Consider the following 62,481-nt stretch of genomic DNA (forward strand, 5'->3'; position numbering starts at 1 on the left):
TGTCTCATTTTTTACTTCTCTCCCTTCTTTCCATCAGCAAGAGAGTTCCCATATTTCCAGGTTTTAGAAATCATAGGACGTAGGAGAGATTTTTAAAACCTGATTTTCTTGCTTGAAATCCAAGAAACGCTGCCAGGACAGCATCCAGCAGCTTGATTCATACCTTCTCTTACACTGTTTTTAAACTAAAAACATGGATACGCGGATTTTAGAATCCAGGTTTTTAGTTTGAAAACAGTGTAAAAGAGGGTTCATGATCAGGCTGTCGTGTGCTGTCCTGGCACCGTTTCTTGGATTTTAAGAAAATCAGGTTTTAAAAATCTCTCTTGCAACCTGGAAAATGGGAGGATCTTCTAAGATGGAAAGAAGGGAGAGAAGTAAAAAACGACGGCTGGTCTGCTCCTTCTCTTATCTCTAACCCTCTTTTACACTGTTTTCAAACTAAAAACCTGGATTCTAAAACCGCGTATCCAAACGGCCCCTCTTTTGATATCTATGCTTATGTTTTGCCTTTCTCAAAACATACCCCTCTTTTGATATCTACACCCTTGTTTGTTTTGACTTGTGAAAAAAAAGTGCAGCAGCAGAAAATCTGGAAGTGGAAATAAAAACTAAAAACGGACAATATGGTGGAAGGAAATCAGCCTAAAGTACCCATAAACTACTAGAAGATTACTAGGAAATTCAGAAGAAGGGTGCTTAGGATACACCCGTCATTATGTATCTTCTACAAGAAATCATCCCTCATTAAGAAGCAGTCCGAGTTCAAAATTATTCGTCTTTTCAGCTAAGGTAGCAGTTTATAGGTCTTGAATCAGTGTCTCGAACAAATGGACAGCGAAGAGGAAGTCGAGCAAAGATAATTCAAGCAAAGTTTGCTTCCGTATACATGTGAGTTCCATGAATTGTAATAGTCTTAAATCAATGAAATCCCCTCGACACTTTTGCACCTGGAGCATTTATACTCTTTTACACTAGAGGGGTGTGTCCGAAGTAAGAAAAAAGGGGTGAATATATCATTTTCCTTTTGCAAATTATTGGTTTAATCAAATTTTGGCCTTAGTAGAGACCGCAAGTGCATGTTGAGTGCAACAATCTAATGCTTCTCCTCTCCATGTGTAACCGTGGAGAAACTTGGATGTTTGGTGACCAATCCTTTTGTTCTTTTAAATTTCTGCTAAATCTTTTTAAACTTTTAGTCCATGAGTTAGTTAATTTCCTGTTAAAACACATAGGCCATTTTTGTGGAATATTCATGGGCCTGACTGTGAAAGATGAGATGATAAGGAGGGGAAGAGACTTTAGAGAGCACGTATGGAGAGAGCATGAGAAATTACCAAAAACAGAGCCGAAGGCTATGTTTGGCAACCAAGAAAAAGTATTCCATGGAATATTGGTTGGTCAAATTGTGTGAGATGGGCAGAGGAGGGAGAGAGAGAATTGAGTGGGAGGAAGTGCATAAAAAAATCCTAAGTATTGGAAGAATACTTATTTAAGTTTATTTTTAATTTCAGGTTTTTAAGACCTCCTCGTGCTCCTCTCACTCCCACTAGCTCAAGTCTCTCCCTCTCCCTTGGCACTACTAGTATTTCATGGAATATTTTTTCATTGTTGCCGAACATGTCTTCTAGATTTTTTTAAAATTTCATGAAAACTTGTTCATGATTGCCAGACATGCCTAAAATCACTTCTTTCACAATTGGGCCCACAAATATTCTATGGAATAAGTTTTCATTGTTTCCAAACACATCCGTAGTAAAAACTTTTGCCCAACAGGATAAAGTAACGTGTGAGATAGGACTGCTGAGTGATTTTTGTTTTTCAAGGTTTTTTTATGTGAACTCAAAATAAGTTCCAAGGGCACAAATAACTTGTACTACAACTACAAGTAGACGTTGGAAAGTTCGTTTTAAATTTTAATAAGGAAACACTTTTCAGTACTGCCAAACATGCCTCTGAGGATTTTTTACCCCCTTTTCTTCCTTGGGCCATCGCTTGTAGTTGTAACTTGTAACTTGTAACTTGTAACTTGTAAAAGGGTATTGACTCATAAATACACTAGAGGGGGCGGCCCAGGGAGGGATAAAAGGAAAATATATTTACCCAACCCTAGATTTGTGACTCGAACTATTTAGCCATTTCATAATTTTCGAGTGCTGATTGGGAAATACTTTGCAGATTAAGGATTTATAGACAAAACTCCCTCTTTCTTTTGGTTTCTCTAATTAATTCAAAATCCACCCTCTTCTTCATCTCGCTACTCCCGGTAATTCCCACTCTATTTTCTCAATTTCACTGCCTCGTACTCTTATTTTTGGAATTATTGTTGCGTTCATCATCTAATAAGGTCTGGAAGTGTTCTTCTAGGGAACCATGGATTTCCTTTTGTGTACTCAAAAGGCCAGGATTCTCAATATGCACATTCAAATTTTCTTGATAAAAACTCTTACAAGAACTTATTTACTATGACATTTCTTGATGCTATTATTGTCTATAAACTAGCAGTCTCCTTTTCATTTGCCAGAGTTCATGGGAAAAGCTTCCAGAGATAAGAGGGTATTTTTTTTTTCAGTTATCCCTAATGGGTACTTCAGGATCTTGTGTTTTTTTTTATTAAAAATCTTTGTAAGGATTTGTGGCTTGCATTTGCAGGATATTTATTATCGGAAAGCGAAGGAAGAAGGTTGGCGTGCTCGGAGTGCCTTCAAGCTCCTTCAGATTGATGAGGAATTCAATATTTTTCAAGGTGTGTTTTTTATGGATATCTATTTCCTTCTTGTCTTTGGTTTTAACTAATATCTCTTGTAAAGTTGATGTTGTGCTTAAACATCATGTATTTTTTCCTTCCCAATGCAAATGATCTTAGCATAATATTTGTGACTTATTACGCGGTGAAAAGTAGCTTAGACCATAACTAACCCTTTTCCTAGAAACTCACCTAGCCCCCTTGTATATATGCATTTGTTGGTATGTACAAAAACATTCTGAAAATTGAATCTGATCTTAAAATTGTGAGTGTACTGTAAATTTGAAAATGAATGATTGCATCGAACTTTTACTCTTTTCTAAAAGTAATAAAAATATAAAAATTCCTACAAACGTGGAAATATAAGATCTTAAAAAATCAAACATGTTCTAATTTTCTAAGCATTTCATGTCAAATATATGCCGACGAATAATATTTCTTTAAATGCCCTCGTTTTGCCCAAGCTGGTTCACTTGAAATGATTAGCTGGGGTTCGAGGCATATAATATTTCATGGAATGTCCTCGCATTACCTGGATGTGCCAATGTAGCAACGGATGATTAAGCGCAATTCCCCGGCTGTTGGCACTCTTCATAAACTTCTCATATTCCTTATGTGGGGTCACCACAAAATCATTAGGAGCAAAATGCTGCTGATTTCAAAGGGAGCACGTTAAGAAAAATCATGTCAGTCAATTGTATAAGAAAACTGATTGCAAATAGTAAGTTATCTTTGTGATAGGATATTCTTATAGCATTTCAAGTTGTTAAACAAGAAATAGGTGTGGATCTTTTGATCCTTGCCATAAATTAGCTATAGGTGCATCTAGAATTAGAAACAACTGTGAAGAGGGTTACCTGATGTGGATACCACTCCTAGTTGGTTCTAATCGACTCCAAACTGGACATGATTATCATCTTAGCTCCATAAGATTAAAAAATGCAGTAAAAATAAAATAAAATCAAAATATGGAATATACCTAGAAGTTTTGAAAGAATTGGAAGTTCAAGTTCAGAATAATTAATTTTCTGCAAAAATGTTGCTTATTTTCAAGTGATGGTAATGATATTGAGCATTTCATGTATTTGTATTGGTTTATGCTTATAGAAAGTTGTAAATGAAAGGAAGCATTCTGATATGTTGAAAACTATTGGGTAAGATGGCATATGTTGTTTCTTTTTGGAGAAAGTCAGCAAGCCGTCATCCTTGAAAGCATTTATTATGGCACTGTCAGCAGGCAACCAAAGCTCAGTTAACTTCGATTTATGTTGTATATGTCTTTTACACAGTGAACTTCTCCATGTCGGAATCTAGCTATTTCTAGACACTTTGGGTCCTGAAGTATATTAGTTTCTACTGTTTCTTGCGGAACCTTCTTTTGTGTTTTGTCTTTGGTTTGTTTGTGTTCTTGCGGAACCTTCTAACCCATCTTATCACCTGGGTAACTAAGCTTTGCATTTTTATGCTTTCATTTAGAAGTGTGACTTGGTGTAGATGTTGTCCACAGGCATCTGTCTCATAATTCTTCTATCTAGAGATTTCTCAGCAGGCCATTCGCGTGTCTGTTGTGATTCTTATTGTTACTTACACCTTATTCCTTATCTATTATTGAGACTAACTGTATCAAGTTGAGAACTTTAGGCTTTCTTCTGGAATGCATAAAATGCTTGTTATTCTTGCTTCACTTTTGCTACGGCGGTTTAGTGTTCTTTCATTTACTGTACTGTATGTGGCTCTTACAAATAAACGAATCTTGATGTGCAGGAGTAAAGCGTGTCGTTGATCTTTGTGCTGCTCCTGGCAGCTGGAGCCAGGTATCTGAAAGCAGGGATTGACTTGTTATGCCATCCCTTTAGATGAATTAAGTTTAATGCAGTTCATTCTATGTTGTCTTAAAACTCTTTAAGTACTTGTTCCTATCCCTGAAGCTCTTTAGTAAACCATGATTAGAGCCGGGTAGATTCCTTTTACCTTCTTTATGAATTTTTTCTAAAGGATTCATTTAGCCGACCCCAACTAGTTTGGGATGTTGAGTTGAGTTGAGTTGAGTTTGTTACTGATAAGTGTGAAATGCGGCAGATTTTTGTATTTGTTTCTTTCTACATTGCCGTTGATTATATCATGAGGGAATCAGAGGCTAGATGTCCTTTCTCCTCTTCTCCCTCAAGTAGTTCGTCAAAATTATGCTCCATCGATCACCAATGTGTTTGTTCCAGTGGATCGACTTCCTTTGTTTCTCCCACTTAATCATTTTCTCATATAAGCTACTGTTCTATAGTTTTGCATATCCTTGGAAGAAAATATTTTGTACTTATATGTCGGTACGGTTCGGCTGATTGAAGTATGAAATTAAACGATCAATTTCTGAGCTGAGTTCAAGTTTTGTAACTTTGCTGTAGTTTCTATAGTCTATTCTACTGCATTGGATGATCTAAAAGAATTCCAAATAATTAAGGAAATGTAAAGATTTTATTTTCATGTTATATTAAATTTGAACATCAAAATGTTTGTTAATTGAATGTTTATGCCCAAATGATCTACTTCACAATATCTTGGCTAAACATGGATATCTGATTTCGAGTATTTTATCTGTAGGTGTTGAGCCGAAAGTTATATCTCCCGGCCAAGCTGTCACAAGAGTCAAGGTGCAGCCCAATTCTTATCCTTGCATTCTTCTTGGTATATTCTTATGTCTTTACCGAAAAGCTTATGTTGTGCGACCTAAAGCAATATATTGAGAGTGATGTACTCCACATCATCATTCTTAGTGCTAATTTTGTTCATGTTCTATGAGTTTTCAGTACTATGAAATTTTAATTGGTTACTTTAAGTTCCTTACCTGTTTATATTATTCACAGAGATGGTGAACTTCCTCTCATTGTTGCTATTGATTTACAACCCATGGCTCCAATAGATGGTGTTATTCAAGTTCAAGGTGATATAACAAATGCGCGAACAGCTGAAGTGGTAAGAATGCGGGATACATTGTTTCTTTCTTATGCTTCTGTGTGAAGTTACATAGACACATTATATTCTTGACAAATGCTTTATCTGTCATCAGTTTCCTTGCATCAATTCTATGACATTGAACTATAACGGCGGATGCTAAAGATCCTTTAGTATTCTTAGATCGGGCTACTTTTTTTATATACTGTTTTTTACTCATGTTATACAAGGTCCTATGTGAGTAAGTTTAAACCAAGTATGGGCATAATTTGGTGATAGTAGTCTGGATATTTCGCCTTCTATTTGATGGCCCAGCTGCTGTAAATATCTTCAATTGGATTGTTGTCGATTTTGTTTTTCTTCTGCACAGTTTATATCTTCAGTCATATGGGCTTGTCCTAGGAATTTGGATAAAAAAGAGTGAGCTTGTTTTAAACCTTTAATTTAAATGCCTGCTTCTAGGAGACACATTAGGTGGGTACCTGCTCCTGTAATTCTTTTCTTCATTCTAAATTTAACATCTTTTCTAGCATGACTTGAGTAATTTTGAGTTGACATGATGAAATTCCGTATTTAATCATCGGTGAATGCCTTGTCAGGTCATCAAACATTTTGATGGATGCAAGGCCGACCTAGTTGTCTGCGATGGTGCTCCTGATGGTGAGGAAAGAGATATGGTCTATGGTTCTTTTCATTTCTGACATCAATAATACTGTCCACGGTTTTAAGTATGGTTTATGTCTACGCTGATTGCAGTTACTGGACTTCATGACATGGATGAATTTGTTCAGTCACAGCTTATACTAGCGGTGAGTGTAAGGTTCTTCTGGAACTCCTATTTTAGTTTTAGCTTAACTCTATTGCCAAATTGACACACATTAGATACAATGTTTTGAATATCAAATAATATACAACGATGTTCGGATTTGAATTGAGCCATAAATAACATGATTTTAGGAAATTATTAGAGGCTACTGAAATTGGCACTGCCATGTTTTTATAACTGCACTAACTCATCTTGTTTTTTCTTTTTTAATTAGCTTATGAGAGTTTTTTATTTGATAATTGTGATAACCTTTGACAGCTGGTTAAATAGTAAAAGACAAAGTGGCTTAGTGAACTATCAAAACATGGCAGTGGCAATATAGAAAATTACTTAAAATTATGGGAAATATCAGGTGCTGTATCGACAATATTCCATCATTTTACATTAGTTTTTAGTCTATATATGATCCCAATGACATCTCTTCTTGGATTTTTGAAAGACAATTTTACGTAGTAGGCTCCGTTCCTTTGGACGTAAAATTTGTTTTATGTTTTTTTTTACAACATAAAACAAATTTTATGTCCATTTTTACGTCGAAAGGAACGGAGCCGTAATGAACTCTATTGAGTGTTACACAACCAATCGGACAATTGAAATAAATCAGTCTTGGTCTGTTGCCACTTGCCTGTAATTCAAGTTTTTCTCTACTCAGGCCAGGACGTATGACTTAAGAGAAATTACCAATTTTGAAGCCTATTTTATTCCATTTTAGTGATTATAACATTCATGCATGATTTTCTCAAAAGGAATTTAAGTTTGAACATGAATAATTTATTATGTTTGTATTAAGCAATCAAATTTGAGCCATAAAACCTAAGATTTCAACAGCTGATTAAATGAACAATGAGTTATTTCAAGTTAATAGCATTATAGCAATTGACTATTCAAAGTTGTCCACTTAAGCCTTGAATGCGATTTTTTCTTTCAACTGTTGTTCTTAGAAATGCACTTTGATTGTTGCTTCTGACACCGTATATGCTATATACATGTTATATACATATCAATCTCTCTCTCTCTCTCTCTCTCTCTCTCTCTATATATATATATATATATATATATATATAAATTAGTTGCATGAATCTTCTACTTGGACGACTCCTTCAAAATTTTGCAACTCAAGCCACCTGTTCCTAAATAAATTATCTTGTGCTTCTTACAATCACTACCACACCGAGTCCCACTTCGTGTCGCTTCATGTTGTCTTTCTTTTTCATGTCTGTAGTTTCAAAAGTCAAGTATAACATTGACTTTGGATTCCACCTTCCCATCCCATTACTGATACTTTCTATTTGGTCCTTAGTCAACCATTACTTGGATTTTCTGCTTGCTGCTTGGAATCTAGAATAGAGATTTTCTTTGAGTGACGTTATATTGCATAAGTTTCAGAGTTGGTACTGAATCAATTGCAATACCTGATTATGGTGAACTTGCATGCAGGCTCTAACCATTGTTACTCATGTACTTCGAGAGGGTGGAAAGTTTATTGCAAAGATATTTAGGGGAAAAGATACAAGTCTCCTCTATTGCCAAGTAAGATATCTATGTACTTGTTTTTTGCTTTTAATTTATGACATTGTCAAATGGGGAAAAGATACAATTCTACTCTATTGCGAAGTAAGATAATTATGTACCTGTTTTTTTGCTTGATATACCAAGAGAGATGAGCAAAAGATGTAGCCACATGCAAATGTATGAAGAAATTCAGTATAGGGTTCCTCTTCCAAGTTTGAAGATGACCATCAAAACACTAAAATATCCACTGTTATCCAATATCCACAATCCCACACTGGAGTATTTATAACAATAGCTTTTTTGGAGAAGATTTTATGTGATACATGGGAATGATTTTGTTGGAAAATACATGGGCAGAAAATAGTACAGTGGGGCCCACTTGTTTGGATGATCTAAACCCATTTGTTGGTTCTCACATTATATAGGTTATGCCTTAAAAATCTTTTCCATAGGATGATCCTAATCCTTCTATTTGTGGAGGTTTCTATACCTTTTTTTTCAACTTCTGAGCTGTCCACGTTACTTCAAATATATCAGAGGGTTAGGATCATATTATGGCGAATTTGATTTGATATACAAAGGAGAAAAAAAATACAAAGGAGAATATGATTTGGTTGTTGAAGAACTATTGTTGGACATTTATTTTCTTACATTATGCTGGAGGAGCACAATCTACCAAGAGGGATGAATGAAAGATGCAACCACTCGATAATCTACCGAGAAATCTGAACTTAAAGATTGAAGAAATGAACATAATAATTGACAATGATACAAAGGCAGGACTATCCTATTTCTCCTATTAAGTGATATTTTCCAAAAGCCAGTATAGATCAAAATAGAAAGGTTGTTCAAACTCTATACCAACCCAATAATAGCTATCATATTCCCATCTATTCTGAAAAATTATAAGAAGTTACTAAAATGAAAAAAAATCCCTTCTCGAACTTACTGACGTAGCATTCAGTAGTCCTTTTCATAGAAGACGCATTTGGGGTACTTGCATGACATCTGGGCTTCGTTAAACTCCTGCTTTGTGTAGCTTCAAAGAGCTTTCAGTTGGCAAGATACTTGTCTTCAACGTCGAAAATCTGGAGTAGTTCTCCATAGTTCCATTTTGATTCAGGCTTTCCAAGCTTGGATTTTGGAGATGGATATTGGGAATTTAGGAGTTGTGTTGTGCATTTTTTCTTTGAATCCTTGAGAGCAGATATTTCTTTAACAAGGCCACCGAAGAGTTTTTTCTTACGGAATTGACCGGTGTCTTTCTTTGTTTTCACAGCTAAAATTATTTTTTCCCGTCGTGACTTTTGCGAAGCCAAAAAGTAGTCGCAACTCCAGCATAGGTATGCCCATTTTTCTCTTTTCTTTCATATTTACCTACTCTCTAGCTTGACTGAAAGTCATGATATTTTGGGACATTCAGACTGGACTCAGAAATTGGTTTTATGATTTCTGAGTTTGATTCGGATGAACCAGTGAAAATCTCACCTGTTTTATTATATTTGGTCAAGTCGATCATTTTGAGCTGACATTTAAAATCAGAGTTCGGACATTGTTCTCTAAACAGAGTAAACTTGGTCAAGTCCTGAGTGGATCACTGAGTGTTTGAACATCAGGATAAAGAGGAACACTAATATATTTTGCCCAAAGGGGGATGAGGAGCATCTTCCCCCCTTGGAGGATCCATACTTGACATGTAAGAGTTGTCATGCTGTGAGGTATCCGTATGGGTCCCATCACCTGCGCCAGCCAGAGGGGTGGATGATGCTCCTTCCTCCTTTGGGCGAATTATATCTGCATTTTTCTTCGTATAAATTGTTTAGGTGATCAACTGGATTGTATCGTATATTAAGATCTTTATCCTGTTTGTGATACAGAGGCATTTGCAGTTTGTGAGAATTATTCCCCTCCTGAAGGGTTTAATGAGAAAGATTTGCATCGCCTGCTGGAGAAAGTCGGCAGTCCCTCTGGAGAAGATGACTTAGGTAAACCAATAATCTTACCTCATTTATAATTTCCCTTTTAAAAGATCAACAGAAATTATTAAAAACGAAAGACAAGATTACAAAAGGGCAGAGATTATCCCAAAGCCAAAGCAGTCCTATTACACCCTCCTTGGCCAACAAAGCCGCAACATTGATGGCCTCTCTCAAAATGTGAGAAAATGAAACATCCAAACCCTTGCACAGATCTTGTGGACCATAGACCACCTTTATACGCTACTATTGGGGGTACATAAGTCACATGGAAATGCCTTTGTAAATAAGTACATAAATACAACACCTTAAGCGAATATAAGTATTTAATCAAGCCTTAAACCTTCACTTGGAAGTGTTTGTTCATTCGTTTCCAATATTTTTGTTCTTGTGGTAATGTCGTCACCCATATAAGCTTTTGCAGATTGCAGTAGCGGGTGGTTAGAAGGGCCAAATAAGGTTTACATTCCGTTTTTGGCTTGTGGAGACCTCAGCGGCTATGACTCCGACCGGTCGTATCCACTCCCTGCTGTTGCAGAGGGCACCTCTTACCAAAGCTTGGATCCAGTACAGCCTCCGATTGCTCCCCCTTATAAAACAGCTCTGGAACTGAAGAAAGCTTCTAGTCATGGGATCAAAGAGCTTGAAAAGCTGTGTATCGATTCCTGACTTTATCTTATTTTCCTTCCAGGTATTCTTTATTTACTACACTTTAGGGAATGCGTCTGCCATACTAAGGATGTCACTTGGATTTGTAGAAAGTTTAATGGTCAATTATTCTTGTTCACAGATGGTTAATCTATTTGTAAACCCATTTAATCTTCAAGGTGTTTTAAGAAAATGCTCGGTTTCTGTTCTAATATTTTATTACTTGTTCTCTTTCTTGATGGTTTCTGTTCCGGTCTTTGATTACTTCTGCTCTATCTTGATGGTTCGTGTTTCAGAAAATGTTCAGTTTCTGTTGTAATCTTTGATTACTTATGCTCTAATTTTGTTTAACAGTTAATTAGAAAAGCGTAAATGGGACTTTTCATCCTTTTGGCCTTACCTGTGAGGACTTAACTATGGATTGTCGTTACTCGGTGCTAATTAGATGAAGAGTTCGGATCTTGTTGGGGTTCTCTGATTAATGTGATTTTCAGGTTATCTGGATCGCCATAACGGCTGAAGGGTTCAGATCATGTCAATTCCATGTCGGTAGGCCCAATCTGGTTTTCAACTAATGGTCATACAGGGCTTTGATGTAGGGGTGCAACTCAGCCGGACCTCAACCCGACCACACCCTAACCCTAACCCTATACAATCTGACGCTCGTAACCAAACCCGAAACCCGAGGTAGCATTACTTCAATCCTAACCTTCCCCATCTAACCCGATTTTCTAAATCGGGTCTGGTTGGGTTCGCGTTGACCTGAGGCAAATATATAGAAAAATACAAATAAAAATGGATATCGGGTTGGGGTCGGGTGTCAATAAAATCATGATAAATATAGGGCAGTGATATCTTCCCCCGCCCCAAGTCTTTAACAGATATCGTTAGGATATACAAAGGGGTGGAGGAGCCACCGGTAAGTCCAAGAGGTTTAAAAGTTAATGATTTCTGTTTTGGCGCGCGGGGGGGGGGGGGGGGTGCGCGGGGGGCGAATATCACTGCCCTAAATTTAGTGGACCATGTTGGGTTCCAGTTGAGTCCGGTTGGGCTAAAACCAAGACTAGAAAACTTGCACCTTTGTACCGTTGTACGAACCAATCAGACTACCTGGCCCACAGGAAATGATATGTGCAGTCTCATATTATGATAATAGCACCCTCTCTTCGATAAATACTCATGCTTGAATGCTGACGTAATTGGGGGAAATGTAATAACTTTTACCAGCTAATTAGGGAAATGAAAAATTCACCTTTTTTTAGGGATTTGCTAGAGACCATTGCAGAGGGCATTTTGGGGAACAGCTGTTGGATGAGACCGCAGCAACCTAATACGAATTAAATGAATAAGACAAAATCTTAGCCTATGTGGCTGCATGCAACAGTTTTTCCGTGAAATGTCTTCTGGGATGGTCCCTAGCAAATCCCTTTTTTAATATGGGACAGCCAAATCCAGTGTACATGGCAATCAAGTCTGTTGAATCCTTCCCATGTGAAGTAAATAAACCCCTTTGCAGCCATAGATAGAACAGAGATCAAGTTAAAAAAAAAGGGGTGGATGGAGCACTTCCCGCTAATTAGAAGTGTAGCTTGAAAAAAAGTGCGATTATCAAATATCGGAGAGCCAATATCATTTATGAAATTAATTTATCGCCTGTTTGGATACCCCTTGGGTTTGGATTTCGCTTAGATTTGAAATTTTTAAATCCAAAATTTTCAAATCTTTGATTTGCATATAGAAAATAGTTAAAACAACCCAATCTCATGAAAAACTTTAGATTTGGAAATTATGAATTTCAAATCCACATATTTAAAAATCCTAAATCCAAATCCAAAGAGTAGGAGTTTTTTCGAGTCTCTTTGGCCTAAAGTCATGGATATGCTTCTCATTGTAGTGAACGGATTTTGTTTTAAAACAAGGGTATTTTCGTCATTGTAGGCGTCAGTAGAAAAGATGATTTCCAAATCATTATATTTACATTTCTTCTCTTCCATCAACTCTAATTACATAAATAAATTGGAGGGGGCAGAATTGGACCTCTGCAACGAGCAAGAGGAGTTGATGAACTCAATGCAATCTTCAATCGCCTCCGTCCTATGAGAATCCTGCTGAGAAACCAACGATCCAGATCTCGAGCTGGGAACAGTCTTGGGCGAAACCCTTCGTACTGAGAATACACGGATGGTCCTTGCTACATTGCTACCCAGACGACGGATAAACCTCAGAGGTGAGAATCCTGCTCTTCTGGGTAGCCGGAAATTATAAATTCCGGCGACCGTTTTCCGTTTTCCGGCCGCTCTCCTCTTTGTATCGGGTTTGAGCGGGAGTTTCGGCTGGTCCCTGATATCGGGGCTGAAGGTGACTCTTTTGCTCGGTTTTCCCGACATTCTTGGGACGCGAATCGGCCGTGAAATGGACGGTTTTCAGATTAATTTTTCGTTTTGTGGAGTGGAGATGAAAGAAGGGAGGGAGAGTGAATTTTTACGGACGTGGAAAGGTTGGAGCGTGTATTTATATGCAGACAAACGTGAGAAGCGCCAAAATATTAAAAGGAAAAAGAAAAAGAGAATGGTAGGGTCGTAGACTTTGAATGAGACCAGCTACGACCTTGCACATTGTGCCACGTGTATAATTTCATATTAATGCCAAAGTTTTAGGGTACTGAGGTTGGGACTATCATGTTTTGATATTGACACAAACTCACTTTGTCTTTTAGTTTTAAATTGGGTACTCATAGTTTTTTCTGGAATTGCAATAGCTATTTTTGTCGTTGGTAAGCTGGGATCCAACCTGCGGAAATGCAATAGGTTTTGACAGCAGGTTAGTAATAAAAGACAACGTAAGTTTGTCTACTTATCAAAACATGGCAGTGCAACTATCAGTGGCCATTTTTTATAACTAAATTACAAAAATAGTGGATGGATTCCCGAACCACCATATTTTGATAATGACACTACCTCTTTGTTTCACACTTTTAATCAGCTTTTAACGCTTTTTACATTACTAAAGATGCTCTTAACAACCAATTAGAAGTGTGCTCCGAAAATTTAAATGTAATGGGTAATGAAAATGTTTTTTCTTTCCAATTTTCGTGTGAGTTGTTCTTGCTTGCTCTCCTACATAGTTAGAAGCAAAATAGAAAGCAGAATAAAAAAAAAGGCGTGTGAAGAATTGAGAGCAGAGGTGTGTCCGAGAATTATGTCTCCGAGAAAACAACGAAGAATCTCTCACATGGAAGCAAGTGAATTTAAGGGGCAATGTAAAAGGTGGTGGGGAGAAGGATGGGTAGGAGAAGAGACAACAAAACAAGTTCCCATCATCGTGTCTTTTGAGGTGCAATCACACCTCCTCTCTTAGCTTTTCAGGTGCTTTTCTTATCTTTCACTGATTCAATTAGAATCCAGAGAGAGAGAGAGAGAGAGAGAGAGAGAGAGGAATCTATGGGTCAAGGGGTTGGGATGAATATTAGTTGGGTTGTGTAGACACCCCCATTTTGCTCTGCTTTGATCCCCTCTCGCGGGATCGTGTCCCACAGGTTGGGTCATATCTTATACCCTTTTCACTTTTTCCTCCTTTGGATAAAGGGAACTGATACTCTCGACTGCTGTGTGGGAAGGACATTTGGTCGGGGAACAAAGGAGGACCCAATGTTCATTACATTGTTCCCATGGACTATGTCATGGATAACTCTCCTGTCATTTCTTATTTTTAACCTTATTTATTAAGGGAGAAGGATGAGATAATTACATTTTGAATTCCAAATGAGAGGGGCCCAACAAAACGGGATTTTGTTTAGAAGATAAAGACGAAATCCCATGTGACACATGAGCAAAAGGCAAGGAAGTGAGCTCGCACCCTCCCCCACGAAATGCACAAAAAAGACCAAATCGTCGTTCAATTCGCTTTCCTCTTTATTTTCCAAATGAAATCTTGTTTTGAAAGTGTTTTCCTAAGAGCGAAACACGTCCAAAATAGGATTTCGTTTGGAAAATAAAGACGAAAGTGGAATTTAGTGACGACTTGATCATTTCCACAGTGATTTTTGCATTTCTTTGGGATTCCAGCTCGCTTGTCACAGCATTGGGTTTCATCTTTATTTTCCGATCAGTCCTCTCTGTTCATAATTTGGCTAGGTATATATGTAGGTTAAGCCTAACTTGATTATTTTTCGTAATTACTAATTTGATTTTGATAACTGTTTTGAGCCCAAAACTGATTGAGTCGAGGCTGTTTGGATACATGGATTTTATAATCTAGGTTTTAGTTTGAAAGCGGTGTAAAATTCTGGATTTTACAATCCATTATCTTTGATTTTAAGTAAGAAACCAAGTTTTTAAAAATCTCTCCCCCATCCTGAGATTTCTAAAACCAGGAAGACATGACGGATCTCCTTCTTCTCTTGTCTCCCATCTAAGATTTTGAGGAAATCAAAGATTCTAAAGTCCGCGTATCCAAACGGCCCCGAAATATTGCTTTTAGGCCCCTTTTGTTTTGGATTTTGACAGTAAAGTTGATTATTCATGTGTTTGAACAGCAGACAAGATAATTCCAAAATATATTTATCCAAGCAGGATATCCAATCTCAAGAACAGCTTATTCAAATCTCTCCGTCTGTGGTGAACAACCCCATGATTTCAAAACTTCAAAGAACTTTCTAGGAATTTGGAAGTGGAGTTAGTATTTGGCAATATATCCAACAAGAAATTAAGGGGAGATGAAGGCAGCTTTGTGCCTCAACAAAATTAGAAAATATGAGCTTCTTTACTCTTTAGCATATGGGGTGTTGGATAAAGGCATTGCAGTGACAAAGACAGAAAGCTTTGCTAATTTTAAGATTGTTTTGGTCGGCCCAAAAGAAAGAGTGAGTGATATGGGATCTTTGTAGAACAAGGAGTAGATCGAAATGAAAATACCAGAGGCACCGGAGGTGAAAGTTAGACCTGGTTATATTGCCTGTAGATGAAAGATGTAGGGGCATTTTTATCATTAAAAGTACTATTTTTGAATGGAAAAGAATCATTAATAGATAAAGAAGATAATACAAGGCCAGCCGAGAAGGTCAGCGCAAACAGAGAAATAACAAAAGAGGAAAAAAAAAAATACAATGATGCTATCTAAACAAGATCATCAAGGAGGTAGAAAGTCGAAAAAACAGATTTTACTATTTGTTGGAAAGTTGCCTTATTTCCCACCCGGATGGGTTGCTTGGGTGGTAAGGCAAACCAAAATAGCAATGTTTTTTAGGTTTTCTAAAAACCCAAGGCATTACAAAAGAGAGAGAGAGAGAGAGAGAAGGACTCTCGGTTCCTATCTTGCGTGCGCTGCAAGTGAGGGTTTTCTCTTGGTGAGGTGTGTCGGCTACCTCTAGAGAGAAGGGAGAGGAAGAGGAGAGAGAGAAGAGGAGAGAGAGAGAGAGAGAGAGAGAGAGAGAGAGAGAGAGAGAGAGAGAGAGAGAGAGAGAGAGTTGTTCTTGGTTATCTCGGGTTTGCTCTTGGGTTCCTCTTTTAGATTTTTTTCTCAGTTTTCTCTTGGTGTACGGTCTTCGGTTGAGAAGCAAGGAAAGGGTTGCGGGTTTGTGGTTAATCCATTGTAATCCTTGTATTTTGTTTTTCTCATAGTGGAAGATCGTGTTTCTTGCCCATGGAGTAGGCTTGGCCGAACCACGTAAATTTTGGTGTTCATCTTGTGGCTTGGTTTATTTTACTTTTCCGGTAATTTGTGCACGATCGGATCGGATTGCCCGGCGGATTTTCTCAACATTATTAAACTTTACTATTAAATAAGGTGAGAAACAAAGAGTAAAAAATGAACCCAAATGGAAATCCACCAAAGGAGAGACAATCAAAACCAATAGAACCTCATGCGGAAGATTTAAAGAAGCAGCCCATCAAGTGTCAAAATAACATATTCTCAACCCTAGGTAATGATGAGGAAGAGATATCCTATACAGGGGGAATCCAAAATTCGGGAAAGACACTCTGCTCATTTGGAGTCCAATCCCCCGCTTATCCCACTGACATCAAAGACTGATCTTGGCAAACAGTTCAAAGGATAAAAGAAAACTCCCCTCCCTCCTTTCTCACATCGTCGACACAGAAGAGGATAGCCCTCCTCTCATTGACCACCAGAAGTTGAGACAGAGCCAGAGAATCAGGCTGTTGAGTCAGAAGATGATAGACCTACTGGAACATTAGGGGCATTTTCATGCTAACTATAGCCATGTGGAAAAAGGAGCATATCTAGTTCCTTTGGGAACCAAAGATATTCCGCATTAGAATCATCCATGAAGGATAGCAGGAAGTTTAGTCCTCATTATGCATTGGGATCATCCATGAAGGATAGCAGGAAGTTGAGTCCTTAGTAATTTTGGATCATTTGAGTCCTTTTGTTTTTTTCCCTATCTAGTGTGTCTCAAGAGCTTATGTTTTTCATACTTAGAAGTATGATCTTTCTTTTCATTTAATAAACCCGGAGAGCCCCCCGCCAAACCCCAGATGGGCAGAGAATTTTATTTTTGAAACATCCGAATGAGTTTTGCTTGTTTTCTCTTCCAATCAATCTAAACCTCCTCTGATAGATCATCAGCTTTCAAAATCACAACTAATCCACATGTACATTCTACTCATAGCACAAACAATAGAAATAGTAAATAAACCGTTTGCACAAAGACACACATACGTAGTCCGGCAAAATTACCTACATCCATGGGAGAGAAACCATTTCCACTATGAGCAACAAGCACAACAAGGAGATTATATACAGCCAATTCCTTAACCCAATCTTTACATCCCCAACACTCACAACTTGGAAGATTGAGCCTGAAAGCGCCCAACATCAAAGCAACTAAGTTTCATTTCCCATACATTCAATCTCTCTTCTTCTCCTCTCACTTTGCATGAGGTATAACAATGTCTTATATGACTTAGGATTCTCAAGCGGTTTCTCAAACCTAATTCTCTGTCTCCTAATCCAACTAGAAAACTAAAAGAAAAACTCCCACGGTTTCCAAACCAGACAAATCTCCTCTCTATCTCTTATCCAAATGAGGAAACTTCCAAGAGAAAGGACACTCCTAGTAAAAGTAGGATAAGCCCCATTCATATCTCATGGAAAACGAAACACAAGTATTCTATGCACCAATGCACAGAATTCTCATTTAAACTACACTTAAAACATACACGAATTGAACTAGACATGTTTGGACCCATTCAGATACAATCGGCTCATAGTGACATTGCAAAATACCCTATGAAGTAATAAATGCACACTATCCACTCAGAAAGAAAAATACAAAAATAAAAGTAATAAATACACAAAATCCAATTAAAGAAAATATATAGCAAAAAACAAGTAGAAAAATGTATATAAATCAATTACACCTGTAAAAGAAGAAGAAGAAGAGAGAGAGGCAAAAGAGATGATTGATCAAAACTACTGAAAACAATTCAGATTCCCTTGTATGCTCGATGTTTTTTTCTGGTGATAGAGAATTTGGGTAGGGAGAAAAGGGAGGAGGATAGATTGAAGAGAGTGAGAGAGACTGAGGGAGATTTGATTGAACACTTACATTTTGGGAGAAATGCATAAAATTTCCATTGGTAGGAGAGGGTGAATGAAAGATATTCCATGTGAGCCGACATAGGGAGAGTAGGGAAATGAAAAAAAATTTATTTAAATACCAACTAGATTAAAATTCTGGGATGACAGGAAATTGCCATCATTTTCCACCTACTTTTATTTATTTATTTATTATTTAATTTTCCACTTAAGAAGAGACTTTGAGAAAGCAATTCTTAATGTCATGTTGTACATGATTCATAATGAGAATCTCCGTAAGAGGAATGCTAAACTCAAGTGCGCCGTTGCAAAAATTAGAGGAAAGGGTGCCCCCATTGGATGAAAGTTACCAGAGTGAAGAATATTAAATACATTCTGGTCCAATAGGAGCGCCCTTTCATCTGATTTTTAAAATGACGCCCTTGAGCTTAGCATCCCTCTCTTCGAAATGAAATAGTTTCCCTTTTCTTTTTTCTCATTTTCTTTTAAAATTTTAGTGAGATATATAAAATCAAGCACCTGGCCACTTTGGAGTGTTTCCCCTCCGTCGCGACTGACTGAGCCCGAAATTAAATTTTTATATAAAAGAGGAATGATAGATACAAGGACGCCCTTGCATAAAGAGCAGAATAGGGCCTTTGATTGGATCCACGTCATTTTTGGTAACCTTTTAAAATCGGTTGAGAAAGTAAATTAATGACGTATCCAATCAAGACTCCTTTTCTGGCTCTTTATGCAAGGGCACACAGGGATGAGATAAGCCCACTAAAAAATAATTTTTAATCTCAGCCCTTCATGAAAAAATGAATGGCTGATATCTAGGCAACCCACTTTAGTCGCAAAGGGCAGAGGTTAAACAAAGTCTTAAAACTCTTAAACAGAGAGTCCACTTCCCGGCCTTCCTATCTACAAAACGAAGAAAGATCTTACACAGAATATACTCCTCTGTATTCTCTTTATATTCCCTCACTCCCCTCGAATATCCAATTGAAACGACCCCTTCATAATCCTCAGATTCCAAACTCATTTCAATAAGCAACCATCTAACTACAAAATGGCCTCTCTCTCTATAAATCCTTCATTCTCTCCACCCTCTCTTTCTGCACCCTCTCCCTCTATTTTCCCTCTTCTCAGATATTCATTTCCTCTCTCAAGAAAACAACCCACACGTTTGTTTTCTATAAAAACTCGTTCTAATAGAGGGAGAGCTTTTGCTGGGAAAATGACAATTGAAGAAGTGAATGAAGAAGGGCCACCCCTTTTGGAGGGCGGAGAAGGGAGCTCAAAACCTAGACGGATTGCTCTCTTTGTTGAACCTTCTCCTTTTGCGTCAGTTCTCTTTTCTCTTTTTCTTTTTTGTTGTCTTGTTTTTATCTAATCATGCTTTGTGTTAATAACCTTTTAGTCTAAAGCAGTTTTTGAGCAATGGGTTTTGCTAATTCGGGCTGGTTTTGAATGTTTGACACTATAATTGTTGTGGGTTTTGTAGTTTTGGTGGTAAGTCTATTGGTTTTGAATGTTTGACTGTAATTCTTGTGGGTTTTGTAGTTTTGGTGGTAACTTTGGTGGGTTTTGTTTTTTAGTTGTTAGTGTTTGAGGGTTTTGTTGATAATTTAGTAGGTTTCTAAAATTTGGCGGTAAATTTGGTGGATTTTGCGAGATTAGATGTAATTTGAGTAAATTGAGTTGGTTTTTGTGAGCTTAATGAAAAACTAGTTTTGTGAAATTAGATTCTAACTGGAATGGTTAGACCGCCAAACTTGTTATACACCCATTTTCAGGGTTATTCCCAATCGTTCATGAATGTCAAAACCTACTCTTCCTTTTATCAATAATGAAGGGATGGCCTCTTTGTCCACTCTATCACATCTGGTGAATCTTCTTCCACCCATAACTACATCAAGAGTGTGAAGTTGGTAGTCTCCGTGCTGCAATTCTGGTTTGAGTTTGTAAAGCCAATAATTCAACATGACAATTTTACAAATTCTCCAAAATCATTCGTAAAATCCAAGATGAAATCGTCTGCCTAGGAATGCCATGGAATTAAATTTTAATGAAACTTCACATGGCAACCTAGTAGGAATGATTCAGGAGAATTTTTAAAAGCCTTGTGTAGAATTATTGGCCTTTATACTTGCTTTCCCTTGATTCGGGAGAATTTTTAAAAACCTTTTCTCGAGTTATTGGAATTTGTACTTGCTTTCCCTTTGATACTTTCCTGTAGATTAGACTTCTCTCTTCACGTCAACAAACAATCAAACATAAAGCTTCAGATGTACCTCTTACATGAATAGTTCATAGAACCTAGATAGAATTGAGCCCAAATGGATGCCTTTGACGGGCCAATTATTAGAAATTTGGGTGCAGTTTGACAATCTCTTTTCTCTTCGTTTGCAATAAAATCGGCTACCATTAAAAAAAATTATTAGAAATTTGGGTCTAGCAGGTTTTGGACTTTTGGGGGTATTATGAGAGACCATGCAAGGTTTTAGTGAGATTTCGGGTGGGTTGGGGGGATGGGGATCAGCTTACCTTGGTGTCTATCAAATGAAATTGAAGAAGTGATGGATCTCCTATTAGGCGGACAAGTATCATGTAGTCACATTGAGAGGGACGCCAACTTGAAGGTGGCCACATTAAAAGGGGTGGTGTAATCAACCTGCTCACAAGTCGTTGGGGATTGGCTTATTTAGAATATTTAGATTCGACTCCAAGACAAATTTCTTCATTTCTGTTCATTAAAAAAAGAGTAGCTTCAGCCTCCATGATAAAGAGAAAGGGAGAAAGTAGATCCCCTTGTTTAATCCTTCTTAAACTTCTAAAAAAATCAATCAAAGAACTAGTAATACAAGTGTGGAGAACATGATGGATGATATACTTGCTTGGATCCATTTTCAACATCTTTCCCCAAATCCCATCTTCTCAATTCATGTTCAACAAATTTCCATGTGTGTCTTCGAGTGTATTCAGTTCCATTTTAATAGTTGGCAGATTTACTGCCCACAGTTGTTTACTTTAATATTTTCTAACTGTGGAAGGATAAATAATTTGCTAATGGATCCATTTTTAAAAGTATGGTAGAAATGTTGAAGAACCTCAGTACATCTCAAAAGTATCTGCCCACTCATTTGAGATGATTGGTGCTGTTTGGGTTTGAAGTTTGCAGTGTTTACCATACCAATTGTTGAAGATTGCAGGTTTTATGTTCTTCACTCTTTGTCCGGATTGCTGTGCATTTAATGGAAAAGAAAAATAGTTCCTCCTGCAAAACCCAAAACTTGGTCTCATATATGTGATTTCCTTTTGGGACATGATATTTTTTTTTGACATTTCAGTTGCCTGTTTCAAAAGCCTATAGCAGATTGCTAATGGCAGGAGGCCATGTTTGATTTTAATTTTAATTTTTATCGTTACATATATTTAAAATCCTGACAGTTAGTTGGTATTGGTTGGTCCCCTTTTGCAGTTATGTCTCGGGATATAAAAATCGATTCCAGAATTTCATCAGATATCTGCGTGAAATGGGAGACGAGGTAATATTAATTATTTTGGTATTTGAATTGTATATAGTTACTCTAAATCTCCACTCAACTGTAGTTTTCCTTTTAAACATTCCTTCCGTTGCATGCCTCAATTGGCACGTGCTCAATGCCTCAACCTTAAGGTCACAGCTTTGATCCCATCTTACTTATAAAAAATGGGCTCCTTCAAGCATCTGTTCACTTTCTAGATAATGTTGATCAGTGCATGGATTGAAAAATGGTTGTACAATAGTCTGTTAAATATTGCTTGTTTAGACTCTTATCACTCAGTAGTGTGAATGAGGGAAAAAACAACATGGTTGATGTAGCTATTATCACTTATCGACCCTGAAAAGGTGTATATGCAGAATAACAAATACAACATCTCACGAAAAGGCCCCACTAAAATATGATAATTACATAGATGCTATTGTGCATGATACCAAAACCAAAAATCATCAACAAACAAATCCCAAAGGATCACGGGAGGCAACCCATATCTTGATTTCTTGCTTCATTGATGATGAATAATTGCAAACGTTTTCAAATAGTGATATATTGGCTTCTTGATGCATGGTGTATTCTGTATAGGTCATTGTTGTGACAACTCATGAAGGAGTGCCCCAAGAGTTCTATGGAGCAAAATTAATTGGGTCATGGAGGTAACTTTAGCTGCAACTATTTTGATTGTTTGACTCCATTATCTAGTCCCTGTATTTCCTCTTTCTTCTTTTGTCTGGATGTTTCTTGAAATGATTTTTCTAGCAATCTTAATTTATATCATTATTAACAGCCTTTAAAGAATGGCATAGTGCTTAAAAATGTGTTTGATTACTTGAAGAACTTGCTGACTCGACTTGACTCAATCAAGAGTTCGCTCGAGTTAAAGGAGTAAGTTAGCTTTCTGATAATCAAAAGCATAGCCACAAATATAACTTATATCTTCGAAAATATCACGATATTTTGTATTTTTTTTTTGATAAACAACAAACCTGAAATTATCCTGTGATTTTAAAAAATATTAAGATATCTTCATGGTTTATTGGTATACATTCACCATAGTTATTTACTGTCCTATTTTTTTCTTAAATTTTATACTTATATATTTTAAAATATTTTATTTTTCCAGTTTTCCCGATATAAACTCAAAAAAAAAAAAAAAAAATATATATATATATATATATATATATATATATATATATATATATATATATATTAAAATTTTCCAAGATACACTTTCCCGAGAAATTCCCAATACCAATATTTGTGATTATGATCCAAAGTAACATGATCTAGGCCTCAAAAATGGAAAACTCGATCGAGTATATCAAAACATGAAAATTCAGAGTACAAAATCAGCTGTCTAACCTTAAAGTCAGCTGAATACTTATTAAGTTTCAAGTTGTCTCAGATTCAGGCCCTCATCGAATCCGAGTTGAGATTCTATTGTTCGATAATGGTGTGGCAGGATTGTTTTGGGAGGAACTTAAAATCTATTATACTAGATCCTTTTATGTATAGAATTCATACTGTTTCACTTTCTCTATCTCTAATGGTTCTTGCCTCTTTGTCCAGTTTTCCCTGTCCGTGGTATCAGAAAGTACCCCTCTCATTGGCACTCAGCCCTAGAATAATTTCAGAGGTTGCAAAGTTCAAGCCAGACATCATACATGCATCGTCACCTGGAATTATGGTAATGCTATCCAAGTGAAATATTTTCCCCAAAAAATCATCTTTTTATGCATGGCTAACTGAAATTCTGAATTGTTCTCCAGGTATTCGGTGCTCTCATAATAGCGAAGCTCCTTTGCGTCCCCATTGTGATGTCATATCACACCCATGTTCCAATGTAAGGAATCGTTTATATTTCTTTATCTCCTTTCTGCCTGTTTGGTTGCTCAAAGCAAGGAGATCATTGGCGTTTCAAAACACCAATGAACTTCCAATGAATTGCCGAATGAACTTCCAATGAATTGCCGAAGCATGTGTGGTTGCCATATTTGCATTGAAACTCCATTTGATTCCAAGACATGTTTAGGACATAATCATTGCCTTTTTCCTACACGGCGCCCATGTGGCGGAAATGTTCCCTCTAATCTTCCAACCAAATTTCATTTGGTGGAATTTTGGTAAAAGAAGGGTAGAAAAGGTCTTGTCTTATTCTCTTTCTCTCTCTTCCACTCTCTATTTTGGTTTGGTAATGACACCCCTACATTTTCCACTACTCTTCTAGAGGTTTGACAAGCAACCAACCACTACTTACCGCTCTTCCACTATTCTCATAGATGACTCTTAGACATCTTCCATGCTTGTCAACTCCCTTTTGACTTCTTCAACTACTCTCCCAGCCACCTTTGAGCAACCAAACAGAAGGGGGGGGGGGGGGTGGTTTGTTCTTCGCATATAGTTTAGTGCATTTTTATGTTTCCACATGCAGTTTTCCATATCTTTTGCCTCTGTGAACTAGTATTTATACAATGATGCGTCTTCCAATATTTTTTTTGAATGGTGATTAATTCTATTAAAAAAAGGAGGGATGCATCTTCCAATATCATTGTAAAGCTGTGCAGGCATGTTATCATCTTGGGCTTCTAGGGTTACATAGCTGTCACATCTAAGTTACATAGCTGAAAACAAATCATTTGGACTTCAGTTTATTATATTAATATATCAAGTAAATGATTCTCTCGGATTTAATCTAAAACTGATTAATTGCACTGATTCTTATGGCCGTCATGCAGATATATTCCAAAGTACACCTTCAGTTGGCTGGTGACGCCCATGTGGTTGATCATAAGTGTGTAGCTTCTCTCAGTGTCTTGTTTCCAATTGGCTGATAATTGTCAGCTAAGTAAAGCTTTTAACCTCATGTTCTCTTTGTTCAGAGTTTCTCCACAGAGCTGCTGATCTTACGCTCGTCCCTTCGGCAGCCATAGGCAGGGATCTCGAAGCTGCTCGTGTGACAGCAGGTGAATAAAACTTTACATACTTGGAAGAATCCTGTTTGTTGCTGATGCAAGGAAAGTGTGCCGCGGGGGGGGGGGGGGGGGGGGGGGTGAGGGATTCATGGATTCAGTTAGGCTGCTGATACTGGCACTGCCATGTTTTAATAATTCCAAACTTCGAAGCCCATTAGAAAAGTAAGACAAGCTGAGTTTATGCAATTATCAAAACATGGTGGTGCCAACATAAGTAGCCTAAAGCTAATTTAATTCTTTAACATTATAATATGGTTACTTATTGGGAATTTTGGTAGGTGAAGTAAATATAATATTTTATTTTCATATAAAAAACTTATGATTAGGATGGATAAAACTCGAAACATGTGATACTTGTAAATTTGTTGTTGTATTTAGAAAGAATTTGATTAAAGGGATCTAGCAGTGTCGCTGTGAATCCTAAAGTATTGGAATCTGACAAGTGTGCACAAGTATTTCACCGAGATCATCCATGAATCATCCATGTAACATAGCTGTGTGTTATTCAGACTCACAATCAATTTTACTTGTTTTATCCCAATTCTTCCTCTTAAACGGTCTGACAAAAGTTCAGCAGAAAATCGTCATGCTCACAAATTCTCAATAAAATACTATAACTTGAAAATACCCAAGAATAGAACTTGCCAATATGGTAGCACCACACTATCGATGTTTTAGCATCGCAAGGCATGAGCCATTGGAACACTCTAAAAGAATAACCTTGGTATCACTCCCATTGAAGAAGAAATTTTATTCCAATATCTAAAGTTGTCATCTAAAAAACATCCGAAATACATCAAAGGAATGATGTGTGTGTATATTATATATCCCTCAAAACCCTCATCTATACTTGATTTAATCTTAACCCTACATCCATACTTTTAAATAGACCTTGGCTTCAAAGAAACTCTAAACTCTAAAATTCTATTAAGTTTTTAAAATGATAGGCCCCACAAAAAATAGCTAAAGTGAAACTTTTATAATGCCTAAACTACGCCTAGACTAAAATTATTGTATATCCAACGTAAAAGATCCTCATGACTTAAATAACTCCCTCCCTATGCAAAACACATGCAATGGATAGAGCACACATGTACACACATGCAATGGATAGAACACAAATGTACAAGTCGCTAAACTAAATGGCCTGTGTGCCTTCTCCTATTATCTTCCGTTCGTTGTCTTTTTCTTTGCAAATTAAATGTGAGGATGCTCCTGCATCAGTTCTCACTTCTGGGAGAGATCTGATATCGTCAAATTTATTTGAACTTGTGGAACACTCATTCCATGCAATTATAGCTGTCCAGACAGCCACCCAATCTTTTATGGCTGAGGATGACGTTGTAATTTGTTCATATAACGTATCACCCTTTCGTATATTCAGTATACTTCTAAATTTAATCCCACAGGAAACCACTTAAGCAATGTAAATAAAACTTTATAATGCCTAAACTACTCCTAGACTAAAAACCAATGTAAAAGTCAACTGAACAAAGCATTTTGCTTAAATAACTCACTAATCAAATCACATGCAATTGAGAGGGTCTGCATGTAAGTCGCTTAAATGAAATATCATAATAAATTAAATCATCTTCATGGCTTCACCCTTTCTCCTATTTCATTTATTTCTCTTTTTCTTTGCAAATTGAACATGGGGATTCTCCTGCATCAGTTTGTTTTATTTGCATTACTAAAAAATTACTTGTTTTCAGCTAATAAGATCCGTCTCTGGAATAAGGGTGTTGATTCCGAGAGCTTCCACCCTCGCTATCGTAGCCATGAAATGCGAGTAAGGTTAAGGTATGGAACTACGTTCCTCATGTGCATGTACATACAAATAGTTGGAATGGCCCATAAAATCTTTCATTTTTCTCTCTGAACAGTAATGGTGAGCCCGAAAAACCATTGTTAGTTCATGTTGGACGCCTAGGTGTTGAAAAGAGCTTGGATTTCCTCAAGAAGTAAGTTTTTCTCCATTATTGAGTTAGCTCTTTTCTTTTGAACACTAGTGTTATTGGAACTCCTAGAGTATGATATGCCTGTTGTGTTAATTTAGTTAGCTTTGCAGATTGTTCGGGCATATTTGTTTACTCCCCTCACAACTGGTCTTTCATGTCATTAGCTTTTCTTGGGTAAAAAAAATAAAATAATGGTGATAGCTCTACTGTAAAAAGTATGACAGGTACAAAGTCTAGTAGTACCCCTGCATGGTCGAACAACTCAAAACACTCGACAGGGACTCAAATGAGGGTCTCAACCAAACTTGGAAACTCATCAAGTTACTTGATTGAGGATTTTTGAGGTTAAAAACCTTGTTGTAGCCAGATGTTAGGTTGTGTTCGGCTACCATTCTCCCCCCAGTTTTTTACTTGTGGTGAATGAGAACCAAAAAAATGGGAAGAGGGCTGTTCAGCAACCTGGATCCACAAAGCCTGTTTCTCCCGTTTATGCCATTTATGCCGCTAAGGATAAGAAAATATGAGATTTTCCAAAGAGCAACTCGGAGTTTTGCTTCCGAAGATTATCATCGTCCTGTTTCCGCCCGTTTAGTTGGCGGAGAATGAGAAGCCTTTCCAAACACGACCTTAGATTGAGTTCTTGGGACACATTCTCTTGAGCTTGATGTTCCTAGTTACCCTTAGCTTTAGCTGAGTATTGAACCAGTCTTGGGGCCTTGTTATCTATCATGAATTGCTAATTAAATCGCCTGGTTAAGTTCATTCTTCACTTCCCCATTGAAATTGAGACCCAGTTTCATTTTCCTTTTTATCCATTGTAAATATATCAATTAACTTGCATGCCTTTCTCAGGCACTAGGACATCAAATTAATACCAGGGTCCTGATTCTCCATCTCACTGTTATTATTAGTTTGGTTTCTTTATCATTCTTTATCTCTGCCTTGTACATGCATAATCTCTGTTTGAGTCATATTGAATCTGTAGGTTTCTGTCTAAGTCTTTTTGAATCTGTGAGTTATGATTCATTAGGGTCATGGATAAGCTTCCACATGCACGGATTGCTTTCATAGGAGATGGGCCTTACAGGTAAGCTACTCTAGCATCTTAGTTAGGTTCTCTTATCTTGGATCAATTCTATAAACTCATGAATGTAAATTTCAAATTTATCGGAAAGGCACCCTTTTATGAAAAAAACTTACTGAATTTTTGTAGTTTAATCATAGAAGTATTTCCATCAGTATTTCTGCCCAAAGTTAGCAAAGTGTGAGAAGGCAAAGAAGGAAAAAAAAAAAAAAAAAACAAGGAAAAAAATGTGAGGGGATAAATTCGGGTTTAATATGATAATTGTTCTAAAAAATGTTAGTAAAAATGGTCAAATAAATGGAAAGTGGAAACGCAAAAAATACATTCAGTGAATAAAACGTGTTTAATACATTTCCATTTAAATAAATGGATTAAAAGCGTGCGAGGGTGGGGGGGGCATATGTGTGTATATGTGTGCCTGTGTATATTGGTAAAACTAAAATCCTAAAAATAATTTTAAAACTATAAAAATTATAACTAGATATCAGACGGACAATAAGGGGCGGTTTTGATATGCGGATTTTAGATATTGGATTTCCTCAAAATCCTGGATGGGAGACGAGAGAAGGAGACCGTCCGTCGTTTTCTGTTTTCTTGCCCTTTTTCCGACAAGCGAGAGAGAAGGAGAGCGTCCCCTGCTTCCAGGTTTTAGAAATCTCAGGATGGGGGAGATTTCTAAAACCTGGATTTCTTACTTAAAATCCAGAATAATGGATTGTAAAATCCAGAAATTTACACTAATTTCAAAGTAAAACCTGGATTCTAAAATCCATGTATCCAAACAGCCCCTAGGGGTAATTTTGCCAATTCTGAAATACAGTGGGGTAAACTTGAGAAGTTTGCTAAAAAATGATTTTTTAAACGTTTTTGCTATCCATCATCTCTAAATTGATTAATTTAAGAGGCGATTTTATTTATGTTACTGGCAAAGCTCAAGAAGAGGTTTGAATGTTTTCGGCATGCCATGTATTTCAGAAATGGAGAAAGTGTTTCTGGAATGTGAAAAAGAAACCACTCTTTAAATATGTCATCCTGATTATACTCACAAAGTCTTGTTCCTGTCTAGGCAGGCAGGAACTAGAAACCATGTTTTCTGGCATGCCTGCTGTATTTACAGGGATGTTGCAAGGTGAGGAGCTCTCTCAGGCCTATGCAAGTGGCGATATTTTCCTGATGCCCTCAGAGTCTGAGACCCTTGGTCTTGTGGTCTTGGAGGCCATGGCGTCGGGCCTTCCTGTGGTGGCGGTTCGTGCCGGTGGGATTCCAGACATAATCCCTGAAGATCAAGAGGGAAAAACTGGCTTTCTTTTCAATCCAGGGGATGTTGATGATTGCTTGAACAAAGTGGTAAACCTATTGTCTTGCGATGAATTCAGAGAAACCATTGGAAAAGCAGCTCGCGAGGAGATGGAGAAGTATGATTGGCGGGCAGCTACATGTAAGATACGCAATGAGCAATACAATGCTGCCATTTGGTTTTGGAGGAAGAAGAGAGCACAACTGCTAAGACCCCTGCAATGGCTCATTAGACGGATTTTTCCGTCTCCAGAAGTTAACTATGGCTGATGGTAAAGATCCCTTTGTGTTAATTATTTATGAGTGGTTTGTTTTTATGCATTCAAACATTTGTTGTACATTAGAGACCCATTAGATTTGTATGATTATTTGTGTTTGCTGGTACAATAAAATGTTGATTGATTTGAATGTAAGTTCTGTGCAATATCCAAGAGCTTTCAAGGATTTTTTTTATCTTTTTCTAGTACCGAGAAGAAGACACAACAGAACAAACCGGGCCAGATTTGAAATTTTTTTTCAAGGATAACAACTTTTATTACTACCATAATAATCAGGTTACAACGACAGGGTCATTCATGGCGACCATAGTTACACCCAGCCATAGGAAAGAGAGAATAGTTGTGCCGTTCACCTCGTAGAATACATGGGAGTGTGCCATTCTTGGAGCTTAGTGAGGATGCGACCAGCGAGCAATAGTTCAGTACTCCATGGAGATCTCTCTTTGCTTCCTAACATATTTATACTGTAGTGTTCTGTAAACCTCCCTCAATCCAAAGGCTTTGATCTCTACGTAAATTGCCATAGCAACCCATTTCTTAGCACAATGATATCCAATCTCTAGCTGGTGTTACTATTAATTGCTTTGCAAATCCAGCTACAAATCTGCTCTCCCAATCCCAAATCAGACTACCCATACCTGTCGTCTCCCAGGTTGCACTTTGAAGCCCCATTGAAGCTGTTAAGAAATTACGATACTGGGTTCAAATCTACATGGTCTCTTTTTATTGTTTTAATAATCTCTGTTGGAGAATTTGGAAGAAAATCCCCCAAGTCCCCTAGAAAAGCCTCGGAGCAAAACCAGCACACTTTTCTAATGAAGATGGGTGAATGCTCAAAACTTGAAGGTAAAAGCTCCATTCAATAGATAACAATACCATTATATTTCCCATACAGTTTGGTAGGCTTGTTAAAACAAGCATGGCCAGGGTCCCTAGAACAGTGACAATTTCAGAGCAACTTCAAGTAAAATGACTGACAAGGAATGTATTATGCAAAAATCCGAAGACTTTTTAGCAACAACTTCAGTATTTTACAACAAGTTAGGAGTTTCGAAAAGGGTACACAAGCACTTCGATTCACAGAAAAGAGACAAAAAATACGCAAGATTCCCGCTATCTTTTCACAACAAATATTTGTCTTCTTCGAAGTGTGTTAGTCATGAGATGAGTTTATAGAGGGGAAGGGGCTTGAGTTAGCCTTCATCCTCATAATCAGGTTGGAATGACTGTTCAAATTCGGCATCCATGATAACCCCTGTCATAATATGTACAATGATCTCTCCTCTTCTGAGATCCACTCGCTTTGATCGGACAGTGTTAACAACCAGAGCACTATCTGAAGCCTTACAAGCATATAATCTGAATCCAGATATAGAGTCCAAAGATATCTCCCTGCCAAAGGGCACCCTACGAGAAGGCAAATGCTGAGGTATTGCAGAAAAACCCAACACTCGAGAGAGAATGGCGATCGTATTATTTGCCTTATGTTCCACCAAACTATCATTAGCCTGCAGTTTCAGAACATGTCCAAAAGCTTTTTCTGAAGGGACAAAGACAGTAAAAGCAAGATCATTAGGCAACATCTCGATCATCATCTCCCCAAGCACCCCTAGTCTGTCCTCCTCCAAACTCGTCCTTAATTTTAAAGCCCTGTAAGACCCTATTCCACCTCTTTCCAGTGATACATCGGGGAGTCTAAGTGTTGAAATAAGTAAAATCAGCAAGCACGGAACAGAGATCAATATACAGATCAAAGTAATGGAACTGTTCAAGTAGCCCCTTCTCAACTTCTTTGAGAATTCCATATAAGATCACTATCCAAGTTATACTAGACCATTGATCCTTCTCACTGTGACCCAGTGCCTACTTCACAGCCCACCAAACTTACAGGTAAGTTAAGAACAATACCCATCAAACTCTCTTCAGATTGGTTGAGGTCGATCGAAGAGTATTGCAGATAAGAGAGTACGATTTTCTATGTTTGAATCGACAATAATACGTTTTTTGGCAATGGCATCCAAATCTGCTCGAGTGAATGAATCCTTTTCCTGAACTATAAACAATTTTATCAAATAAAACCCATAAGCATAGCAAAAGATCACAAATTCAAGAAAAAGAGATGACACCCCAATGAAATAGTACAATTCTAAACTCTCTGCTTCTCTAGCAAGGGAAATTATAATTTCTAACCAACATATCACAAGTTCAAGCAAAAGAGAGAATACCAAATGACATAAAGTAACTCTGACCCAAGTTCTTTGTGGCTTGATTTCAAGAGGGCAAGATCCAAATGACAAATCTAATGGTGAAAAGGGTACTTATTGGATAAATTGCTTGTCAGAGAAGAACACCTAGATCGTATAATGCCCTATTTTTATAGCAAGAGAACCTAAAAAAGCTGTAATTATCCAACAGATCACTAAGAAAAAGTGAGAAGAACCACACACAAAAATCATATGCCCAATGGACATTTTTCATATTGATTGCGACCAATTGCAGGTGGACTAGGATTCCTAAGTGTAACAACTCATGCAAATTTAACATTTGAACCTGACATAATACATTAAGAAATTTATCTCCAACTTAAAAATGGTTCATATAAATGTGGAAATTTTATAAATTTAACTGAAAAAATCACAAATTCTAATGAAACCAAAGCATGAAAAATCACAAATTTGAATGAAACCAAAGGTACTCACATGACAAAAAGAAAAAAAAAACACTAAACCGAGCAAAGCCTTGAGATTTTATATGATCTCACTAAACAATAGTTGATCAAAGCGCCTCCAAATCTAATTTTCAGCTACAATTAAACTCCCTGTTTGGATTGCAGGAAAAATATTTCTTGAGGAGAATTTGTTCTTTGAAAAATTATTTTATTTCCACAATTTAGAGGGAAATGACAGGTTTTAGAGTTATCATTATAAATTGAAGGTCCCTGTAAATAAAACTTGAACTATGTTATTTCTGCAATAAAAGGTCCCTGTAAATAAAATTTGAACTATGGAAAAACATGAAATTTTGGAAACTTAATAATTTATTTTCCCAACTTTTCCAAATAATTCCTGCAATCCAAACAGGGCCTAAGCACAAAATGTTTTCTTTATTTATCATAAAAAGTACCATGATTACCATAAACCCATATGTATTTTCTCAATATCCGATCATAAGCTAAAACCCCCAAAATTAAACGAAAATGACGCCATTACAACCTAAATTTAAAGAAGTTTTTCGTAAATAGATTCCCCCTTCATATTATTGCATGGCACTTGAAAATTAAAAACGTAGAGGATTTTAAGATTGAACTTAAATGCATTGGAGGAAAGGGAAGGAAGAGATGATATGGGTTTGTGACAGAAATACCTGAACAAGTTTATTGAGAGCGTACAGGACGCGGATTAGGGTCTTGCTCAACTAACACTATTTTAAAGAGAGTTCAACCTGATTTTGGCTTGGGTTTGCATTTCCTCGGGTTAGGGTTGGGAAAGGCTAACCCAATGTAATTTCGGGTTGGGTTAGGGTTGAGGCCTTGGCAATCCGAACCCCACCCGGGCCCAATCTCTCCGTCCTGTAATATTATCATGATTGGGTTATGTTATGTTCTTGAATCTTTCTGTTTGGCCCTAGGTGTACCCGGACCCAACCCGACCCGATTTCAGGTTAGATGGGTTGGGTTAGGGTTGATCATCCTCAAGCCGAGCCTCGGGTTAGGTCGGTTTAGGGTTGAGGGAATGCTATCTTGGGTTGGGCTAGGATTGGCCTTCACGTAATCCAACCTGACTCGAGTAGCACCCCTATTATTAACTCGGACGAGGGTTTTTTTTTTTGTTGCAACGGTTAAGAGGTGGGGAAAGTCAAAGGCTTCAAATGCATTTTTTTTAACCCTCGAGAGTTTCAAGTGTTCCCTCTCTTCATTTGTTGAAATTTTACTAGAATTTGCATCCACAATATTCTACTCTCTTTCTTTACCCAAGATTTATCTAGGAATCCGAGGGCATTGAAATTTTATTGATAAAATAAAAGAAGTACAAGAGAGGGTTATAACACTTAACTTCAAAACCAGAATAAAAGGACAATGACTTGCAACGAATACTTGGGATGCCCAAAGAGTCACTTCTTAAAGAGCCCCTGCCCCTTCTAGGAGGGTCTCTCCACTGCAAGTATATATGGTTCTCTTTTCTTTTACAGGCAAATTAGCTAAAGAGTCAGCAACCTGGTTAGCTTCTCTAAATTGATGCGACGCTTTCAGCCTCAGCTCTAAAACTAAAGATTGAAGCTCATGCCAATAATATTTAATGGACTGTAGGGGATATTTCTTGTCAATGGCCATATCGATCAAGGTTTTACTGCTTCAAGCCAAATGTTAGATGGACCAAATACTTTACAGTACCTCAGCCCATCTAACATACTTATAGTCTCTGCCTTAAGTTGGTTCTATCATCATAAAAATGAGAAAAAGCAAATAAAATCCCACCTTCGAGGGTATTTTGCTCTGTTGATTATCTTTTGGAGTATCCTTCCACTAATATCTCTTGATTAGCTAGTTGACTCAACTAATTTGTAAGAGCTTTTACCGATGCACATAGGTGGCATATCTCAACCCTTAATTTAGATGACAAAAACCTAGAAGAGGCTAAATCAAGTGTTATAGTTAGAATAGGGCTTAGGCAGGGCTAGATATGGTACATAAGAAACTCCACGAGACCCCCTCCCCCCCCCCCCCCCCCCCCCCCCACACTCTCTCTCAAAAATTCTCAAAAATCCCCAATGCAAATTCTTTATTTGGTCACTTTTTCTGTTTGAGTATTTTTGTTTTTCCTACCCACTATGACTTGCGTTGAAAGAAGAATCACCCTATCAAGGCCTCTTTTCCTCTCTTTTTTCTCCTCTTCGTTCTTTCTATCTTCTTATATTTTCCTTTTCCTTTTTCCACCGTTTTTCTCTATTATGAGATAGAGAATAAGAAAACTAAGAAAAAACACATCAAACCATATAAGAAAAAAACACAAAAGAGAGCTTATAGAAAGAAGTTTCCATTGGAAACTTTCCCCCCATGCAAAATCCAAATAAACCTCACATGTCCAAACATTTGTTTTATAGTATTACACCCCAAAACCAAACAAAAAACACAAAACATAAAAAAAATTAAACAACCCAAAAAAACTTATATCAAATAAAAATATTGTACCATAAACCCATGCCCAACGTTAGTAGTCGTTGTAGGAATACGAGGCCGTAGCCATATCCATCTTAAAGATGGTCATATTCAAATTGATCACGCCTTCAAACCTGCCTTGATGCACAAGAGGAACTTGATATTGAATTGCCTTGTACGTGGCCCCAGGTAATTGCACTTTTGCCCTTCCCACCACAATCTCACCATTAGAGGTTCCAATCTCTAGAAATTGATCAACCCTAACAACTTCCAAGTGCAATATGCCACCGCATCCGGCAAGGTCGATGATCGGAATGTTATACGTCTGATTCCAATCAGGGTCGGAATAGGCCTTAACCTTTGAGGTACTCAACACAATGTTCGGCTCCACCCATGCAACCACATAGTAATCGCACGGCCAAGAAGGCTGCATTCCATCCGAATGGATGGCGTAGGGTTCCGGTATGTTCTCTGCTGCAAAGAGGGTGAGCTGCAAAGCAAAGTGCCATGGATTCTCTTCAATTTCTCGCTTTTCCATTACCATCTTCTGCTTGGCTTCTTCCGTTCTTTTTCTCTTGAGGCTCTCTTCCATTGCTTCTTCTTCTTTCACCCACCTAGTTTTTCTTAATAGAGAAGAGACTTCTTCAAGCAAGCACCAATTTACTATAACAGGTGGATCAAGCATGCAAGTAAAACATGATCGTAAATATGAACAATCATCAAAGATATATACATGTATCAAAAACATATTTAATGGAAAGAGAAACAGAACAACTTTTTTCCAACAGTAAGTTAAACCACGATGCAACATGCACCTAAGAACGTACTATGACCAATTATATCACTTAGGTTTCACCACGGTCAGTGCCACAGACCCACTGACAGGTAGTTGATTGGTCTAACGTGGGCATGACCAGTGCCACAACCCCAACTGACAGGTAACGATACCAAAGGTACCACGAGAACTATCCCAAGATTATGCATCTGGCCGATCTAAGTTTTCACGTGCCAGCGCCACAGCCCCAACTACTAGGTAACGATACCAAAGGTACCACGGGAACTATCCCAAGTATGTAGCTAGTCCAATAATATGCATAGTCAAACAATGACCCAAAGGCCAAAAATAATTCTATGGAATCAACATGCTTGATCCAATTTTAAGAAATACAATATGCCAAGAACATGAATGCTTCTAAAACATGATTTCATTATTACATATCGAAATATAACATTTGTACGTAATCACGAAAACACAGTAGCATGTAAAACATCGTGAGTTCGAAAACCCTATATTACTTACCACGAATGTTGATCAACTCTTTCAGAGGTGAAAATATGACAATCAGGATGATCCAACTCCTAACAGACATTAAGAGTGCCAAATCATTGTCTAACATATATCATAGGGTTGATAGGAACCCAAAGCAACCTCCAAAATATCCCTGGGATCAAATCCCCCAAAAAATACCAGCGATGTGGATTGCCAACTGTGTGGCAATCTGAAAGTTTTTTTAGATCCCGCGGGTCCCCTGATTTTTTATGGTTTTTCACCCAAATACCCTCAACTTTCTTCATAAAAAATACCCTAAATCCTTGTATTCAGTACACTTCCATCATTCTTCTACAAGTGACCCTAAACGATCTTTCATGGAAAACTTTGCAAATAAAAGATTCCCACGAATCCATAAAAATTGTAGGAAGTCCTTCCAAATCGAAGTCGATGATGAAAGTAGGGTCACACATCAAAGATCTTACCATTAAATCGCTGATTTTACAGATTTTTAATAAAACTCAACATTAATAACTACTATTGATGATCAAAAGTTATTTTCTTACCTTAAATTTAGGCTTCCTTCGCTAGAAATCTCTCTCGGTAGCAACTTCTTCGTCTTCTGGGGTTTCTCCTTCAGTTCTCTCTCTTTCTAGGGTTTTCTCTTGAGAAAAGTGATGGTTTATGAAGATTGGAGGGTATTTATAGCTGTTAACCGTAGATTTAACGTGAATTTACTTAATTACCCCATTAATTTTCTGAATTTCCCATTATGCCCAATTAGGGCTGGTGGACGAAAATGTCTTTAGGGTTGGGCGTTTCAAGAAGTACAGAAAGGGGACATAACACCTTACCTCAAAATCAAAATAAAAGGAAAATGACTTACTAGGGATGCCCAAAGAGTCACATCTTAAGTGCCCTTAGCCCTTCTAGGAAGGTCTTTCCACTGCGAGTATGTATGGTTCTCTTCTTTTTACATAAAAAATTAGCTAAGGAGTCAGCAACCCGGTTAGCTCCTCTAAATTGATGTGACACTTTTGACCTCAACTCTAAAACCAAAGATTAAAGCTCATGCCAATAGTATTTAATGGACCATGGGGATATCCATCTTGTCAATGGCCATGTCGAACAAGGTTTTATTACAGTACCCAGCCCATCTAACATATTTCTTGTCTCTGCCTGCAAGTTGGTTCCATTACCATAGAAATGAAAAAAACTAAATAAAATATCACCCATGAAGGGTATTTTGCTCTTTTAATTAGCTAGTTGATGAAATGTTTGGAGTCTCCTTCCACTAATATCCATTGATTAGCTTGTTGGCTTGGCTAATTTTAAAGAGCTTTTACCAATGCACATAGGCGGCATATCTCAACCCTTAATTCAGATTATAAAAAGCTAGAATGGGCAAAATTAAGTATTATAGTTTAGAATAGGGGTAGGTAGGTGTAGAACTTATAAAAAGAAGTTTCCATTGCAAACTTTTTCCCCATGCAAATTCAAATCAACCTCATAAGTCCAAACGCTCGTTTTCTAGTATTACACTCCAGAATCAAACCAAAACCCTAACCCTAAAAATTTTAAAAACCCAGAGGACTTCTCGTTTTAGTAGTCGTTTTACGTAAACATCTTAAAGATAGTCATTTTCCACTTGATCACGCCTTCAAACTTGCCTTGATGCACAAGAGGAACTTGATATTGAATTGTCTTGTACGTGGCTCCAGGCAATTGGACTTTAGCCCTTCTCCCACAATATCACCATTAGAGGTTCCACGCTCTAGAAATTTATCAACTCTAATAACCTCCAAGTGAAATGTTCCGCCGCATCCGGCCAGGTCGCTGATCGGTATGTTGCACGTCTGATTCCATGCAGGGTTGGAATACTCCCTAGCCTTCGAGGTACTCACCACGAAGTCGGGTTCCACATACGCTACCGCATAGTGATTGCACGGCCACGAAAGCCGCAATCCATCTTGATGAACGGCGTAGGGTTCCGGTATGTTTTCCGAGAGTGAGTTGCAAAGCAAAGGACCCTGGATTCTCATCTTCTATTACCATCTTTTGCTTGGCATTTTCTCTTCTTTTTCTCTTGAGGCTCTCTTCTATTGTTGTTTCTTTTTTCTCTCTTAGAGGAAAGAGAGAGGAGACTCCTTTCCAAAAACAAATTTGCATATATGGATCGTTTGAGATTGTTTCCTTATAAGTGTAGTGGAGAGATATTTATGGAAAGAGTTTTGTGCTAGGGAAACCGGTAGTATCGCCAACTAGGTAACCTAACGGATGTCAACTTCTTATGGTTTCTAATTTTATGTTTTTAGAAAAAAAATATAAGAAGAGGGGTTAGATAAAAAGATTTTATCTAATTTTATTCGAAAAGATATATAAAAACGTTTACATAAAGCCATATTTAGGGAAATGATAAATGCGCCCCTTTTCATTACTTGGGACACCCAGATGCAATTTATCTATGACTGCAAAGAGGCAGCTGTACCTCACATAGGAAGGATTGACCGGACCTGATTGCATTGTACACTGTACTTGGGTGTCCCAAGTAATGAAAAGGGGCGCATTTATCATTTCCCCATATTTATAGGATTTCAAATAGAGAAATCCTATTCTTTCTAAAAGAATGAAACGTCCCACTCTATCTAAAAGTATACCAAAGTTTGGACTAACTAAAAAAAATCGTGAAAAGATCCCTAAATTCTCTCGCCTAGATTCTCTAACTCAATATTTTAAAATCCTAAACAAACTCACTCTCCTAAAAATACTCCAACTTAATCCACGTAAAAATGGAACACTAAGCTACTGCTCTTGGAACGTTCCAACTAAAAACAATTCTTAAAAATAATTAACTTAAAGCCTAATTAAAAACAAACTCAAATAGGACTATTTGAAGAGTAGTAATCAACACGAGCCGTTGATCTAGATGCCATCTAAAATCATCCAATCTTTATAGCTCCGATGATCTTGACCGTTGATCTCGTGATGGTACGAGATGCACCTTCAGGCTGCATCACGTAGCACTCCTTCTTTTCGCCATGTAATTGGTTTAGAAGTTTTAAAACTATTATTTCAAAAGTCATTTTTACCGGGATTCTCGATCAGAACAATATTTGGTGTATCTATAGAAGAGTTTTTTTTTAGGAAGTATTAACTTGAAACAGGTACGTCTCATCTTTCTGTTCATTTGGTATGCCGCTTGTGGATGGGTCCCAAAACAATACACATGAAGGCAATCCATTACCGTCGGATCAAATACTATCAGAAAAATGATTAAATATAGCCAACCATCTAAAGATTAAACCACATTGGAGGGTTAGAAACGTCTTATTGGTGTTGTTTTAAGGCTATCAACCGTCCATGATGGGGCCCATAGTTAAACGGGTTCCATCATAGCAATCAACATTGAATCCCACATGGGGACATGCGTGTGTAATTGAGACTGTTGGTCTGGTGGGCCATCATTAGGTGACCCACGTGATCGTGGTCCCTTGTACTTGAAGATCAATGCCTTCAAAATTCAACACTTTAGGCACGTTTGGCTACCATGGAATTTTTTTTTTTCATGATAAACTAGTGTCTCCAGGTGGTAAGAGGGGGTAGGGTGGGTGAAGTGGCTAAAAAGAGAAAAGTGTTTCTAAGCTATCGCTTAGATAAGCTCAAAAACAAATGTGGCCCCACATTTTTTAGGGATCCAAAGCATTCATTTGGAAGGCCCTTCCATGGATAGGGTGTGTACCAAAAATCAGCCATATAGGATCATCCTAACCATGCCATCTGTTGAGGGAAAAAATGTGCAGAAATATGGACACAAAGTGTCTATCCATTTTCCACTCCACCTTTGATTGGGTAAGGATGATTCTATATGGCTGATTTTTGGTACACACCCTATCCATGGAAGGGCCTTCCAAATGAATGCTTTGGATCCCCCAAAAAAATGTGAGGCCACATGGATTTTTGAGCTATAGCTTAGATAAGCTTAGATAAGCTATAGCTTAGGAATACTTTCCTCTGCTAAAAATGGAAACAAAAATAAGAAACTAGTGTCTAAGTAGTGAGAAGTGGCTAAAACTCTAGTCAAAACAGTATTGACTTTTTCCTGATTTTTAGTAAAAAACTCTAGTCAAAAAACAATTTTTTTTTTAAAACTAACAAAGATTTTATTGATCAAGAATGGGGACAAGATATCCCATTTCAAAAGAGTACAGAGCAAAAAGGCAATTTACTGCCTACACAGATCAAGGGGATCATTATAAATTACATTTGTTCCCGTAACAGATATTCCATCTTTTGCAAGCACATCTGCCGAAGAATTGGCAGTTCTCCTCTTGTGTACAAGTTGAGGGTAGATAGACCTTACAAGATCCCGAATTTCGTCAAGGATATTGTGTAATCGCCATGGCCCTCCACCTTGATTACCAGCCCATGCTATCACATTTGATGAGTCCCCTTCCACAATTAGTGGGGCAAAGTTATGAGAAGCATACCACCTTAGACTGAAAAGCAGTCCCCTTGCCTCGGCTTCGTGTGCATTGTATGTTCCGGCAGATCCGGAATACGACATTATAGTTGTGATCACGTAACAGCCCCCCAAAACCAGCCGGTCCGGGATTGCCCAGTGAACTTCCGTCAAAGTTGAGTTTTAACCACCCCTCCGCAGGAGTAACCCATTGTGGCATAAATGCAGTTCTAGACCTTCTCTCGTGCAGAATTACATTCCATTGTCTCTAGGGAAGCCCAGTGGGGTAGGACAGTGTGCCTTTCGCCTTTGCCCAAATTATAAGAGATAGCTTTATATCCAGCATTATGTGCCTCCAATGCTTGGCTTTATCTGAGAATACTCGATTGTTTCGCTCTTTCTAGATGTGCCATATAATTGCAAAAGGTAGGGGCTTCCATAATATTTCTCCCATGCAGCCATGGAACGTACCCCTCCAGTTTAGGATTACATATGATATTTCCCCTTCCAGTACCCATAGTAGCCCGAAAGATCGAAACATGCCATTCCATATATTGTTGGAGTACGAGCAGTGTAGAAATATGTGATCAATGGTCTCCTCCGCTTCACAGGCTCACAGCATAGAGTGCATCTACTGGCGAGATGGAAACAATGCTGTTTTAGCCGCTCAAAGGTATCAATACACTTATGCTCGACTGTCCAACCAAAGCCCATTATCCGTGGCGGAATAGCTTGATGCCATATGGCTTCACATCGGGAGTCTGTCCCTTCTTCATTAAGCAACTGATTGAAGAATGAGCGAACCGTGAAGACACCTTCCGGTTCAGGCTGCGACAGAATACTATCCTTCGTGTGGGGTGAGAAATAGCAGTCCTCCAAGAGGCGTAATAGGAGTGTGAAGTTGCTTGTTTCATCATCCTTAAGATGTCTCCGCATTTGTATATCCCATACCCTCATCCCGGTTCCACCAATTTGACTTAGGTTATCCGCCACCGAAGCTTGTTGGTCCACAGCTATTCTATATAAATCAGGAAATCTCACCTTGAGGGCTTGGTCCCCGATCCATGTATCTAACCAGAACAGAACATTTACCCCCTGCCCAACTTTAAAGCAAATTTTTGATAGAAACGATTCCCGTGTGGCGCTGATAGATTTCCAGGCCCCCGACCCCGTGCCCCGCGGCGGATCCCTGTAAACCCAGTTCCCCCAAGAGCAACAAATAAGGAGACGGGCTGAAAAATATCAATTTGAAGTTTCTTATTATTAGGGAAAGAATTCAGGATACGTTTGTGTCCGTTAAAATAAGTAGTGCACTTCAGCTGGCAACTCCCATAACCAAGGGTTTGACACTTCAAATCTTTAGGAACATTTAGCGTGCACGAGGTTATTGGGTAAGTTTGACTGTGTTAAGTGGCAGGAGTCTGGGTTCAACCATTTGTATTGTGAATCTGTGATCAGCTTAATTTTTTTTCCTAATATATTAATGTTATCTGCTGCGCCATTATTAGTTTTGTGTACATATAAACATAAAGTGAATCATAAGGTTAATTATTATTCATGTTGGTGAGGATACTAGCTCTGTCACCAGGGAGACCTTCTTACCTTCACTGAACGGAATGTTTGTGAAACCATAGAACATAATTGATGCCAATCATATGGAGTTAGAATGTAAAAGCCCACGCACATAAAGCGGGGGGATGTTAAAATGCTTCTAATTTGTGACCTAAGAGCGAGGCCATTCTTACATTTGACGAGTGTTTTGACAGTGGCAACTCAAAACCGTATATCTTATTCCTCCATTAAAGTTAGGAGTGCAACTTGGGTCGGGCTCAACCCGAACCCGACAGTTCCAACTCTATTTTCACTTGGGTTGGGTTGGCATTGCCTTGGTTTGGGTAGGAAAAGCCAACCCCGATTTAATTTCAGATTGGATTAGGGCTGAGGCCTTGGCAACCCGACCCGGCCCGAACTCCGTCATCTAATTTATATCTTAATTTTCTTTGGGTTATGGTTTTTTCTTGTATTTTTCTGTAGGTGAACAGGAACGCAGCCCGACTCAACCCGACTTATTTCGAGTAAGATGGGTTGGGCTAGCATTGAGAGATTTACAGATTTACAGGAAAGTTAGGTTAGAGTTGACCATCCTCAACCCTCGGGTTGGGTAAGGGTTGAGGGAATGCTATCTCGGATTGGGCTAAGGTTGGCCTCAACCCGATCCAACCTAACTCAAGTTGCAACCCTAATTAAAATACACCGTTTTCTTTGTTTTTGATAGCCAAAGATCCGAAGGATCCGACCATAGATATTTTGTTTTACACAATCAGTTCAAGTATCAATCGATGCAAGCAAGCCATCTATCCAAAGTCCAAACCAATTCAGACAATCCCAAATATTCAATCCATTTGGTGGGTGAAAAGACCCAATGAGGTCTGATGGGTCTCCAAGCCCTTGAATTAAGTGACTGAAATTAATTCCTTCCGTGCTCCTCAAATCAGCCCATTCACTTTTCCCCAAATGGCTGAGATTATATAACTGAAAAAACAGGTCTTTAATCTCAGTCGTTCACCCAAAAGTGAATGGCTGATCTGGGGTGACGCACTTTGTCACAATGGAGGTGAACCAGACTCTTTGACTAATAATGGGATCATTGACAGTCCTTACCCATATTGTAAAATAGTTGTTCATCCATTTATCAAGAATAAGGTAGATCCGGCCAAACACGATTGAAATGGGAGAGGAAGACAGATGAATACTATATGGTGATAATTAAAGTCCATCAGTTCACAAACAAGAATGGGGGAAAGTTAACAATAAAGGAAGCGTCACAGTAGGGCCCTCATCCTAAAATACTGTTGTCATTGCTATTGTCACTCTCCTTGAAACCCAACTGCATCAGCTTCTTTTCCAGCCCTCGGACGGCAGGACAATACAATTTGTATTGTATCCACACTACATGGTCAACTAAAAGAGAAATCTGATTCTTATGAAGGAAGATAAGGAATGAAAGGCTCTAATGAGGCAATTCAAACAAGGCCTCAGAAGAAACATCACATCTCTGTCTCCAACAAGGCTTTATCTCTTAGGCTTTGTGCTTGTCGCTCATATTTGTAGAGCCTTGGTTCCCCCTTCTCGCTTGTTCCGAGTTAGGGCTGGTTTTGTGATCTTATGGTTCTATCTTTTTCTATTTCTAATAAATCGGTAGGGGTCCCCGATAAACCCCAGCTTACCAATCAAAATAAGAAAAAAACAAGGCTTTATCATGGCCAGTGATATCCCCCACCCCCCCCCCCCCTAATAGAAAACGTTAGCTTTTAAGCCTTTTGAAGTTAGCGATATCTGTTAAAGGGGGGAAAATATCCATCAGAGGGGGGGAAAATATCACTGCCCTCTATCATTTATTCTTTTAACTTGTTTACTCTATTAAGAAAAAATAACTCACCCTAAGAAAATAATGTTGAAGTTTTGCTCATTTCCCCTTCTTTCAAATCTACATTCTGACTAGTGATAATTACCTTTGAATTTTTTTTATCAGGGAAAGAGTATATAGGTTCCTTCCAATAGTTACTAAAGTATAATAAGAGGAGGAAAAAAGCTCTAATGATGCAAATCAGTAGACTCATTTGTCATCGGACTCTGACCAATGAGAACTTGCCGGCCTCTTTTTTTAGTCTATAATCTATTAAATGAATCCATAACTTTATTATTAGAAGAATGCTACCTGCAGATGTCCCTTAAACTCAACCACCTTTTAAAATCAGAAGTAGTTGATGTTTTTATAAGTTGCTTAAAACCCCATAAACAAAGCATTATGAAGACCTTGCGTGTAGAACTCTTCTTATGATTAGACCCATCTCTCTATTTAAAATCCAAAATGTAGTAGTTATACTATTAATACTATCTCTCTTTTGTAAATTCATTACTTTCTCTCTGTCTCTCAATACACAAAAAAGGAAGGTCATAGTCTTGAATCTCTCTTCTAAACCATCTATAAATGAAAGCATTGGCCATGAAAATGAATATACAGCTCCATTCCACCTGATTCTCATGAAGTTTCTCATTATGAATTGTACTATAATTTGCTCATTTCTTCTCTATGTCACCCTTCTGTCATGCACCAATTTCTCTTTGGTTTGGTCAGAATCAAACTTATTAGGGAATGAAACCGATCGCCTCGCTTTGCTCGCCTTCAAGAATGGGATAACTAATGATCCTCTAGCTGCCTTGGCCTCATGGAATCAAACTCTCCATTTTTGCCAGTGGAATGGAGTCAGCTGCAGTGCCCAACAAGTTCAAAGAGTCATAGCCTTGAACCTCACTGGACAAAGTGTTAGTGGAATCTTATCTCCCCACATAACAAACCTCACCTTCCTTAGCACAATTGATCTCACAGACAACTATTTCCATGGTGTAATCCCCCCACAAATCGGTTATTTACTTCAGCTTCAGCAAATCTATCTTAGAAACAATTCATTCGAAGGGGAGATTCCAACAAATATAACGCACTGTTCAGAACTCAGAGTGATTGACTTCACTCTCAACATGCTCGTAGGGAGAATCCCAGTTGAGCTTACCTCTCTGTCGAAGCTCGTTATACTGTATCTCAGTGCCAATAATCTCACAAGTACCATCCCACCTTCACTTGGAAACCTCACATCTCTCACCAATCTTTCTCTAACGAGAAATAGTCTCGAGGGAAGCATTCCATATGACCTGGGGAAAATGACAAGCTTAGAATATATTCAAATCTCTGGAAACAGACTGTCCGGGACGATTCCCCCTTCGCTTTACAATCTCTCTTCCATATATTATATTTCAGTGGCGAACAATCTTCTCGGTGGAAGCCTTCCGGCAGAACTTGGAGGAATCTATCTGCCTAATCTACAAGTGCTTCTTGGTGGAGCTAATCTGTTTAGAGGTCCCATTCCAATCTCACTAGGCAATGCTTCTGGACTAGTACAACTAGATTTTACAGGCAATTACCTTACTGGATCTGTGCCGGTGAGTCTAGGAAGCCTGCAACATCTTTGGTACTTAGGCCTAGCTGAAAATGAGCTCGGAAGCAAGACAGGTGATGACCTCAGTATCATCACTTCTTTAACCAATTGTAGCAGTTTACAAGTATTGGGTCTAGCTAATAATGTTCTCAATGGTGTGTTGCCGAATTCCATAGCTAATCTCTCGACCCAATTAATGAATCTACGGTTAGGAGTAAACCTGATCACTGGAAGTATCCCAACAGGAATTGAGAATCTCATCAGTTTAAATTTTTTGGGCCTACAAGGGAATTTTTTGACTGGTACGATACCTATAGGAATTGGGAAGCTTAACAAGTTGGACACATTGAACTTGGTTTCAAATAGTCTTTCGGGGGGAATTCCATCTTCTATTGGCAACATCACTCGATTAAGTCGATTGTATTTATTGCAGAATGGTTTAGAGGGGAGCATTCCTTCAAGTCTTGGAAACTGCAGCTATCTGCAAGAATTAGCCCTTCAAGAAAACAAAATCAATGGGACCATACCAAAAGAAATCCTTACTCCATCCTCATTGTTTTACCTAAACGTATCTCATAATTCTCTATTTGGGTCTGTACCTTTGGAAGTAGGCAACTTGAATAATCTTCAATTATTGGACATTTCCAACAACAAATTGTCAGATGAAATTCCTAGCACATTGGGCGGTTGTATTGCTTTGGTGTATCTATACATGGATACCAACTTCTTCCAAGGAAGCATTCCTCTGTCATTGAGAGCTTTAGGGGGCATTCAAGAGCTAGATCTTTCTAGCAATAATCTGTCTGGGCAGATTCCGGTGTTTTTAGAGAAGTTCTCTTTGCAATATCTAAATCTGTCCTTCAATGATCTGGAGGGTGAAGTTCCAAAAGAAGGGATTTTCAAAAATGGCAATGGAGTTTCAGTCCTTGGGAACAGTAAACTGTGTGGAGGTACCACAATATTGAACTTGCCCCCTTGTCCCAGCCAGGTTTCTAATGGAAGGGGACGATATTCTCAACTCAAAGTAATAATTCCAATAGTTATCTTGGTTCTATGTTTAATTATGTTTACATATCTCGTCGGTTTTCTTTGTTGGAGAAGAAATTTGGGAAAAAAGTTGGCTCCTTCTACATTTCCAATGGAAGACCAATCTTTAAAGGTTTCTTACGGAGAGCTTCTTAAAGCAACTGGTGGGTTCTCTTCAGCCAACTTGATTGGTGAGGGAAGTTATGGTTCTGTATATAAAGGAATTCTAGACCCTAATGGAACAAATGTAGCAGTGAAGGTACTCAAGCTTCAAAAACAAGGAGCTTCTAAGAGTTTCATGGCCGAATGCAAAGCCTTGAGAAGCATCCGACACCGGAACCTTGTCAAGATCAGAACTGCTTGCTCGAGCATTGATTTCAACGGTAACGACTTCAAGGCTCTAGTTTTTGAGTTTATACCTAATGGGAGTCTAGAAATGTGGTTGCATCCAAATGGAGATGGGCAACATCAAATGGGTAGTCTGGGTCTTGCTCTAAGGCTGAACATAGCCATTGATGTGGCTGCTGCATTGGATTATCTCCACTACCAATGCCAAATGCCAATCATTCATCGGGATCTAAAGCCAAGCAATGTTCTTCTTGATGATGACATGAATGGCCGTGTGGGTGATTTCGGGCTAGCAAGGTTTCTTTCTGAAGATGCCACTAACTCTTCTGAAATTGGAAGCAAAACGATTGGTATAAAAGGATCAATCGGATATATTGCTCCAGGTAAGGACTTTGTGCTCTTTCATTATCTAGATATGTCTCACAAAATAGTTGATAATTTTAATTATCTTGGATACCATGATAGAAGCTTAAATTAGTGTAATGTAGGTGAAAAAAAATTCAGTCAATAAGCTTTTATGCACTCTCTTCAATAAATACACAGCGTAGAACCCACAATAACAATAAATTATCAAACATAGGAAACTAGGATGATGAGGAATTTTCCAATTGCTATGTGATGAATATTTTTTCTATTGATATGATTTTTCCTTTTTTCACATTTTGTTGAATCTTATTCAGAATAAGAAAAAAAACTGAACTTTACCCATCACGTCCTTTGATGGATGGACAATTTTTACATTGATCTTCGGTCTTGTGTTCTGTTTCTTTTCCATACTATGATAATAAAAGTTTAGTTTGAGTCTGAATTTCATTGCTTTAATGTGATTGCACTCGCGATAAGATCTGAACTTCTAATCTACAGCCTGGATCAGAGGTCATCCGATATAATGGGTTTACACACGTGTCGTCGTGCAGGAGATATTTGTATTTGTGTACAGTAAAATCATAGATTCATGGTCTGACTTGGTACTGGGTTTAAGACCAGGTCAAGCTTTGATCAAATGAATTGGGTTTGACCCGTTCCCATCCCAATTACAAGGTAAAAGCTTGAACCAAAAGCCAGCCCAACGTGCACCTCTAGCTCTTAATCATCACTTGCCAATCGAGAAATTTGAAGTATCAAGTATGATAGGAAATAATTAGCTTTCTTTTTCTCACTTTTCTTTCACTGAGCTACATAATTTTCTTTTACTCTTTAGCATATGTTCCTTCTAGTACTTCTGTATTTCTATGAATACCATGTAAATTGCATTACTAGAACAAATATTCACCTTACTGTTTCGGGGGTGTTTAAATATTTCCTTACCCAACTAAAAAAATTAGAGGTGAAAACATTGCAGAATATGGGATGGGTGGAAAGGCATCTACAAGTGGAGACATATACAGTTATGGGATTCTTTTGTTGGAGATGTTCACGGGAAAGAGGCCTACTGATGACATGTTTAAGGACGGTCTAAGCCTCCACCAATTTGCTAAGATGGCTTTACCTGAGCGAGTGATGGAGATTGCGGACCCACAATTTCTCTTGGAAGAAGATGATGAAGACATTGACATCAGAAAAAATTGTAGCAATGAGAGAAGTAGAATACACAATTGCTTGGTTTCAGTGGTTAGAATTGGCGTATTATGTTCTAACGAATCGCCCAGAGAACGGATGGACATGAGCGATGTTGTTGAGGAAATGCATGCAATAAGAGAATTATACCTTGGGGACAAGATCAATCAAGACAAGCAAATCTGGACTCTTAAATGAAAGTTCATCTTAACTCAGTAATTACAAAGTGATATTAGGCTGAAGGAAGAACGAGATATTATGCCACGGAAGAACAGTGAGTCAGAAAAACTTGCTTAACGAGGAGGGTGATGATATATTTGGTCTTCTTATAATAGTACTTGTACTGATGCTAAACAATCCGTAAGATATCTAATATGTACATGTGAAAATCAAAATGATTGCCTATTGAAATTACTTAAGCCTCTAGTTTCTTTTTATAAAATGATAAGTACTCATAAAGGTAAATGATCCACTGTCTATCCGATGAAACTTTTGTAATAGTATCTACGCAAAGTTCCAATTTTGTGTGTGTGTGTGTGTGTGTGTGTGTGTGTGTGTGTGTGTGTGTGTGTGTGAAGTTGAATATTGATTTTCTCATATTACATTCAGCCAAGAGAGCTGCTATAAATGAAGACTAGTAAGAAAGCCCACGAGAAACAAAGAAAAAGTAAATCTTTACGACTACTCTTTTCCTCTGGAGGGGGCTGTCCCAAGTAAAAAAAAGGGCGAATATATCATTTCCCTTATAAAAAATATCAGTCAGTCAGGTAGAAATCAGCCAAGAATGATAGAAATGGGAAAGGAAGAAAAATTAATCCCATAAGGTGCTAATTAAAGTTTATCAATTCCCACACAAAATGGGGAAAGAAACAAAGAAAAGGAGTGTAATAGTAGGGCCCTCATCCTCATCCTAAAATCCTGTCGTCATTGCTAGAATCACTCTCCTTGAACCCCAATTGCATCAGCTTCCCTTCCATCCCTTGGACGGCAGGACAAGTCAAAGGCATAGCGATCCAACTTGTATTGTATCCACACTACATAATACTTACGCCCTGTTGGTTTAAGATTATGACAACCGATTGTGAGTGCAAAACCAATTATTGGACTCAAAATTACTGAAAAGGTAGTGATATATATGCCCTTTTTTTTACTTGGGACAGCTCCCTGTAGTGTATCTAAAACTACTTTTTTACACTATAGGAAGCTGTACCAGGTTAAAAAGGGGAGAATATGTCATTTCCCCTACTAAAATATAATAACAAGAAGAAAAAGGCTCTAATGAGGCAAATGGCTAGACTTATAAGTCATCTCACCAATGAGAACTTGCCGTCCTGTTATTTAAATTTATAATCTATTACTTTTATTGCCAAATCCCATCTCTCTTTCATAAATCCATATTCTGCTAATTTTATTATTAGAAGAATGCACCTGAAGATTAACATCAAACACACAACCACCTTTTAAAATCAAAGTAGTCACTGTTTTTTGAACAATTACTTCCATACACATAAACAAAGCATTATGAAAACCTTGCGTGTATCATTCTTCTAATTATTAGACCCCATCTCTCTACTTCAAATCCATAATATAGTATTCCATCTCTCTTTTGAAAGTATATTCTCAAGGAATTTTAGTATTATACTCTGTCTCTCTTTCACAGGTCAGAACCGTGACTCTTTCCCCTAAACCATCTATAAATGAAAGCATTTTCTATGAAGATGAATATTCCGCCCCACTCCACTTGATTCTCATGGAGTTTCTCCACATGAATTGTCCAGTAATTTGCTCATTTCTTCTCTATGCCACCCTTCTGTCATGCACCAAATTCTCTTTGGTTTGGTCAGAATCCAACTTATTAGGGAACGAGACCGATCGCCTCGCTTTGCTCACCTTCAAGGCTGGGATAACTAATGATCCTCTAGGTGCCTTGGCCTCATGGAATCAAACTCTCCATTTTTGCCAGTGGAATGGAATCACTTGCAGTGCCCAACAAATTCAAAGAGTCATAGCCTTGAACCTCACTGGACAGAGCATCACTGGCACATTATCTTCCTACATAGCAAACCTCACCTTCCTTAGCAGAATTGATCTCACAGACAACAATTTCCATGGTGTAATCCCCCCACAAATCGGTTATTTACTTCAGCTTCAGCAAATCTATCTTAGAAACAATTCATTCGAAGGGCAGATTCCAGCAAATATAACGCACTGTTCAGAGCTCAGATTGATTGACTTCACTCTCAACATGCTCATAGGGAGAATCCCAGTTGAGCTTACCTCTCTGTCGAAGCTTGTTATACTGTATCTCAGTGCCAATAATCTCACAAGTACCATCCCGCCTTCACTTGGCAACCTCACATCACTCACCCGTCTTTCTCTTATGAGAAATAGTCTCGAGGGAAGCATTCCATATGACCTGGGAAAAATGACAAGCTTAGAATATTTTCATATCTCTGGAAACAAACTGTCCGGGACGATTCCTCCTTCGCTTTACAATCTCTCTTCCATCTATTATATTTCCGTGACGAACAATCTTCTTGGTGGAAGCCTTCCTGCAGAACTTGGAGGAACCTATCTACCTAATCTACAAGTGCTTCTTGGTGGAGCTAATATGTTCAGAGGAGCCATTCCAATCTCACTAGGCAATGCTTCTGGACTTGTACAAATAGAATTCACCAGCAACTACCTTACTGGATCTGTGCCGGTGAGTCTAGGAAGCCTGCAACATCTTTGGTACTTAGGCCTAGCTGAAAATGAGCTCGGAAGCAAGACAGGTGATGACCTCAGTATCCTCACTTCTTTAACCAATTGTAGTACTTCACAAGTATTGGGTCTAGCTAACAATGTTCTCAGTGGTATATTGCCCGACTCCATAGCTAATCTCTCGGCAAAATTAAAGAATCTAAGGTTAGGAGTAAACCTGATCACCGGAAGTATCCCAACAGGAATTGAGAATCTCATCAACTTAAATTTATTGGGCCTACAGGGGAATTTTTTGAAAGGTATGATTCCTCTGGGAATTGGGAAGCTTAACAAGTTGGACACATTGAACATGGCTGGAAATAGACTTTCAGGGAGAATTCCATCTTCTATTGGCAACATCACACGATTGAGTCGATTGTATTTATTTTATAATGGTTTAGAGGGAAGCATTCCTTCGAGTCTTGGAAACATTAGCTATCTGCAAGCATTAACCCTTCAAGAAAACAAAATTAATGGGACCATACCAAAACAAATCAGTTCCCTCTCCTCGTTGTTTTACCTGAACTTATCTCATAATTCTCTATCTGGGTCTCTACCCTTGGACGTGGGCAACTTGAATAATCTTCAATTATTGGACGTTTCCAACAACAAATTGTCAGGTGAGATTCCTAGCACACTGGGCGCTTGTCTTGCTTTGCTGTTTCTTTACATGGATACCAACTTCTTCCAAGGAAGCATTCCTCCTTCATTGAGCACTTTAAGAGGTATTGAAGAGCTAGATCTTTCCAGCAATAAACTGTCGGGGCAGATTCCGGACTTTTTGGATAAGCTCTCTTTGCAATATCTAAATCTGTCCTTCAATGATCTGGAGGGTGAAGTTCCAAAAGAAGGGATTTTCAGCAATGGCACTGGAGTTTCAGTCATTGGGAACAGTAAACTGTGTGGAGGTACCGCAATATTGAAATTGCCCCCATGTCCCAGCCAGGATTTTAATAGAAGAGGAAGAAATCTTGCACTCAAAGTAATAATTCCAATATTTAGCTTGGTTCTATGTTTAATTATATTCACATCGCTCTTTGGTTTTCTTTGTTGGAGAATAAATTTTAGAAAAAAGTTGGCGCCTTCTACATCTTATATGGAAGACCATTATTTAAAGGTTTCTTATGCAGAGCTTCTTAAAGCAACTGGTGGTTTCTCTCCTTCCAACTTGATTGGTGAGGGAGGCTATGGCTCTGTATATAAAGGAATTCTAGACCCTCATGGAACAGCTGTTGCAGTGAAGGTACTCAAGCTCGAAAAACAAGGAGCTTCTAAGAGTTTCATGGCCGAATTCAAAGCCTTGAGAAGCATCCGACACCGGAACCTCATTAAGATCATAACTGCTTGCTCAAGCATTGATTTCAACGGTAACGACTTCAAGGCTCTAGTTTTTGAGTTTATGCCTAATGGGAGTCTAGAAATGTGGTTGCATCCAAATGGAGATGGGCAACATCAAATGGGTAGTCTGGGTCTTGCTCTAAGGCTGAACATAGCCATTGATGTGGCTGCTGCATTGGATTATCTTCACTACCAATGTCAAATGCCAATCATTCATCGTGATCTAAAGCCAAGCAATGTTCTTCTTGATGATGACATGAATGGCCATGTGGGTGATTTTGGGCTAGCAAGGTTTCTTTCTGAACATGCCACTAACTCTTCTCAAATTGGAAGCAGAACGATTGGTATAAAAGGATCGATCGGATATATTGCTCCAGCTAATGACTTTGAGCTCTTTTATTATCTAGAAATGTCTTACAAAATAGTCGATAATTTTCATCGTCTTGGATACCATGATAGGTGAAAAAAAACCACTCAATAAGCTTTTATGCACCTGCTTCAATATATATACATGGCATAGATGCAACAATATCAATAAATTATGAAGCAAAGAAACTAGGATGATGGGGGGATTTTCAAATTGCTATGGGAGGAATATTTTCTATTGATTTGATTTTTCCTTTTTCACATTGTGTTAAATCTTATTCAAACTAAAAAAAAACTGAAAACTTTACCCATATAGTCTTTTGATGGATGGACAGTTTTTACGCAGACCTTTCTATGAATCCTTTTTTTTGGTAGGTAAGCTGGGATCGAACCTGCGACCTCCAGGTTGAGATACAGAGCCTCAACCATTGATCTAGAGGCGCAACCCCATTTTTCTATGAATCTTACATCATATTATCTAGGTTCTTCTTTATCTCTTTGTTTGCTTATACTGATATTTAGTAGAGATTTTGTATTTTTCCATATATGAGTATGCGGTGAGTGGTGGGAATGATCTATCTGTAAAATGGTAGGAAATGTTTCGTGTTTTTTTTGGTTTCATTCCCTCTGATAATAAAAGGTTAGTTTTAGTCTGGATTCCATCGCTTTAACGTGATTGTACTCGCGGAAAGATCTGAACTCCTAATCTACAACCTTGATCAGAGGTCATTCGTTATAATGGGTTTGCACGAGTGTCGTCTTGCAGGACCTATTTGTATAGATGGACCATAAGATCACAGATTCGTTGTCTGACTTGGTTCTGGGTTTAAGACCAGGTCAAGCTTTGATCAAATGAATTAGATCTGAACCGTTCCCAGGGCAATTACAAGGTAAAAGCTTGAACCAAAAAGCAGCCCAACTTGCACCTCTAGCTCTTAATCATCACTTGCCTATCGTGAAATGTTAACTATCATAAGTATGATAGGAAATGGATATCTTTCTTTTTTTCTCACTTTTCTTTCTGTACCCTACGTAATTTTCTTTTACTCCGTAGCATATGTTCCTTCTAGTACTTCTGTATACCATGCAAACTTCATTAAACTGCATTACCACAACAATTTAAGAATATAAACATCATTGATGTTGCCAAAAATTCTAGATTTGAGCAACTGACAGAAATGAAATGAACACTTTTTCATCTCTTATGAAAATAAAAAATCCCTTGGTGTTATCTTAGTGTGTAAATATTTCCTTATCCTACTAAAAAAATTGGAGGAGCAAAAATTGCAGAATATGTGATGGGTGGCAAGGCATCTACATGTGGAGACGTGTACAGTTATGGGATTCTTTTGTTGGAGGTGTTCACGGGAAAGAGGCCTACTGATGACATGTTTCAGGACGGTCTAACCCTCCACCAATTTGCTAAGTTGGCTTTACCTGAACGAGTGATGGAGATTTCGGACCCGCAATTTCTCTTGGAAGAAGATGATGATGACATTGGCATCATTATATTCCGCTGATGGAATTTTACACCCGATTCCCCAAGACCTTTGTTTTGCAAGTTTAAACCTCGAAGCCTCTGCCGGATTGGAAATCCCCTTCTCTGAGGAGGAAATCCGGATCGCTCTGTTCTCTCTTGCACAGGATAAAGCCCCTGGTCCTGACGGTTTCTGCTTGGCATTCTTTCAGACGTGTTGGGAAACAGTAAAATCGGACCTTCTTCGTTTCTTCCTAGAATTTTTTGAGGGTGCTCTCCTCGACAAAGGGACGGGGGCAACTTTTCTAGTCCTCATTCCAAAAATTGAAGGAGCATCAAAAGTATCAGATTTTCGCCCGATTAGCTTGGTGGGCAGTCTCTACAAAGTGCTCGCAAAGGTCCTGGCGGACCGTATCAAAGTGGTTCTTCCATCTATTATCTCGGTAAGTCAGAGTGCTTTTCTAGGCAATCGCCAAATTCTTGATTGTTCCTTAACAGCAAATGAAGCCATTGACTATTACCGGAGGATAGGGGAAGGCGGCATCTTATGCAAGCTTAATATGGAGAAAGCATATGACCGTGTGGATTGGGCCACTTTAGATTTTCTCATGGGTCGTATGGGCTTTGGGGATAGGTGGAGAGGGTGGATCCGAAATTGCCTATCATCCGCATGGTTTTCTGTTCTCATCAACGGCTCAGCAAAAGGATTTTTCAAATCCTCTAGAGGCTTGCGGCAGGGCGACCCTCTATCTCCTTTTCTTTTCCTGATCGTGGCCGAATCCCTGTGCAGTCTACTGAAAAAAGGTAGTGTCATGGGGCTCTATAAAGGGTTCCTTATTGGAGATAGTAAGGTGGAAGTCTCGCTTCTTCAGTTTGCGGATGACACCCTTCTGTTCTGTTCTCCGGTCATCTCCCAGCTTCTCAATCTTAAAGCCATGCTTCGTTGTAATGAGATGGTCTCGGGTCAACGATCCAATTTAGCCAAATCTCGGTTGTATGCGATTAATGTTTCTGAGAGCGATGCATCCTCCTTCGCCGGAATTATGGGGTGCGGTCTAGATGTCTTACCCGCAACCTATTTGGGTCTTCCTCTCGGAGTGGGTCGTCCGAAACACAACCTATGGGCTCCTATTATACAAAGGATCGAGCGTCGGTTGGCCACCTGGAAGCGCCGGTTGGTTTCCAAAGGAGGTAGATTGGTGCTTCTAAAGGCCGTTCTCTCCAATATGCCGATTTATTTTCTATCCCTTTTTCACTGTCCCGCTTCTGTTGCTAAGCGCATCGAGCAAATTCAGAGACGATTTCTGTGGGGTGGTTAAGGGTCTTCCAAGGGGGTCTCCCTGATTAAATGGAGTATGGTCTGCTTGCCAATTAAAAATGGAGGTTTGGGTATCAGGAGGGTTCAGAGCTTTAATCAGGCCCTTATGGGCAAGTGGTTGTGGAGATATGGCGAAGAACACTCATCTTTGTGGGCCCGGGTCATTGTCAGTAAGTATGGTTCATCTCATGGGAATTGGGAATCAGTTGATAATTTTAAAAGCAAAGGGCTTACGGTATGGAGGGACATCTTGCAGTTGAAGTCTTTATTTGCTCCAGGAGTTCGATTCAGAGTATATAGGGGGGATCGGATTCGGTTTTGGCAGGACCCCTGGTGTTCGGCTGATCCCCTCCGAGATATGTTTCCTGACTTATTTATCGTTTCATCTCAGAAAGAGGCTTGGGTATCGGAATGTTTTACACGGGATCAAGGGCAAGTGGCGTGGGTTCCTAAGTTCCGCAGAGCCTTCTTTGTTCGGGAGTTAAGCGCTTACAGCGCCCTCCTATCCTTATTGGACTCTTGCTTCATCAAGTCTTCGGGCGTAGATCGTCAAATTTGGACCTGGAATCCGTCGGGGATATTCTCCGTCAAATCTTTTTATCACCACCTGAACCCTCCTCTAGTGGAGCATGCGTCCTCCGCGGTTTGGCGCCAATCGTGTCCTCCGAGAGTTGCTTTTTTTGGGTGGTCGGTAAGCTGGGGCCGAATTCAAACGATGGATTTCTTGCGGAAGAGAGGAATGTGGCTGGTGGATCACTGCCCTCTATGTCTAACCGCAGGAGAATCCATAAACCACCTCTTTATTCACTGTAAGGTTGCTCGATATATTTGGGGTCTTCTCTTTACTCGGTTTGGAGTCAGTTGGGTCCCTTCCAATTCTATGGCTGAATTTATTCAGAGTTGGGAATGGGCTCCGTGGAAAAGGAAAGGCAGAATTCTGTGGAAGATGTGTCTATTAGCCTCATGGTGGTTCTTGTGGAAAGAGAGGAATGCGCGTGTCTTCGAAGGGAAGGTTAGGTCTCCATATTGGATTTATATACAGGTGGTAGCAGCGGTCATCTCCTGGGCCCGTTCTCTTCCTCTTTTTCGGTTTGTTTCTGCTTTTGACCTCTGGGAAGGATGGTCAACCATCTGTATGGAATCGGTTACCAAAGTGAAAAGTCGCCCCTCCTAGTCTCCTCCTCCGCCGGGGTCCCTGAAGCTTAACTTTGATGGTTCCTCTATCGGCAACCCAGGAGCAGCAGGAGTGGGGGGGTTATGTCGGAATCACAAAGGGGAAGTCATTTGGGCCTACTCGGGGCCTATTGGATTTGCAGATTCGACCGAGGCGGAGGTTAGAGTTGTTCACAGTGGGATTCTCTCCATGCCTCGTTTGGAGTGCGACAGACTTATAGTCGAAGAGGACTCCGTAAATGTTATTCGCTGGCTTTCGGGAGCCGCTTCTCCCCCATGGCGACTTATGCCCTTCTTTGAGGAGATAGAGGATAGATCTAAGGGCTTCTCCATGGTTTTTCGTCATGTCCGAAGATCAACCAATGCGGAAGCCGACTCCCTGGCTAAGAGCGGTGTTTCTCGGGCCGAGTTTGAGTGCTTTGACTATCTCCCTCCTTGACTCCTTGTATTGATATTTTTCTACTCTCTTTGTTCCTTCAGAACCATCTCGGTTCTGCTTATTCATCTATATATACATATTCTGTTGCCCTCTTCAAAAAAAAGAATACACGATTGCTTGGTTTCGGTGGTTGGAGTTGGTGTATTATGTTCTAATGAATCACCCAGAGAACGGATGGATATGAGAGATGTTGTTGAGGCAATGCATGCAATAAGAGACTTATACCTTGGGGACAAGATCAACCGAGACAAGCAAATCTGGATTCTTAAATGAAAGATCATCTTAACTCTGTAATTACAAAGTGAAATTATGCGAAGGAAGAACGAGATCTTATGACAAGGAAGAACCGTAAGTCTGAAAAACTTGCTTACCAGGGAGGTTGATAATGTATTTGGTCTTCTTATAATAGTGCTTGTACAGATGTCAAACAATCCATAAGACATCTATGATGTACATGTGAAAATCTAAATGATTGCATACTGAAATTTCTTAAACCTATAGTTTATTTTATAAAATGACAAGTTCTCATAAATCAATATCAATACTATACAGGTAAATAATCCAGCCTCTATCCGGCGAAGCTTTGCTAATAGTGTCCAAGTAAAGTTCCAATTTTTTTGTGTCAGATAGTGCGCGCGCGTGTGAAGAATGAACTTGAATATATATCTTCTCGTATTAAATTCAGGCAAGAGAGCTTCTATAAAGAAAGACTAGTAAGAAAGCCCATGAGATTTGCTATTAAAAAAAAGCCCTTGAGATTCACACGGTTTACTGTTGTTAGATCATTAAGCGGCATCCTATAATTATCAACTTAGTTGCTTCTACATTATCTTTGTTTGTTATTTGGATTTATATTGAAAATTTTCGCGATGAAATAAAACCACTAGAAGCGGTTCACGCCTTGATTAATAAAATAAAAGCCACAGTCCCTCTATGGATTGAACCAGTAACTAGGATGAGTCAAGTATATACTAATACCAATTATGAGAAGGCGTGAACCGCCGAGTAAAGGGCCTTCTAGAATGGTAAGATTTCTAAGCAATGGATCCTGCCTATACAAATGGTAAGATTACTAATGCAGTGAGTTGGTGCTAATCCGAGAGACACTTCGTGCCTTTGACTTCTGTGTACTGTTGCAACCTCATAAAATCTTTAAGAATGTTTTAATAGTTTACTTTTGCACTCATCCACGTAAATATAAGATTACCAGTGCATTTCAGTGTTACTTTGCAGACTACATAATAAAATAATTTCACTCTCTCTATTCGGCTATATGTTATCTATAATTTGAATGTCACCTAGCATAGAAACACCCAGCTATCGAGTGAGCATGTGTTCAGTTGCCTATCGAGTGAAAATGGGCTTTCCCTTGTCGTTCACTACCAAAGAGTAGAATGTCTTAAACAAGGAATGATAAACTGAAGGATGGGATTTTATCCGTCAGGGGAGAGTATCATTTCCCTTTTATATTTCTCTATGTCATCTTCGTATTTTTCTAATGTCGTTATTAAGGGTGCCCTTGTAGCTGATTTTTGCAAGGGTGTCCTTCAGTGTATCAGTTTCTCTTGAAACTATCACATAGTATCAAACATGGTTTTAAATTGAAATCTGAAACAAAAAAAACACTGACATTTCTAATGAAATTTCGGTTTTGGTGACGACCAAAATTATACCCGAAACCGAAATTTAAAACCTTGGTTTCAGACAAGATTGTTCTTTTCAAGGTACAATGGGCGTGAAACAAAATTTACTCCCATTTTTAAGTAGATGGGTTTTGCTATTGCGTGCCCTAAGGGCACCCATTAAGGTGCATTGGAAATGATGTCTTCCAATATTTTACATGTATTTTCAGACTTTTACATCTATTTTAATATTTCTTTATGAAATTGTGTGGAAAATATCATTTCCAATGCACCTTGACAGGTGCCCTTAGGGCACGCGTTAGCAAAGCCCTAAAAATAGACGTAAATTTTGGTTCATTCTCATTTTACCTTGAAATAAATGGAGCCTCTTCAGAGGAAAACTAGACACCGTAAACCCTGAAAACATGGAGAAAACTTCAAGGGTCATACCAGCTTGAATTCTTTTTACAACTTTAACAATTATGTCAAGGGGGCCATTGATCATTTGAGAGTGGGTTTACCATTATTTACAGCATGTATTGGATCATCTGGAGATTTCTAAAGTTTTATTGAATTGACTAACATGACTATGTTTAAGGTTGTAAGACTCAATTTGACAGTGCATTTTAGGCCGTGTTTGGATACCCACAAGATAAGATTTGGATTTGTCACATTTGCAGTTGAGATTTGCAACTGGATTAGATCCTTAGATTTCTAGGTACAACAGTGAAAAAATCCAATTTTCAAATCTGTTCAAGACATTATTTGGAAATCAATATTTGTGATAAATTACCTTCACCCTCACTGCTCCTCGACCTTGCTGCTACAGCACCCAGACGTCCCTCTCTCAACATGAGCACAAGGATGATTGATGTATTTTGTATCCAAAACTCAAATCCAAATCCAAATACAAAAACATGAGATGACGTATCCAAACGTGGCCTTATTGTTTGGAGATAATGTGCATCAGCTGAAAATCCTGGTCACCTCGGTGCGGTGCGGTGCAATCAAGTGCTCAGTTAGAGTGGATAAGTAAGTCAAATCAATTGACTTTGTAAGGCAAAATCTAGAGTCGGACAAGTTTTGAAACTTTGCGTAAAACCATGGTTTTAAATTTTGGTTTTGGTATCAATTTTGGCCTGGTCGAAACTGAAATTTCGGCTGAAATCCGGTAAAATAAAAAAAGTGTTCCTGTGTAGCTGCTCAGATAACTTATCTGAGCAGCTGCTTCAAAAACTCATGTGGCCCTACATTTTTGGGGTGATCTAAAGCATTCATTTGGAAAGCCCTTCCATGGATAGGGTGTGTACAAAAAATGAGCCCTTTAGGATCATCCTAACTCTGCCATTTGTGGAGGGAAAAATGGTCAGAAACAGTGTCTGTCCATTTTCCCCTCCACTTTTGATTGAATTATGATGATCCTATAGGGCTTATTTTTTGTACACACCCTATCCATGGAAAGGCCTTTCAAATGAATGAATGCTTTGGGTCACCCCAAAAATGTGGGCCACATGAGTTTTTGAAACAGCTGCTCAGCTAAGCTATCCGAGCAAACAATTTTAGGTTTTGAGAGGGAGAGTTTTGCGATTTTGGGTTTTGATTTTGGGGGAGGGAGAGACCAGCGACGATTTTCTCTCATTTCGAATGGACGCGTGCGATGAAAGACATCCGACGGCTGCTGGAGTAGTGCGTAGGAACGCTACCTACGCCAGTGTGTAGGAAAAGTTCTCTCATATGAGAAAACGGTTCCTACACATATGTGTAGATAAGTTATCTACACACTAGCTTAAAATACAGTGGGGGCCACATTATTTGGGCGATCCAAACCATTCATTTTTAAGGCCCTCACATAGATAGGGTGTTCATAAAAAATCAGATACATAGGATCATCCTCACCATTCGAACTGTGGAGGCAAAAAATGGACTAATTTGTGAAGGTTTAAAGACATCCATTTTACCTCCACAAATCGTAGGGTTGGGATGATCCTATGGATCTGATTTTTTGTAGACACCCTATCTATGTGAGGGCCTTTAAAATGGATGGCTTGGATCACCCAAACAATGTGGGCCCCCACTGTATTTTAAGCTAGTGTGTAGAGAACTCTCTACACATATGTTTAGGAACCGTTTTCTCATATATATATATATATATATATATATATATATATATATTATAGTATGTTTTGTAAAAATAAAAAATGAAGGATTAAAACTCATAACTTTTCCCGATTTTCGAACATTTGCCTCTCACAATTAACTTGTAATTATGCTGTGCATATTGCGCAGAAGGCATAATTTAATCACTTGTTACACAAAACGAAAGACAATTAACTCTAGAATACCTTTTCTTTGGACAACGGAAAATGCAGCTGCAGAGAGGACCTGCACTCGAAGACAATACTTTTGAAAGAAAGGAGAGAGAGAATGGGGAGCAACGGGATCTCTAACAAAAGTAGCCCTAAAAAGGCTAATCTGATGGATCCGCATTCCATCAAACACCTCCTCGAGGATGCAAGGAAGACGTGAGGATGAGCAACATAAGATTGCTCCTGGGAACCGTCATCATTGCCATTGCTCTACTGGCTCAGTTTTACCCTAAGAAATTTCCAGCTAACAGAGATATTCTTATTGGATGCATCGTCTTATATCCTTCTGACCTTGGTTTCTGTAGTGTTTTTTTTTTTTTTTGTTCTTTCCTTGGTGTTTTTTGCAGTTCGAGAGATGTAGGAAACAATTTAATCAATTTTGAAATACATGTTTGATCTTTGACTCGGGCAACTATATCCTCTTCAACGGATTGTTGCAGATAATAATCCACCCAAACCCGACAGTTCCAACTCTATTTTCACTTGGGTTGGGTTGGCATTGCCTTGGGTTGGGTAGGGAAACGCCAACCCCGATTTAATTTCGGGTTGGATTAGGGCTGAGGCCTTGGCAACCCGACCCGAACCTGAACTCCGACATCTAATTTTTATCTTAATCTTCTTTGGGTTATGTTTTTTTCTTGTATTTTTCTGTAGGTGAACAGGAACGCAACCCGACTCAACCCGACTTATTTCGAGTAAGATGGGTTGGGCTAGCATTGAGAGATTTACAGGAAAGTTAGGTTAGAGTTGACCATCCTCAACCCTCGGGTTGGGTTGGGTCAGGTCAGGTAAGAGTTGAGGGAATGCTATCTCGGATTGGGCTAAGGTTGGTCTCAACCCGATCCAACCTGACTCAAGTTGCACCCTAATTAAAATACACCGTTTTCTTTGTTTTTGATAGCCAAAAAGATCCGAAGGATCCGACCATAGATATTTTGTTTTACACAATCAGTTCAAGTATCAATCGATGCAAGCGAGCCATCTATCCAAACCAATTCAGACAATCCCAAATATTCAATCCATTTGGTGGGTGAAAAGACCCCATGAGGTCTGATGGGTCCCCAAGCCCTTGAATTAAGTGACAGAAATTCATTCCTTCCGTGCTCCTCAAATCAGCCCATTCGCTTTTCCCCGAATGGCTGAGATTATATAACTGAAAGAACAGGTATTTTAATCTCAGTCGTTCACCCAAAGGTGAATGGCTGATCTGGGGTGACGCACTTTGTCACAATGGAGGTGAACCGGACTCTTTCACTAATAATGGGATCATTGACGGTCCTTACCCATATTGTAAAATAGTTGTTCATCCATTTATCAAGAATAAGGTAGATCCGACAAAACACGATTGAAATGGGAGAGGAAGACAAATGAATATTACATGGTGATAATTAAAGTCCATCAGTTCACAAACAAAAATGGGGAAAGTTAACAATAAAAGAAGCGTCACAGTAGGGCCCTCATCCTAAATATTGTTGTCATTGCTATATTGTCACTTCCAGCCCTCG

At 38.6% G+C, this 62,481-nt stretch overlaps 6 protein-coding genes across 9 annotated transcripts; 4 read left to right on the forward strand and 2 right to left on the reverse strand.

The window, feature by feature from the left end:
• The first annotated feature begins 2,081 nt into the window (after nt 1–2,081).
• Nucleotides 2,082–10,888, forward strand: LOC143851503 (S-adenosyl-L-methionine-dependent methyltransferases superfamily protein). 3 transcript variants are annotated; one of them, XM_077360962.1, is made up of 12 exons: nt 2,082–2,266; nt 2,503–2,556; nt 2,653–2,746; nt 4,511–4,560; nt 5,342–5,391; nt 5,605–5,713; nt 6,292–6,352; nt 6,449–6,501; nt 7,956–8,048; nt 9,310–9,373; nt 9,908–10,015; nt 10,431–10,888. In XM_077360962.1, the coding sequence occupies exons 2-12, from the start codon at nt 2,530–2,532 to the stop codon at nt 10,673–10,675; spliced, it is 954 nt and encodes a 317-aa protein (XP_077217077.1). In that variant the 5' UTR covers nt 2,082–2,266; nt 2,503–2,529; the 3' UTR covers nt 10,676–10,888. The 3 variants fall into 3 exon arrangements, with proteins under 3 accessions (XP_077217077.1, XP_077217076.1, XP_077217075.1); XM_077360961.1 differs by having other exon boundaries at nt 2,506–2,556; XM_077360960.1 differs by having other exon boundaries at nt 2,083–2,266; nt 2,525–2,556.
• Nucleotides 10,889–12,641: 1,753 nt separating this feature from the next.
• On the reverse strand, nt 12,642–13,122 carry LOC143849305 (josephin-like protein). The gene has a single exon (XM_077358290.1). The coding sequence runs from the start codon at nt 13,039–13,041 to the stop codon at nt 12,658–12,660; it is 384 nt and encodes a 127-aa protein (XP_077214405.1). The 5' UTR covers nt 13,042–13,122; the 3' UTR covers nt 12,642–12,657.
• Nucleotides 13,123–19,101: 5,979 nt separating this feature from the next.
• On the forward strand, nt 19,102–29,461 carry SQD2 (sulfoquinovosyldiacylglycerol 2). Its single transcript, XM_077358306.1, has 11 exons — nt 19,102–19,540; nt 21,678–21,744; nt 22,324–22,394; nt 23,308–23,425; nt 23,508–23,581; nt 24,474–24,529; nt 24,618–24,701; nt 26,423–26,510; nt 26,594–26,671; nt 27,699–27,755; nt 28,823–29,461. Exons 1-11 carry the CDS (start codon nt 19,266–19,268, stop codon nt 29,316–29,318), a joined length of 1,464 nt encoding a protein of 487 aa, XP_077214421.1. The 5' UTR covers nt 19,102–19,265; the 3' UTR covers nt 29,319–29,461.
• Nucleotides 29,462–30,156: 695 nt separating this feature from the next.
• LOC143849321 (uncharacterized) lies at nt 30,157–32,915 on the reverse strand. Of its 2 annotated transcripts, none has more exons than XM_077358308.1 (2): nt 32,690–32,915; nt 30,157–31,374 (listed from the first exon to the last, which is right to left on the reverse strand). In XM_077358308.1, the coding sequence occupies exon 2, from the start codon at nt 31,129–31,131 to the stop codon at nt 30,520–30,522; it is 612 nt and encodes a 203-aa protein (XP_077214423.1). In that variant the 5' UTR covers nt 31,132–31,374; nt 32,690–32,915; the 3' UTR covers nt 30,157–30,519. The 2 variants fall into 2 exon arrangements, with proteins under 2 accessions (XP_077214423.1, XP_077214422.1); XM_077358307.1 differs by having other exon boundaries at nt 30,157–31,379.
• Nucleotides 32,916–44,119: 11,204 nt separating this feature from the next.
• On the forward strand, nt 44,120–48,638 carry LOC143851538 (LRR receptor-like serine/threonine-protein kinase EFR). The gene is made up of 2 exons (XM_077361003.1): nt 44,120–46,961; nt 47,921–48,638. Exons 1-2 carry the CDS (start codon nt 44,255–44,257, stop codon nt 48,331–48,333), a joined length of 3,120 nt encoding a protein of 1,039 aa, XP_077217118.1. The 5' UTR covers nt 44,120–44,254; the 3' UTR covers nt 48,334–48,638.
• Nucleotides 48,639–49,801: 1,163 nt separating this feature from the next.
• Nucleotides 49,802–57,478, forward strand: LOC143851982 (uncharacterized). Its single transcript, XM_077361495.1, has 3 exons — nt 49,802–52,589; nt 53,869–54,072; nt 57,044–57,478. Exons 1-3 carry the CDS (start codon nt 49,886–49,888, stop codon nt 57,259–57,261), a joined length of 3,126 nt encoding a protein of 1,041 aa, XP_077217610.1. The 5' UTR covers nt 49,802–49,885; the 3' UTR covers nt 57,262–57,478.
• The last annotated feature ends 5,003 nt before the right edge of the window (nt 57,479–62,481 follow it).

Source organism: Tasmannia lanceolata, unplaced genomic scaffold (assembly GCF_043159265.1).
Source record: "Tasmannia lanceolata isolate RefF3 unplaced genomic scaffold, GAP_Taslan_0.1 ptg000018l, whole genome shotgun sequence".
Taxonomy (NCBI): Eukaryota; Viridiplantae; Streptophyta; class Magnoliopsida; order Canellales; family Winteraceae; genus Tasmannia; species Tasmannia lanceolata.

What these genes read in the sequence shown, in the direction of transcription:
- LOC143849321 (XM_077358308.1), bottom strand. Translation starts at nt 31,131, where the DNA reads ATGGAATTCTCAAAGAAGTTGAGAAGGGGCTACTTGAACAGTTCCATT.
- LOC143851503 (XM_077360962.1), top strand. Translation starts at nt 2,530, where the DNA reads ATGGGAAAAGCTTCCAGAGATAAGAGG. An exon ending in CTGCGATGGTGCTCCTGATG is followed by an intron (nt 6,353 to 6,448) that starts GTGAGGAAAGAG and finishes CGCTGATTGCAG; the next exon opens with TTACTGGACTTCATGACATG. An exon ending in CAAGTCTCCTCTATTGCCAA is followed by an intron (nt 8,049 to 9,309) that starts GTAAGATATCTA and finishes TTGTTTTCACAG; the next exon opens with CTAAAATTATTTTTTCCCGT.
- LOC143851982 (XM_077361495.1), top strand. Translation starts at nt 49,886, where the DNA reads ATGGAGTTTCTCCACATGAATTGTCCAGTAATTTGCTCATTTCTTCTC. An exon ending in ATCGATCGGATATATTGCTC is followed by an intron (nt 52,590 to 53,868) that starts CAGCTAATGACT and finishes GAGCAAAAATTG; the next exon opens with CAGAATATGTGATGGGTGGC. An exon ending in TCTCTTGGAAGAAGATGATG is followed by an intron (nt 54,073 to 57,043) that starts ATGACATTGGCA and finishes CCATCTCGGTTC; the next exon opens with TGCTTATTCATCTATATATA.
- LOC143849305 (XM_077358290.1), bottom strand. Translation starts at nt 13,041, where the DNA reads ATGTCGGGAAAACCGAGCAAAAGAGTCACCTTCAGCCCCGATATCAGG.
- SQD2 (XM_077358306.1), top strand. Translation starts at nt 19,266, where the DNA reads ATGGCCTCTCTCTCTATAAATCCTTCATTCTCTCCACCCTCTCTTTCT. An exon ending in GTTGAACCTTCTCCTTTTGC is followed by an intron (nt 19,541 to 21,677) that starts GTCAGTTCTCTT and finishes CCCCTTTTGCAG; the next exon opens with TTATGTCTCGGGATATAAAA. An exon ending in TGCGTGAAATGGGAGACGAG is followed by an intron (nt 21,745 to 22,323) that starts GTAATATTAATT and finishes TATTCTGTATAG; the next exon opens with GTCATTGTTGTGACAACTCA.
- LOC143851538 (XM_077361003.1), top strand. Translation starts at nt 44,255, where the DNA reads ATGAAGTTTCTCATTATGAATTGTACTATAATTTGCTCATTTCTTCTC. An exon ending in AATCGGATATATTGCTCCAG is followed by an intron (nt 46,962 to 47,920) that starts GTAAGGACTTTG and finishes AAAACATTGCAG; the next exon opens with AATATGGGATGGGTGGAAAG.